The 70,524-nt window shown below is 50.7% G+C and overlaps 1 protein-coding gene across 5 annotated transcripts; it reads left to right on the top strand.

The window, feature by feature from the left end:
- Nucleotides 1-34,006: 34,006 nt before the first annotated feature.
- AMOTL2 (angiomotin like 2) lies at nucleotides 34,007-53,010 on the top strand. Of its 5 annotated transcripts, none has more exons than XM_036920755.2 (10): nucleotides 34,007-34,407; nucleotides 37,746-38,541; nucleotides 41,273-41,576; nucleotides 42,653-42,797; nucleotides 43,152-43,244; nucleotides 47,204-47,499; nucleotides 48,269-48,570; nucleotides 49,364-49,578; nucleotides 50,147-50,326; nucleotides 51,144-53,010. In XM_036920755.2, exons 2-10 carry the CDS (start codon nucleotides 37,808-37,810, stop codon nucleotides 51,200-51,202), a joined length of 2,328 nt encoding a protein of 775 aa, XP_036776650.2. In that variant the 5' UTR covers nucleotides 34,007-34,407; nucleotides 37,746-37,807; the 3' UTR covers nucleotides 51,203-53,010. The 5 variants fall into 5 exon arrangements, with proteins under 5 accessions (XP_036776650.2, XP_036776652.2, XP_036776649.2 ...); XM_036920757.2 differs by lacking the exon at nucleotides 34,007-34,407 and adding an exon at nucleotides 35,042-35,281 and having other exon boundaries at nucleotides 50,150-50,326; XM_036920754.2 differs by lacking the exon at nucleotides 34,007-34,407 and adding an exon at nucleotides 35,042-35,281.
- Nucleotides 53,011-70,524: the final 17,514 nt, after the last annotated feature.

Here is a 70,524-nt window from a genome sequence, read left to right as displayed (position 1 = left end):
ACAGATAGGAGACCTCAGGTGTAGAAAAGTTAAAAAATTATATCACATACTCAAGTGTCTGGGGCCTCTCTGGGTTTGGAGTCCCCTTACATGCCTCGGCCTGTGTGGTACATGGTTGTATTCTCCTGTGTGTCTGTGTTCGTGTGTGTGTGTGTTTACAGCCCCAGGCACCCTATGTCCTTGTTCTGGCCCCTTGCTCACCTCAGGGTTGGTCTCTCCGGCCCTGGTCCTGGGCAGGCAGGTTTTGTGGCTTATGTGATAGGCTTGGTGTGCGGCCCACGAACAGTGATGGCTAAAGGGATGCCCATGCCTGTGTGCAGCATGATTTAACCCAGACGCTTACCTGCTGTTTTAGGCCCAGGGTTCTATGCCACCTGTGAGCTCTTCAGTGGCAACTAGGGAAAGAGCTGCTGTAGGGCGCCAGGGGTCTGGGTACTTCAGTCAGGTAATGGTGCCCACATGCTGCCAGGCTTAACTTAGGACAGACAAGGGAGTTGGGCCCCCACTGCCATGCAGAGGATCCACCACAGGATACCCTGGCAGTGGTGGTTGACAGTGGAGGACCATAGGGCACTGATGGCAGATGGGGCTCTTCCTTTTTCAGAGTGCAGGCAAAAAGCCACTTCTCTCTGATTTGAGCATTTTCCTACCTCTCCTAAATACTGAAGAGCTATTCTTGCCTTCTGCTGTGCCAAACATCTTCTGAACACCATCTGTAATCCTTGAAATAACTGGCTACAGTTAACTTGTTACAATTGTCCCCTAGTTACATATGAGGACACGAGGCTCAGAGAAGTTAAGTGATTCGCCCAAGGTCACACAGATACTGGCAGACCCAGAATGCAAGTTCAAGTCTTTCTGGCTCCAAAGCCTGGACTCCTTCCACCATATCAAAGTATCTGTGCACTACTTGATTCTTCCTTGGGGTTCTTCCAACTCCAGCCACCTCATGATGAAGAGGCGTTTATGCTGCTGTGATCCCAGGTTTCCTGGCTTGGGGTGGGGGCAGTCACAGTCTCCATCTGGGCCTGAACTGCCCATTAAGCAAAAGTCTCACAGCCCAGGGCCAGGGGAGGGCTCAGTGTCCCTGGTATGCTCTGCTGGCCGAGAGGGATGATGGGGCCCTGAGGGCAGAGTCCACATCAGGAGTTGGGGTGTAACACAGCTCAGAGCAGGGGAGATGAAGAGACCCGGGGCAGAAAGACCAGAAGTGAGGCCTCAGAGATTCTGACCGGAACCTGAAATGACCAGGAACTGGGCTTGGAGCAATGGGCCTCAGCTCTTCTCAGGGCCATACAGGGTCCCTGAGGGTGAGACAGGCCCAGGAGGTCCTGCCATGACTTGGGTACAACCTGGAGCCAAGGTCCACCAGGAAGACAAGGCTTCCTGTCTCCTGTCCTGATGGTTGGAGTTCTCCAGCTTCTCCAGAATACTTTCGTAAAGAGGAATACACTATGGAGACTTTCTCGTGTGGCCTACAAGAAGTTTCTGTACCTATCAGAGCGTTCCTACTGGAGACAATGGGAGGCAGCAGTGCAGAGGGATCAGGGGCTGCACAGCTGGAGTGCCCAGCTCAGACAGTAACCCCATTGCTAACTTTGTGACCTTGAGGGAGTGGTGAATCCTTCCTGTGCCTTGGCATTCTCATTTTTAAAATGGAGATAAAAGCCATATAAAATAAATCAATATTTATAAACAATTTCAAACAGGGCCTGGAATGTATTAAACATTGTGGGGGGTCGGGCAGTGCAGGGAGCGCACAGGTCTCCCCTCCAGACACTGCTGTCGTTTATTCTTAGGAATGGGCCACTCGGATCCAAGGCTATTCCACTCATTTTCCAGTACGGGGAACACAGGTGCCTGCCACAGTGGGCATGGCAGGGTGACACCTGGAAGCTGGACTCCTAGGGCAGGGCCTCTGGTCCTGAGCCTCTCCCTGACCCCTCGGCATGCAGTCAGGCAATGTGACTGCTGGCGGGGGGTTGGAACCCGCCAGGAGCAGAGTCTCACAGCTGCCCTGCAGGGCCATCAGGGATCCAGTCCTCCAACCTCCCTGGCCAAAAAATTGTCCTTAGACTAAAGCCTGGGATCGTCAGCACCACCTCCCAGGCCCTGCCTGACTTGAGTCTTGCCCCACCCCTTCTCTCCCCTCTGCTGGCCGCAGCAACCACCCTGTTTCTCACAGTCATCCAGCCCCTTGCTCCCTCTGTCCCTCTTCTCTGAGTACCCTTCCTTGGTGAACTTTCCATCCTTTCTGTCTCATCCTAAGTGTACTTAAGGAAGTCCTCCCTGGCCCTCCGGGGCCTGCCAAGACCTCTGTTAGATGTATTCAGAGTCTCTGGACTAGACACAAAGCGCAGGTCAATGTTTGTGACTGTTTGGTGTTCTTCTCCCACCCTAAACTGCAGGATGTGTGAGAGCAGGAACCATCTGTGTCTCGTTCATCACTGTGGCTCCAGGCCACACTGCTGGGCACATAGTAGTTGTTCAACAAATATTTGAAAGATGAACACAGACATGATGGAAGGAAGGAAGAAAGGAAGGAAAGGAGGGAGGGAGGGAGGAAACAAAGGTATTAGCCTTTGAAACCCCACAGGTCCCACCCTTTGGAGCTCTGACGCAGACTGGCTCATTTTGCTGTAGAAACGTCAATTGCTAAGCTGTCAGTCTTTTGAGGTCACTCAGGCGAGAAACGTATCAGAACACGGCAGTTAAGAGAAAGCCATTCCCAGGAATGGAGAGATCTCTATTCTGTGGGTCTCTGACTCACCTTCCAGACATGTCAGTGACGTTGTTCTCCCTCAAGGTGCTCATCACTCACAGGGTGACTAGCCGGGACTCAGCCGTCCTGAGATGACTCAGTCTACACTGCAGCCAGACCTCCCCAAGTCTCCGGCTAGCTGGGCCAGCTGTGCTCCCAGTCCCTGACATGGCCCATGACAGCGACTTCTCTGGACCGACCTTCACCACCACCTCAGTCACACGGCTTTGTGCACTGTCCTGTCACTCCACCAAAGATGGTTCATTTGTCACCCTTTTCTGGATGGAAGCAACTGTAGACTGGAGAGGGACCAGAAAGAGAGGAAAGGAAACCAAAGATTGCCTCCACCTGCTCTGACAGCCCTGCCCCTTTTCCATTGCTAACAGCCAGGAAGGAGGAGGTCTTTTGGAAATGCAGGGGCCTCCAGCAGGTGGGGCAGACCTGCCCTTCCATACTGGAGTCTGCCTTCACTGTGAGTCTCACTTGCCCCAGGGGATCTCAGAAAAACTGGGAAAAGGTATGAGAAAGTCCAGGATGAGGCACCCTGTCTGAGGCAGCAGGCAGTGAAACGCCTGCTTGCTCACAGCTGTGGCTAGACCAGCAGGGGGTGTGCACCCGGACGGGGCTGCCCACTTAACCCACTTAACCCGCGGCCTGTGAAGAAGTCGGGTCCTACTGCTGCTGGAGCAGTTCAGTGGGGGTGGGCGTGACCACAGCCACAGGTCAAAGGGGGTTATCAGGCCCTCACAGTCTCAGAATGGAGTCTTCAGACCCCAGTCCTCTCTGGCTGGGAAAGGCCTTTGGAAATCTACATGCGGCTTTTCCCAGAAAGCTGCCTGCAGGCATTCAGCAGTAAAGGGCTCTGTGTTCCAGCTCAGACAGATGGCTACGTTGATGGCAGTGCAGCATAGCTGACCAGTCACCTGCAGGCCTTCCCGGGGTGCCCCTGGAGATGCCAGCAGCTCACAAGCTTACTCTCTGAAGTACCCTTGTCCCCGGAGCATCTCGTGGAGCTGCAGCGTGTGGATAACATTTGCAGAAATGCTGATCTATGCCTGCTCCCTCATTTAAAAAAAATGGGTAAACTGAAGCTGGGTCATACTCTTAGTAAAAGGCTGAACTACACCTGAAAGTAGAGCTTCTGATTCCACCTTTTCCCTGAGAACTCCCTGAGTGTGGAGCCTCTGTCTCCGCACCCCTATGTGGCCTCCAGCGCCAGCACCTAGCCTTGCTCAGAGGTGAATTGTAGGTGACCACCCCAGAGCGAGGGCTGAGAAGGGAGTTCTAGAAGGAAGGAAAGGGTGAAAGGAGGATTTGCCTAGAAAGAAGATTGTTGTAGATTCTTTTCTCCCAGAAAAAGTAAGTGGTCCCTCTAAAATCCTGAGCAGAACTAATCAAAAGCATGCCCGACCTTGAACTCTTAACAGACAGGACAAGCAACAGGCACCTGGAGCTCCTCATCACAAAGTGAGAGAGTGCAACGGGACCTAGTACATATTTACCCAAGTGAAAAAATGTGATTTTCTCAAATTTTCTTTCCTTGTCCCTTATTTAAAATCTTTCTTTCTTTTTTCCGTTGTCTTTTGCTCTATATCTTTTATGGTTTTTTTTACTCTTTGGTGGATAAGATAAATTAATGATGTAAAACTTCATTATTACAAATAAATTTGGGAGAAAGGCTTGTCTCTTGATAACCAGTGTGATGTTTTCAGAGAATCTCTTCATTTCTAAATTGGAAGCTCTGTCCAGGAGCAGCTCCCAGTCCTGAAAGGACAAGGCCTCAGAGAAGCCGCCTGGCACTAAAGGGACGCTAACCCGCCCCATCAAATGCCTCCGTTTCCTCGCCTCCCTCTGCTGTAGGCCACACTTCTCACTGGTGCTGAGTGCTTGGTGCCTGGCCCAGGGACTGCAAGAAGTGGAATGTGGGGACTGCGGCATGGCTTAGGAGGATGGCCGGGGAAATGGTGAAAATTCTCAGAAGGGGGTCTAGATATCCAAGAATACAGTGGGCATTGCTTAAGGAAGGTGGAAATACGAAATGTAAATAAGAAGAGAAGGAAATTAGCATTCGTTGAGCACCTAAGTGCCAGGCAATTATTTTGATGCTCTGTAGTTTACAAAGTACTTTCCCACAATCAATTTCTCTCTCTCTCCTCTCTCACTGTCCTTTGCATAGCCTTTTGTACTTCTGAATATTACATTACATATACATCTCTTCACTTGCTCATTAGCTGTCTCCCCAACTAGGATACAAATTCCGTGATGACAGATTCTGTAGGTCTCATTCCCTGCTGCTTTCCTAGCATCTAGAATAGAACTATAAACTAGTAGTTTATAGTTTAATAAATGTTTGTTCAATGAATGGCTGAATAAAACTATTATCATAATAACTGCTTTTGAGAGGAACTGTTATCCCCACTTTACAGATTGGTATGCGGAGGTCAGGGAGGCTACAGCTTTGCCTAAGTTCAGACAATTAGCAAGTCCAGAAACTGAACCCATGTCTTCTAAGTCTTTCCATTATGCCGTAACTGCCTTATGCACAAACACTGTTACATTGAATATATGCCACACTATTAAAAGGTAGATCTTCATTCTTAGAGCAAGGCGTTTCGGTCTCAGAGAACTGAAGTGATGCTCACTCAGCAAGTAGTTGCCAGAGTTCAGATTTGAACCCACGTCTCTGCCATCCTTCTCCACAAAGAATGAGAGCACACAGTTCAGACACACTGACAGAATAAAGGGCAATGATGTGCAGAAGCAGCCAGATGTTAGAGGCCTGGCCAGCCCAGACTGGGCTGGGAGAAGCTCTGCAGGGACAGGCAAAAGCATGCCAGTGGAACCCAAAAATGGGGTGGGGGGTCCTTGGGTCCCTAAGCCACAGCCTTCTTGTGTGTGAAATGAAGGCTTCAACTGGGTGATGGCTAAAATCCCTTCCAGAACTGAGGTGCTAAACTATGTCTCCTTTGTGACACTTAAAAGAAACATAACTGCAGATGAGATATAAATAATTATGCAAGTCTTTCAACAACAAAGTTGAAAACTCAGAAAATTGCTAATTCTCTGGAATGATTTACCACTAGTACAAAACACACTAAAACCAGATGGGTTGATGGTTGAGTTTCTTCTGAACTTTAAGGAAAATCAGGCCATAGAAAAAGATGTAATGCTTCCAATTCATTTAATAAAGCTAGTTGTATTTGCAGGTTCTGCTGCAATAATACTGCATAACAATTTTTAAAAAGCTCAATATTTTCAACATAGGCTATAGGTCCGTGGGTCAGCTATGAGTTGGTTGGCCATGCTTAGGCTTGGCTTGAGACTACAGGTTGGTATTAGTTTTGCTCTATGTTTCCTCATTTGGGGACTAGTGACTACCAGGGAAATGGTCTTCTCAAGGAGGAGGAGAACACGGCAAGAAGCCAATTCAGACCATTGACTGTGACACATGTTGTGTTTGTGAGCATTTCACTGGCCAAAACAACTCACAGGGACCAAAGTCAGTGGGGATGGTGACATATATGCCATCCTCAAAGAAGCCTTGGCAAAGGCAGGGGAACAGGAGGTAGAGAGGTGAGAGAACTATATACAGATCATACTATTTACTTGCCAGGATAACTTGAATACCAAACTTTACTTTTTAACATAAATACAAAAATTCTAAGTAAAATATTAGTAAATAACAGAAATATTCTCTATCTTGACCTGAGTGGTGGTTATGTAATAATATGAACTACTCAGGATTTGTGATCTTTTCTCTAAGTGTGATATTCTTCAATTAAAAAGTCTAAATGTATACTAGAAAATTAAGCGCAAGTCCAGATATCCCATAGACCTATAAGCAAGAAATAAATGATTTGTTATTGAAGGTCACTGAGTGTTTTATACAGCTTGCTAAAAGGTAAGTTCCATGAGATCAGCCATTTTGTGTTTTGTTCATTGCTATGGATCTAAACAATGCCTACAACATAGCAAGTGGTCCATAAGTATTTGTTACAAATAAATACATAAAGTAGCAAATAGATCCCAGCAAAATATCAAAAGAGTAATATATTTGTCCAAGTAGAATAAATATCAGGAACTCTATTCAACACAATTTATTATATCAGCATGTTAAAGGAGAAAAATCATGAGATCATATTAATAGATACTGCAAAGACTTGGTAAAATTCAACAGCCATTCCTAAAAAAAATTTTCATGGTAAACTTGAAATAGAAATAAACTGCTTAAACATTTAAACAAACTATTCACCAAAATCCAAAAGTAAATGTTATTCTAACATAGTGAAACACTGAACCAGTTCAATTACAATTAGGAACTTGACACAGGTGCCCTCTATCACCATTACTATCCAACATTGCTTTGGAGGTTCTAATAAATTCAATAATACAACAGAATTAAATAATTACTATGACCATAACACTATCATTTATTTTTTTCTGGTCCAATAATAGTTCACACACCCAGAAAATCCAAAAGACTACCTACTGGAATAAATAGGATAATTTGAAAGGTGTCTTGATACATGATGTATACGTCAAAATAGCTTTTCCTTATTTTACCAATAAACACCTGGATATAGAATTAGGAAAAAAATTGCTATACAGGGGTGAAAATATACAAAGCACCTAGAATTTAGCATGAAGAGTACAAAGTCTGTAGAAAATTCTGGAATCTTATTGAAAGACATATTCTTGTTTGAGAAGGCAATTCATAAACTAGCAATTTTCCAAAGTTAACATACAAATTTAGAGCTTTAAATTTCCAAAAGAATTTTTCGAAGTGTATAAAAGTATTCTAATGATTATAAAAACAACCTATTTGCCTGAGGATTGGCCAAAGTATTACTATCTATAACATGGTAAGCCCTCTTAAAATTGAAAAGTAAAAGACTCAATTTTTAAAAATGGGCAAAGGATATAAAAAGGAAATTTAGAATGGCCAAGAAACAGAAGATGCTCAAAACACCAGCTATCAAGGAAATGCAAATTAAACTGAAATGAAATAACACTTTTTGCTCATTTGACAAGAAAAAATAAAAAGGTTTAGCATGAATTACTAGAGGAGATTCAGGAAAGAAGTACTGGTATACGGCCCTGGTGGAAGTGTGTGTGTGTGTGTGTGCGCACTTTTTTTTTGGACTATAATCCGTGAACATCTATTAAAAATATAGTTCCTCTTTCACCAGCAATCTCCTGAGGATCTATCCCTCAGATATTAAACCATGAATGTGTAAAGAGAGATGTAAGAGGATGTTTACAGCAGCATTGTTTACAAAGTACAAGAATCAGAATCAGTGTGAATGTTCATTAGGAGGGGAATGGTTGAAAGAACTGTGAAACTTCCATGCCACAGAATATACATGGCATATATACAGCTTCTAAAAAACTGAATTAGAGCTAGAGCAGTGGACGTGGAGGAATTTCTGAGAAGTACCTTTTACTAAATAAAGCAAAATACAGGACAGTGTATAAAACATTATTTCATTTTGTGAACCAAATGGTGCCAAAGTCCCTGTATGAATGAAAATAAAAAGAAAAGAAAGCTATCATGAATTTTCAAGTAAACAAGTAAACAGGAAAAGAAAACAAAACCCTCTTGAGCCTGTTAATAGTCTGAGGTGTTTGTTTGCACTTGTTTATTTCTGCTGAGTGTTTGATTACATAGCAATGCAGTGTTAAGTCAGAGTTCATTTGCAGGGTAAGGTGTTCAAACTGATCATCTATAATTCATTAGCATTTGCAAGTGCCTTAGATCCCTTTGTTCTCTTCTAATTCCTGGAAGGGTTAATCCTGAAGGTTTACTTCAAGCACACTCCCTACCTCAGTGCCTGCTTCTCCCACCCACCCAGTGTTAAAATGGAAAGCCCTTTTTAAGGAAAAAGTAAAAACTAAAAAGGAAGCTATTGTTTCACCATAAACAGAAAATTAGATATAGTTGAAACAAATAGGAAGTAGCAGAAAAAATAAAAATAATAAAATGAAGTTAATAAATTCCAGCTGCTATTGCTTGTAGATGGCTTGGACCTTTGGCCCTCTCAATCGATTTTAAAGAAAGATTAAAGTCATTGGATAGGTGTTAAAGGTCCACTAGCACCAAACTGAGATTTTCTCTTTTAAGGTAGTAATGAACCAAAAGGTACGGCAAAGGAAAGAATTCTTTCATGCCTGCTTCAGTGTCATTTGATGCTCTGCTCTTGTGCTACCAAAAATCCCTGGTGTCAGAACTCCTGCACTTGGGCAAACGCTGATTTAGTCTAATCCTCATTTCTCCAATTGGGAAACCAACCCCTGGAAAGATGGGTGCCTCATGCAAGGTGCAAAGCCAAACATCTCGATGGTAGCGTGTCCTTTCTGCCATCCCAGGCTGGCTCTTCCTGGAGCAGCAAAATTCCCTCTAGACGTTTAAAGCAGCAGCAAAATCAGGAGATGACATTCAGTTCTGTTTTTTGCTGGTGGTGGAAAATAATCCTCTCTCCTTTCCTTTCAGTCACTTAGAAAAAATAATTTCATTTATATGAAAATTAAAGAAGATGTTCAACGTGTGTAGCATAGAATATATAAAGGTCCTTGGAGGAGAAAAACGTTCATCAAGAAACCATTTAAAGTGCTTTGTCTTATTTCTCAGGGTGGGGAAGGAATTTAAGAATAGAATTCACAGAAGCAAGGGATCCAAATGGAAGAGGGCAGTGGAGGGTAATTATAACGTGATGGGTAATTAGGGTTTTCCAGGAAGTGCCTAAATTACAGGACAAATGTCGTTTTCATGTTGCTTCCTCCTGAGAAAAATAATACAGGCCAGAAAAATCGAGGTCTGGCTAGTTGTCATTTGAAAGCTGGGCTTACCTCATCCAAGGCAAGACAGCTTTGTTTCAGGGTCTCATGACAGCCCCCCGCCTTCCTTCAGCTCCTGGTCCCCTGGCAAGAAGGGTGGCAGTCAGTGACGTCCCCCCCTCCCCTGATGAGGAGGTGAAGGCGGCACAGTTCACCAGTCGGCCTGCCACCTCTCTAGTTTCAAGAGAGATGAAATGGTGAGAAAGTCAACACTGATGAGGTTATGGAGAACAGGCAGCCCTGAAAGAGCGGACTCCCTTTCTCGTCCCCTCTGCACAGAGGCAACCTTTCATTCCCCTGGAAAAATCCACCATGGGCCCTCGTGAAGAAATGGTCTTCCCCAGGATTCCTGTTTACTTAGCTCTTGCCAGGACTGGCTGACAAAAATGGCACACTTTTAAGCCATACTGACCTCAAATTGGCAGAGCAGAGAAGTAAGAGTCTGTGTAAGGGGCACCCACAGGGAAGGCCGGTGGAATTTTCCAGCAGCCATTTTGACTGTGTCTGTAGCAGCTGTTTCTCACACGTTTCGATGCAGAGACATTTCGACTTAGCCTAAAACCTCAGGATAAGAAAAAAACCAAGTACACAGACATCCCCACTCTACGCGTGAACCTCACCCCCCTGGGTGGGGTGTCAGGAATCTTTGAAGGGTTATAACAGTCTGCTTTGCAGACTGAAGATTTTAAGAAAGTATTTACACTTTGACACAACCCATCAAAGTGTCAAGAAGGTGGCATCAGAGTGGCCACATCAAAACACTCAGCTTCTATCCCGCCCCACTGTTGCCCTCCACATGGCGCCCCCTCTCGCGTATTGCCTTCCGTGCTGGTTCTCCTCCCAGTTCGCGCGTGAACTCCTCCGCAGGGGAAGGCACCACCTCTGCTGGATCTCCTGGGGGTGGGGACGGAAGACGGGGATGCAGGCAGTAACAGCTGCTCGGTGCGTGCTTATTTAACCAATAGAATAAAATACACTTACATTCGGCAGGAAGGTTTCCCACATCTCCTAAAAGAAAAGATAATAAATAAAGTAAAATCTCTAGGCCAGTGGTTTCTTCAAACTTTGTGATCACAATCTATAAATAAAAAGCATTTTATATTGCAACTCAGTGTAGTGTGATCACACACACACAGCTGATGCAACAGTGCAATGAAATAAAATATTCACTATGCGCAGTGCACTTTACTATTTCTATTCTGTGTGATTTTGTTCTCTATTTCATGTTTAAAAATGCTTGAACATTCTGCATTCAATTGATTTGATGGACGCTGACCCACAATATGAAAACACCCCTCTTGACACTTGCTGGACCCGTTCCTGACAAAGCACAGCACGGCAGCAACCTGGTGTCACTGCTAACCACTCAGTCACCTCCCTGAATGTACATAAGAAGGCGTTGCACTGTGTTCTTCTAAGCCTGGGCCTATATATATCACATATTACATGATATATAATATATATTATATGATATATACATATAATTCTTCCATAGCTCCTTTCCCTGCACATGCTGCTGGTGCTCAGTTAACTTAGGTGAGTAACCTGAGCCTTTTGTGCCAATGTAGAGCTTAGACCAGGTATGCCACTCCAGGTACAGTTGGGAAAAGAGGAACCACACCAGGTATTTCAATGGGGGGAATTAATATAGGAACTTGCTAGCACTCCTGGTGGAGGGTTGATAAAACAAAACAGCAACATGAGGTAATGTCAAGCAGTCAAGTGGTTCCTAAGCAGTAGCTCACTGACTGTGGCTGGCAGGCTTGCCAGACCTCTAGAGAGTCACCTGGCAAGGAGACAGTGAGCCTCAGAGGGTACAGACAGTTTGACTCAGCCTAGCAAGCATCATGAGTTTCATGTTCATATTGGTTTCCCTTGTACCCCATGGGGCGATGCAGAGATGGGCCTACATGGACACTAATCATGCAGAGGGTCTGCTTCACAGCTGGGGATCCCTGTGCTCAGGGATCCCCACTGTTAGGAGGGGCTGTAAGCAAACTTGCTCTATGGCTAGGGCTGCTGCAGCAAATCTATAGACTGGGTGGCTCAATCAAAATATTATAAACAGAAATACAATTTTCTTCTTCATACATGCATACCTGAAGCTTTGTTTCCTCTTTCTAGTCACTGGACCTCTCTGTGCCAAGCTTCACAGCCCCAACCTGTCCTTCAGGGTCCAGTTCCTAGAAGGCTGGGGACTGCCATTTGGACCTGGTTTCCTCCTGGAGTATCCCAACATGTGGTTCCTTTACGAAGGCCACTTGTTTTGGGGCAGGATGGCAGGTATGGAGCTGACAGTATGCTGACTGTGGGTGTGGGGGGCCCACCTGGCTCTATTCTGTTGAAAACAGTCTCATTTGCCTGGTTGGGGGTCTGCCCCCTGGAGGGTTATTGTGTGACCCCACAGAAGATGGATGTCCTGAAATCAGGGTCAGAGCAGCATCTGCTGCACAGTGAGGGGGGTTGGGTGTCAGGTACAGCCCTCAACAGATGGCACTGGCTCAGGACCTCCTTTCCACAGTCTAGGTCACCTAATCCTAAATTTCTAATGAAAACCAAAGCTCATGGAGGGGGTCAAGTGGAGGAAGGGTGAGGTGGTGCAGGGCCCTGTCCAAGGTTGTGCCCATGGCCGTCGGGGTGAGGGTTGAGGGCCCTGGGGAAGATGTTGCCAGGACCCTGGTGGAGATGCACTTTGCTGGCAAGGATACTGACCCACTAGGGAAAAAGCTAGGAGCTATAGATGGAGAAATGTGTCATGTGGACCAAAAGTGGGTTTGAAAGAAAAATGTAGAACCAACTCAATTCTGACCTAGAAAGCAAGGACTATCGAGCCACTTTTAATAAAGCAAAGGAATACACTTCAGCTCTACAGTCTGTCTGGTGCAGGGGGATGATAGGGAGAGAGTGACAGAGAAAGGGGAGGGAGGTGAGAGCTATCCACAGGACCTGAGTGAGGCAGGCCACTTTTGGTCACCATGAGCCCCTCTGGCCAGACTCAGCTCCCTGTCTGCAGCCCCTTCCTTCCTGCTATCATGGCATCTGTCCTTGCCTCAGCCCTTATCCTTGCCCCCACACTGCAGTCCCACTGATTTTTTTAAGACCACTTTATTGAGGTATGATTGACATGTAAAAGGTTGTACATATTAAATGTATACGACTTGATGAGTTTGGGAATAACTATACCCCTGGAAAAGCATCACCATCACCACAGCCATAGATAAATCCACTACCTCCCAAAGTTTCCTCCCACCCACTCTGTTATTATTATTGTTATTATTATTATTATTATGTGTATGGTAAGAATACTTAACATAAGATCTCTCCTCTTAACAAAATTTTAAGTATATAATACAATATTGTTAGTTACAGGCACTGTTCTCTACGGTTGATCTCCAAAACTCATTTACCTTGCATACGTAAAACTTTGCCTCTTTTGACTGTCACTTTCTACAACCCATTCTCCCAACCCCTGGCAAATGCCGTTTTACTCTCAGCTTCTAGGAGTTTGACTATTTTAGGTTCTTCTCCGATTGGTTTATTTCACTTAGCATAATGCCCTCAAGGACCATTTTATCAGTCAGGGTTCCCCAGAGAAACAGAACCAACGGGCTACATGTAGATACACACAGGAGGACGTTTATCATAGGAGTTGGCTCATGTGGTTATGGAGGCTGAGAAGTCCCACGGTCTGCAGTCTGCAAGGTAGAGAGCCAGGAAAGCTGGCAGCATAATTTAATCCAGGTCTGAAGGGCTGAGAAGCAAGAGGCCACTAGTGTAAGTCCTGGAGTCCAAACACCTGGGGACCAGGAGCACCAATGTCCCAGGGCAGGAGAAGATGGCTTCTCAGCATTGACCCTTACTTCACCTTTTTGTTTCAACTAGGCCCTCAATGGATTGTATGATGCCTGCCCACATTGATCAGGGCAGGTCTCTTGACTCAGTTTACTAAATCAAATGCTAATTTCTTCCAGAAACACCTTCATAGACACATCCAGGAATAATGCTTTGCCAACTATCTGGGCATCTATCTGTTAGTTTAGTCAAGTTGACACATAAAATTAACCATCACATCCATCTGTGTTCTTGCAAATAGCAAGATTTCCCTCTCTTTAAAAGGTTAAATAATACTCCATTGTATGTACATACCACATTGTCTTTATCTATTCAGTTGTCAACAGGTATTTTGGTTGTTTCCACATCTTGGCTATTGTGAATCTCAGCCCCCAATTTAGCCTACCCAGCCCACCGGGCCCCTGTGTGACAAGGGTCCGGATGAGCTGGACTTTGGGCTAGGATACTCCTGCACTTCATGTGGACAAAGGGGGAAGACAGAATTTGGTGCCCAAGTTCTCTAGACAAGAGAGAACTTTCTTTCCTTTTGGTCTAAGGACTAAGATCTAATTTAGGGAGGGTTTATCTATTTCATTCATCTTTTCAAAGAACTCATTCTGAGGTTTATTTGTCCTTTGATATTTTTGTTGTTTCTATTTGGTTAATTTCAGTTTTTATCTTTTTTTAAGATTCCCTTTCCTTGATTTCTGCCTTTTTGCTGTTGTTGTTTAACTAGGATGCAGTGTCTAATTTATTTATTTTGGGGGGGTTTATTTTTCTTTTCTAGTTTGTAAGATGAATGAACATTTAGTTCCTTTATTTTTGTTTTCCATTGCTTTCTATATAAAATTTCCATTCCTTTCTAGATTGTTAAATTTTTATCTTTTTAACCCAAAATAGAGAGATACAGAGAGACAGAGATAAATTTTTTAGAGCAATTTTAGGTTCACACCCAATAGAGCCGAAAGTGTAGTTTCCATATACTCCGTCACCCTGTACACAGTTTCCTTCACTAGCCTCATTTAGCCACAGAGTGTTTTATTTGTTATAATTGATGCACCTACATTGACACATCATTATCACTCCAAGTCCATAGTTTTACATTAGAGTATTGTGCATTCTATGGATTCTGACAAATGCATGATGTCCTATATCTATCATAGTGTCATACAGAGTAGTTTCACTGCCCTAAAAATCCACTGTGCTCTACTCTAGCTACTCGTCCCTTCCTTCCTCCTCCCTACCCCTTGTAAGACTCGTCTTTTTACTGTCTCCAGTTTGCCTTTTCCAGAATGTCAGTCAGTTGCAATCATAGTTTGTAGCCTTTTCAGATGGCTTCTTTCAATTAGTATGCTTTAAGGTTCCTGCATGTCTTTCTGTGACTTGATGGTTCATTCTTTTTAGCACTGAATAATATTCCCTTGTTTAGATATACTACAGTTTATCCATTCACCTACTATGGGACATCTTGGTTGCTTCCAAGTTTTAGCACTTATGAATAAAGCTACAAAAGCTATAAATATCCATGTGCAGGTTGTTATGTGGATCTAAGTTTTCAACTCATTTGAGTAAATTCCAAGGAATGCAATTACTGGGTCACATGTTAAGCATATGTTTAGTTTTGTAAGAAACTGCCAAACTACCTTTCAAAGTAGCCATACAATTTTTTCATTTCCTATACATATTTCATTTTGCAACATTGATTCTGGAGTTACAAATAAACTTTAGCAAATAGGTGAATTTACTAATGCAGAATCCTAGAATAATGAGTATAAACTAATTATTTTCTTCCCTTTTTGCTTTTTCTTATTTTTATTGGTTTCTCTTGTAAATTTGAAAGTTCTATTCTCTACTCTCCATTCTATTATCTCCTGGTTTGTTTGGGGCACATCTATTCTTGAGTATTTTCATCAGGTGGGGTCAGCCTCAAATATGTTTATTTTCCCTTAACAGATGAATCACTTGATCAGGCACAGTCCTACAGTCTATTTTACTAACCTCTAGCTTCTGGCACTAGATGGAAAGTCTAATGCCCATCTAATTCTTTTCTCTTCATAGGTAAGTTGAATAATTGCCTGGACTTTGTAACATTTTTCTCCTTACCCTTAGAGTTTGAAATAGGCCTAGGTACTTTCTTGTCCATTCAGTCTGAAACTCAGAAAATCCTTTCAAACTTGCAAACTCAAGTCTTCCTTCAGCTCAGAGAAATATTTTTCTATTACATTATTTATTTCATCTATTCCTCTTTCTACTTCTGGAAGTCATATTATTCATATGCTAGGTCATTAGATCTACCTTTCCAGACTGATCTGTTCTCTGATTTCCATCTCTTTTTGTTCTGTGCTTTCAACTATTTGTGGACCTTGATCTTCCATGCTACTTATCTGAATCTCAGTAGCGACCATTTCTCCTTCAAGTCATCGATTGAACTGTTTAGTTGGGAAATCACATTTTTTTTAGTTCCACAAAGTCTCTTTTCTGCTATATTTAAATAAATGCAGTGCTTTTGTTTTTTGAATTAATGTCATCTGCCTCTTTGTCAGCAGCTCTGTTTCACTGGACGTGCGTTTCATTTGTCCTTTCTCTTTTCACCAGCTCAAGTCCAGGACACCCTAAGGGATGGACATTCTCTGGTGGAAAAGGGGAAAAAGGGTCTGCCTAATCAAGGCAGCTTAAGTGCAGGTGTGTGGCGTATCTGCAGAAGTGTCTGGAAAAAGTTTCCCTGGTCTGAGTTCTGTGGAATCCCCAGCCTCTGGGACAGGGGAACTTAGCCCTCAGATTGAACAGCTTCTTGGCTGTGGGGATGAGATAAGGGGACCAAGGTCCTCATCCAGCCCAGCGTCAGCCTTCCCCTGGGGTTCCACAGATGTCTGGGATCTCCACCTCTTCTGGACCCTTGTTGCAAGTTTCCCCAGTACTTGACACACTGAGGGGGGAGAACTACCCTTCTTTCTTTCCAACAATCCTACAACTGTTTAGAGATAGGTAGAGGGAGAGAGACAAGAGAGATTCATTTGGAAGTGAATGGGAAGAGAATATTCAGGATACCATGCCCCAGAATCACCTCTAAAATACTCCCTTTAAAGTAAATTTGAGGATTTACAGAAACATTGAGTAAATACAGGTTGCACATGATGTGACAGAAATCACAAGGTGGTGTGTGAATGGCAAAACCTGAGAAATACTGCACCAGAAAAATGTTGAATTTCTTACTCTGCATAGCAGAATTACCAGAATGTTCTTCTAGCAGGGTATTATGTACTACTTTAAAGAAAAAAAAGAAGAAATCACTATCAACCCTAAACTAGTAAAATGACTTCTCCATGGTCAGATAATCCATTTATTTACTTTTACCTCTACCATGTATGTATGATATGTTCAGCATACACATAGGCCTCAAAACGGAGGCAGGTAATTAAACAAAGCAAGGAGGCAGGAATTATGTTTTAGATAATCCAGTCGAGTTACAGCAGCAAGGACACACAAGTCTGGGGCGATTAGAGAAAGGCAGGGCAGGAACTCTGACCATCTCAAGGGACTTCCTCTCACAGGGGGCCCCTCCTCTGAGGGGTCTGGGCTATTAGCTCTTCAACAACAAAGGGGTCCTAGTACTTAAGTGCCTCCCTGGCCTCAGAAAACCTTTCGGCCAGAGGGGTGGACACAAAGGGCTGCTGTCCAGTCACCTGCCTTGCCAGGCCCGGGTTCCTTTGTTTAAGGAGCCGGAAGCACAGGGAGGGGAGGGAGCGTGGGACAGCGGCCGGGGAGGCCAAGCACGCACTCTCGGAAAGGTGCTCGGCGCGCCCCTGACGCGGCCCCCCGAAAGCAGAGCCACGGCCTGGCTGCGGGCCCCCACTCCGGTTCGGGGCTCTCCGTGACGCTGCCCCACCCGAGACGCCCAGCCCCTGGCCTGCAGACCGGGCTCTGGCACCCCGCAGCAAACCCCACTTCTTTCTTAAGTCCTTCTGGGTTCCGCCGAGTCTTCGGCCCTAGGCTCCCCACACCCGTGGCCTCTTCTCGGCCGCCGCCCACGGCCGGGGCCTGGGGCTCCGGGCGCACGGGTCGGGTACTGTCCGCGGGGCCCGGGGGCCGCAGCCTGCCGCGGAGGGGCCGCCAGCCCTCCACCCGGAGCCCGGAGCCCCCGCCCCCGGCCCGGCGCACCTGCCCGCGCCCCTCCTCCCCGCCCGCCATCTGCCGTCTGAGCGCCATTGTGAGCAGCCGTGCCCGGCGTCCTGGACGACACCCAAGGGGAGCCGGGGCTTAGCCGGGCGAGAGGCAAACAAGGAGGACTTGTTCCCAGTCCCGTTTGGGGGTGACCTTGAGCAGGATAGCCAGGCCGGGGCGTCTGCCGCAGCCCCGCCCTCCAGCTTTCGGCGCAGTGTCTCTCTGGGAGCCCGGGGCCCGGGGCGCCAGCCCAGCCTCCCGCTTGGACCTTCTGGGACATTGTCTGGACTGGGGGAACCCGCCAGCCGCCCTCCAGCTGCTGGCCTCCCCGAAGCGCCCCCGGGAGGGCGTTTCACATGCAGATGCTGGCTTCCTCTGCTAGTCTGACTCTGAGTTTACCCCGACTGTCCAGGCCTGTGGAGATACGGGGTTGAAAGAAGAGTTTTTTCTGCAGTTGTGAAAGCAGTTCTTTGACATTCACCAGCTAGCCCGGCTGCCCCATCGACAGTCTTTTCTCACTATATTTATTATCTTACATCTTCCTTTAATGTAACTCGAAGTTTCCAATGCTTTCTATATCTCCACCAGAAAGACAACAAACATGCAAACAAACAAAACAAAGCTATGGGCATTGTGGGCATTGTGAGCCTGTCTTTTCAAACTACCACCTTGTCCCCCAAAGGTTCAAATCCACTCTTCCTCCCAGACCACCCTTCCCCCCTCCCTCCCCCCGCACAGCAAGCATAGAGCCCCACAGGCCAAGGGAAGCAAGGATCTGTGGAGAGATGTAAACTTTCTCTCTCTGGATTTAAAACAAAAGGCACTCACGCTCAATGTGAGCTGCTACTTCTGGCAAGTGTCTATGCAAAGAGGGGTGTCAGGCTGGGGTGGGGGAGGTTTGGGGGCGATCTCTCAGGTGGGGCCTCTCCAGGCTGACACTGTAGTAGATGTCAGTCTCCTGACCCTGCTGCCACGAAAGAGGGATGCTGGCACCCCAGAGGTTCCAAACCGCCCCCTACAAAGCACTCACACAAGGCAGGGCAGAATCCCATCCAAAGCGGGGCTCTCCTCCTCTAGAATTTTTAGTGCTTCCACCTCATAATTTTCCATTGAAAGGAAGGCCTGGAGGGGTGAAATCAGAAGTGGGAATGGAAAAGCCTTGTCAGGATATTATACCTTGGGTCTCCTCCCTTGGACAGAACTAGAAACAGAAAAAAAAAATAGGCTTCTCTGAATCCCCTTTCCCATCCCCTCAACTCACAGATGGATTCTTTCTTCAAGTGTGTTGATATTACTGATTATTCCTGGGCTGTGTGTGTGTGTGTGTGGGTGTGTGTGTGTAACACATGCACATGATATGGAATTCAAAAGGAGCAAATGGTTATTACATGAAAAACTAGTCTCCCTTCCACCTTACTCCCAGAATGCCACTCCCAGAATGTTCGGTTTTCTACTCCTGCTTAGCCCTAAGGAGGACTAGGCTTCTATCTTGGCTACTGGCTCCTGTCTTGCCTCCAGCTGTGGGAACTGGCTCAAGACTCTCCTTCTGTCTGAACTTTGGATGCCTCCTCAGTAGATGAGGGTAAGAATACATACCGCATGAAATTGTTAGGACCAATTGAGGATGTGCAAAAAAAGTATTCCAGGCCTGCTGAAGTGCTGTATGCTTGCAAGTTATCACTGTTAGAAGAAACAAAGCACTGTTCTTCCCCTCTTTCTCGTTGTCTAGCAAAGTCTGAGGGGATAGGAGTTGAAGATCTTGGATGAGAAAAGACTTAGCAGCTGGCAGCCTGTTACAATGTGGAGGAGAGCTGGAATTAAGAAAAAATGGGCACGAGAGGCTGAATGGGGGTGTGTCAGTCAAGTTATGCTGCATAACAAAACCATATAGTACATATAATAATAAGCTTTTCTCTCTTGCTCAGCATTTGTGGGCCAGCTACACCTCTGCTAGAGGTTGTGAATTGTGTGGCAGCTGGAGAGATTCTGGTCCATGTGTCTTATTCTGAGGCTAGGTTGAGGGGTCCAGCTCCCCAGGGTATGCTTTTCTGGCAATGACAGAAGCATGAGGGGCCAAGCCAAGCTACCTGCAAGCATATCTGCTTGCATCTTGGACACCAAAATAGATCCCATGGCCCAATCCAAAGTCAAAGGGCATAATGCTCACTCTACGCACCGCAAAACAGTGGTAAGAATATGTACCACCATGATGCAAAGAAGTGGGAGCAATATTCCAATCCTTTCTCTCTACATTCCTTTCCTAGATTAGCACCCATCCCCAAAGCTTTATATACCATATATTTGCTAAGAATTCCCTAACTTAACATCTGAGTTCCTTAAGTTAACAGCTGTCCCTTAAGTCCCAAACAACCCTGAGTTCCCACAATTCCCTCTTCCCCCAATATCTCCACTTGCAGATCTCACACACTTTCTCCAAGTAGAACACTTGGTCCCTGTTCTTATCCCAAACCTGACTTCAGCAGCTGTCCATCCCTCTACCATATTAACAAGAGGCAGAGGATCACCCTTCACCCAAGTTATCCTTTAACACCACCCCCTCCAACTACATTCAACCCATCAGCTTGATGCTGCTTCCAAAATGCCTCTCCCTGGTCTGACCCCCAGCATCTCTCATTTAAATGACTGCCAGAGCTTCATAATTGCTCTCCCTGCTGTGCCTTTGTCCTACAATCATTTTTGCTTTTCAAAATATCCTGTTAAGAGCATGAAAGGACAAGCTACAGACTGGAAGAAAACATTGACAAAGCATATGTCTGATGAAGGACTTATATCCAGAATATGTAAAGAACTCTCAAACTCAACAGTAAGAAAAAGGAGAAACCAATTTAAAAATAGAGTTGGGAGGGGGGCAGTATATTTTAACAGACACTTCACAAGGAGATATACAGTTGGCAAATAAGCATATGAAAAGATGCTCAACAACAGTCATGAGAAAAATTCAAATTAAAAGCACAAGTGAGATGTCATTACATGCCTATCAGAATGGCTGAAATTAGCCTGGCCATTTCCATGTTGATGAGTATGTGGAGGAAGTGATACACAGTGGATAAGAATGTAAAATAGTATTACAACTTTGGAAAAACAGTTTGGCAGTTTCTTTAAAAGGTAGCCATATACCTACCAGGTTACCCAGTCATTCCTCTTCTAGGAATGGAAGAGAAGGAAAAAAGGAAGTATATGTGCCTACAAACATGTGTACACAAATGTTCAGAGTAGCTTTCTTTGTAATAGCCAAAAGCTGGGGGAAAAAGATGTCCATCAAAAAATGAATAGATTAACATATTGTGACACATTTTTGCAATGGAATACTACCTAGAATAAGCAGAAATGAACTAATGAGACACACAATAGTGTTAATAAAACTCAAGGGAATTATATTGGGTAAGAGAAGCCAGACAAAAAAGACTACTTACTGGATAATTCCATTTGTATAAAAGTTTAGAAAAGGCAACCTAATCTATAGAAACAGAAAGCAGAGCAGTGGCTGCCTGGGAAAGGGGCAAGAGGTGAAAAGCGGGGCTATAAAGGGCATGAGGAAATTTGGGGGGTGATGGAGATGTTCACTACCTTGATCACAATGACAATTTCATGGATACACATAGTAAGTCAAAACTTAACACATAGTTCAGTGTACTTTATTATATGTCAATGACACCTCAATCGAACTGCTTTTAAAAAATACCCAAGATAAAAAAAAAAATACCCAAGAGCACAAGGGACCAGCAGAGAAGGCCTTGCCAGATCCCCAGAGTTCTAGAGTTGAGCTCACTCCACCACCACAGGCTGCCCCCAGATGGCCAAAGTCTGCTGGCAGGAGCAATGTGTGTGAAAACTACAGCTGGAATAGCTGGAATTCCTCCTATAAATTCCAGGAAATCCTGGGACTTCTGGGCACCATATGAGAACAGAAGGGGGGAAATGGCTCATTTTCTGAGAAACATGAAGCATATTTTCTGGGGTCATGGCGCCTCTGAAACATGATCAACAAGCCTTTTCTTGGTGCTTGGTAGGGCTGAGAATGGAGGTAGGGAACAGAAAACTCCAGTTCTGCCTGCCCTTTCCAGTCAGGGTCCCACACAGATATAGTCCTGGTGACCATTGAAGCTGGCAGGAGATGGAGGTCATCCCGGCACCCAGGGAGGTGGGGGCTGACTGCTGCAGGCTCCAGGCTGGCAACCCCAAACTTGGGGACATGGGAAGTTAGGTTAGTGGGGTGAGTCAACGTGGGGACACCAGTGTGGCCCTGAGGGAGGCTGTGGCACCCTCAGCTTTCCCTGGTGCCCAGACCGAGGCGTGGGCTGTTTCAAGAGGAACAAACTCTTCTCTAGAGATGGAGACACATACATACCCCATGCAGCTGCCCAGACTGTGGGCAAGGCAGCAAACTGGTCACTCCATCCTCCTAACCAGTTCATATTGTTGATTAGCAGAGCTGAGCACTTTGTCATAAGGCCTCTTCCTTTCAACAGATACTAACTGAGTGTTTACTACGCTTCAGACACTATTGTAGTCCCTGGGAATCCCAGCACTCATGGTGCTTATCTTCCAATGGGAAAAAAAGACCATATGCAAGACAAATAAGTGAACACACAGTGTGTCAGATAGCTGTTAAGTGCAGTGGAGAAAAATCAAGCAGGGGACAAGGAGAGGGAAAGTGGGCTGAACTAGGACAGGGAAGGGGTGGAGTTGACTCTGCCCTTTTCTATCCTACAGTGTTTTTTTCCCCTGATCTTAGAGCAGGCCTCAGAGAATTGGGATGGACGCTGTCATTCCCCTGGAAACTGTATCCAAGATCTGTTCATATTTTCAGCAGCTTCTCCCTGACAAAAAAAGAGCATCATGGCAGCCCCCACACACCTCTCTGTCACAGGCCGTTTCTGGGGGTCATTCACCCATGGGCCCAGGGATGAACTAACTGCTTTCCAGAACTGAATACTTTCCTCTTCTCCCTTGCAAGTCTAGTCCCTCTAATCCCACTTCCTAAACTCAGAAATGTCTGCTCCATAATCTCTCATTCTTTTCTGAGCCATTTCCATGCATCTTCCATTTATTCAGGCCTGTTTCTCTGCCCGTCATGATGCCATGCCAATTCCCATTTCTGTGCCTTTTCTCTTATGCTGTTCCTCCTACCCTCTTTTCTTCCCCAAAGGTGAGGCTGTAACCCACCTCTTTCCAGAACTCTTCCTTGCCCATGTCAGCCCTGACCTCCAGCAGCACACAGCAACCGAGCCTTGTCATCAAGGGCAGTACTGTCTGTGTTTCACCCTTACTCCCTGCTGTTGGTCTGGTCCCTCCAGCTGCCTTGGGTGTTCCTCCCCTGTGTCTTGATTTCTTCAGTATCCCTGAGATGCAAGCTTGTGCTGAGCATACAAAGGTATGAAACAAATAGAGCTCATTTCTCCCTTAAAAACAAAGCTTTGCTTTGTCCAGATTTCCTTCTCTCCATTTGAGAAATGGAAATGGTTTGGAAAATTCCAGCATGGGAGTGTTCGGCCTTATTTGAGTTATGCAAGTGGGAAAAAATGTGCTTTTCCCAAAATTAACAAATTCCCCCAGCCATTCCTCTGAAAGCAATTCACAAACCTCTGAGCCCAGTATGTAAGCTCTCCAGTTTCTTCATCTCTCTGAAGAATGAATTGTCCTCCTATTTATCATATGCATACATGCATTTGTGGGTGAATGAGGGAGATGGAATAAGAGTAGAAATGAACCCACCTTGCATATGAAACATGTGAGAAGTGGAAAGTCACAAGTCCTTCAATACCCATGTTCCCTGGCTTTCCTGTCTACTAAGGAAACAACTTCCTAACAGTAGTATGCCCCTGTCTCTATTCTCCTTTTGCAGTTACCCATACTCATTCATTCATCCATTCCACCAACATTAATTGAAATTCAAATGTGGTTGGCAGTTTCTAAAATGGCTCCCATGATCCCAATTCCTGGCATTTATACTCTTGTGTATACATTCCCTTTGAGGATGTACTGGACCTAGTAGCTTGCTCCTAATTAAAATAATACAGTGAAGGTGATGGAAAGTCACATCCAACATTAGTTTGCAATAGGCAATACCTTACCTTCCATCTTGCTCACACTCTCTCTGTGGTTCTTCCGATGAGGTCAGCTGCCACGTAGTAAGAGCCCACTGGTGAAGCCCTGCACCAGGAAACTCACAGCGGACTCTGGCCAACAGCCAGTGAGGAACCATCACCCTCAATCACCAGCCTGCAAGGCACTGAATCCTGCCAACAACCATGTGGGTCTGAAGCAGATCCTCGCCGTTTGAGTTTTCAGATGAGACTGCAGCCACAGTCAACACATTGATTGTGAGAGAGGCTGACTCCAGAATCCTGCCCCACAGTAACTGTAATATTAATAAGTGTTGCTATTTCAAGCTGCTAAATTGAGGGTACTTTGTTAAAAGCAGTAAGTAAGTCATATACCAACTATGTGTTGAGCACTATTCTTGGCCCTGGGACACAGAAGAGGACAAAATGTAAACACATCTCTGCCCTCATGTAGCAGACAGTCTAGGGAAGGGAGGAAGATGGTAAATAAAGCATGGTGACAGAAAACTAAACAAGTGAAGGGAAATAAGGAATTGCCAGGTTGTCAGGTGGGGGGCTTGGGAGACAGTAGTCATAGCTCTGAATGGGTGTTTGGAAAGGCCTTCTTGAGAAGGTAGCATTTGAGCAGACACTTGCAGTGAGAGCAAGAGCCATGGGGCTATCGAGAGGAAAACTGCTCTGGACAGGAGGAACAGTCTAGAATTAGTTTTTGTTTTGCTCAGCAAAATAAAATTTAGGGAAGGAAAGGCTTTCAGTTTCTCTCTATAGCATGTAGAAAAATAACTAAACACAGGGAGCCCACCAGAAATGCATTCCAACTTTCCTCTTGCTCCAGAAAGACCCCAGAGTCCAGACAGGTAAGCTGTGTTTCTGTTTTGTCTGTCTCCTGTGTCCTCCATAAAGGCAGTTACTCACCTCGGCAGGTGGGGCTTGGTGATTTTGCAGGGAGGAAGGAAGCTGCCTAATGTCTCTGCCCTGGTGTGGCTTTCCAGCTTGAGGAAGAGTACAGGATGTAGGGCTTGGGTGGCTGGGACTTCAAGAGCGATACCATTGGCAGAAGACTTAAACTACCCCATTCACTCTGGGATACTCAGGGCCACCAATTCACACTGGGCCAGACAGTCTTGGGGTCTACAAAATCTAACCCAAGCCACTTGGCTGCTAAGAGTTGGCTGGAGACAAGGACCCTGATGACTACTTACTTACATCTGCACCAGCCTCGGTTTATCAGAAAAATTCAAGGGAAGACCCATTTACAAAATGTTTTTTGAGTTTCCCTGTGAAGAAAATAGGCCTGATAAGTTATCCCATTTGTGTAAAAGTGGAGGCTTGGATAGACTCAGTGATTCCCACACCACCTGCTCAGAGCGAGGCTGGGCACCCTCACCACCCAATAGAGAATGTTGACCTGTGGGAGCTGGTGCCAAGAGCAGCTCTCTTCCCAAAATATGATCAGAGCCAGATCTGATCCTTTGGATCAAGTCAGATTTGAATGACTGCCTCTGATTTCTGTCAAACACTGGCTTTACATGATGACTCTCACACCCAAGAAACAGGGCGTGAACTTTCTGGGCAGCCAAGATTGTCCAGAAGGACTCCCGGCTCTACACAGGCCCTGCACTGGCAGCCAAGAGTGCTCTGCTTCTCAACTGACAGGGAGGAAGGAGGAAGTAAAGTCATTTCCAACTGATAAAAGTGGGGAGCTTTTGTCACCAGCAAATCCACATTAAGGGGACATCTACAGAGCAAAAGGAAAATGACCCCAAGTGGAAGCATGGAGATGAACACAGGAATGGAGAGCAATGAAAGGGTAAATATATGGGTAAAAATAAATGAATATTGATGACATATGAGAAAATAATAATAATGCCTTGTGAAGTTTAAAATATTTATTAAATTAAAATACATGATATTAAAAGCATAAAATATGAGAGAGAAGTAGTGAAGTTAAAGTGTCCTAAAATCTTTGCATTGTCCTGGAATGCGCTCAGCACCAGTGTTAGTTTATATTAACCTTTAATAAGTCAAGGGTACATATTGTAATCTCCAGGGTACCCACTAAAAAAATAATAAAAGGATATGTAACTAATGAGCTAAATGGGATGGAACAATAAAAAAGTACTTTGGAAGCAAGACGGGAGAAAGGGAATATAAAAGAAGTGAAACAGGCACAGGTAGTAAGCTGGTGGAGTTAAACCCAAAATATTATAAATGGGCTGAGTGCTTACATTAAAATCAAAGGCTGGATTTTTTTTAAAGGAAGGCTGACTCAGGGAGCATGCACCCTTTTGCCTGGCTCCCCTCAGCTTTAACCCTCTTAATACTTGGGAGGCTGACTTGATATCTGGAGCTGCAGTGGTCACCTTATAACCATGAAGCTGAGTCTAGAAGCTGCCATGAAGGGCAAAGGATGGAAGAGCAGAAAGATAAAAGGAGCCTGGCTCATGGAAGATGATGTAGAGCTACCATACCAGCTCTAGAAGTGACCCACCTCTAGACTTCATGTTTTCTGAAAGAAAAATGGATCCCTAACGTGTTTAAGTTTAAGCCACTTTTTGTGTGGTGTCCAATACTCATGTCTAAATAGAGTTCCTTGATACACAGTGTTTAGGACATTGCATCTGCAAAACTCACTGCGTATCAGTTACTAACCTTAAAACAATTTAAACCACTGGATTGTATACCATGTAAAACCTCTAATGAGAACCATGTGACTTCACTGTAAGAGCAGAGGCCACCTGAACAAATCAGACCACAGGGGAGGCCAATGGATTGGGACCAGCCACTCAAACACCCCATAGGTGCCCATCTCTCACACCCAGAGAGTTATTGCAATCGTACTTTATAAGCAACTTAAATGAGTTAGGGAAAGAAAGTGATTTCTTGTAAGTAGCCAAAGATCATAAAATAATATGGACCTTCCCATGGCAAAAACAAATAGCTGTGAGTCCATTTCATTCATGCAACAAATATTTATAGGGCACCTACTATGTGCCAAACATCCTTCTAGCCATCAGAGATACAGTGATGAACAACACAGAAAAAATTCGCTGGCCTAGTGCAGTTTCCATTCTAGTGGATGAGACACACAAGCAGGTATGTAAGTGAGGTAAGTTGCAGGTAGAATGGAAATAAGCTGATGGAGGAAAAAGGTGGAGGAAAGAGAACAGGGAATGGGGTAGGTTGCAATGTAAATAGTGATTGTGCAGGGTGATCAGGGAAGACTGAACTGGAAGGTGATGTTTCATAAAAGGTCTGAGGGACTGAGGAGGAGGCAGATAACATGGGCAAAATGTTCCTCCAGCTCACGACAAAGCAAGAGAAATATTCTGGGAAAGTGTAACTTGTCCTCATGAATGGCTTTGGCTGAGGGTGTTGCTTGCTTCAGAACTGCCCTTGAGTCTTAGGGAGCTGGAACCTGGTACACAGGAGGTTCCACGGCAAAGTGGTGTCAGGTGAGAATGTACATACCTGGGGTAAGGAAAGGGTAATTATTACACACTTTCTAGATGCCATTAGAAAGACTGTTGCTTTTAATGCTCCCGACAATCCTGTGTGTGAGGCAGGTTCTATTATGATAAAGCTCATTTGTACACAAGATGAGAGTGAAGTTCATCTTTTTGCCCAAGGTGGCAAAGCCAGTCAGTGGGGATGGGGGCTTCCTGAGCTGATGCCCTCAGCACCTCACAAACCCACCCCTCCATCTCCAGGGGCTGCCCATCAGACTGACATGCAGGGAAGAGAAGGGGCTGAAAGAGTGCAGGAAAGGAAGTAAAATCAAGAGAAAGAGCCGGAGGAAGACTTGCCCCCCAACCCCAGGCTTGAGCTGAGCATTTCCCTCCTCCTGTCACTAAGGCATTGAGAGGGGTTTCGTGGGTCCAGTGGGCGGGTGGCAGTGCAGAGCAGGTGCAAGGGACCATGGGCCAGGTCTCAGCGTTAAGGGGCAGAGACCAGAGCCGCTGCCCCACCTCCTCCCAGCCAAGTCCTCCACCCCGTGTCCCCCTCCCGACTTGCTCTCCTAGACCTTCCTTCCTTGGCCCTGGTTCCTCATGGAAATGAGGCGGCGAGCAGATGCTTTCTCAGCAGCGTCTTTATAGGCCCCTGACCCTTGTGGGGAACATTAGCTCTCCCCGGGAACCCCAGCTGGGGTCAGCACTGCCCGTCATGAATAGGACCTCTCAGCCACCAGGAGGGGATGGGAGCTGGGGCCCAGCGGGTACCAGGACGTGAGGTCACCTGCCCCGGGAGATGCTCCTCAGGGCCCCTCCCCTGAGTGGAGGGGAAGCGGGAGGGAGCGTCACAGGTCAGTGAGCAGGAGAGGAGACGCACCCTGCTCTCTCCTTTCCTCTCCCTCTCTTTTATAAGTGCCAGGCGCGGAGAGCGCTTTGCTTTTCCATCATTTTGTCATCTGGTCCTCACCTCCGGCCCGGGAGGGAAACTCCACCCATAGGGGCGGAAAGCGGGAGAAACGCGGCGGCCGTTCGGGACCGCGCCCAGCCCACCTGCCGCTCGTGACCGCTGCGCTGTGCTCTCTCTCTCCACCCTGCACTTTGTTCTTCGTAGGCGTTGATTCAGTAAATATGTATAAGTCAACTATTTTGTGCTGGGCACTGTCCTTGGCACAAAACAAAGCAGTGAAGAAAGCCAAAGTCCTTCCCCATCTAGTTTACACTTAACTGGGGGAAGACTGACAACAAGGAAATAATCCGACGCGTAAACAAATAAAGCATTAAGCAGGAATGATACAGTTTATTGCTGTGAGGAGAACAAGAAGAGGGATGAGTCTGGGCGCAGCTGTGGGTGGGGCGTGTTTTAAACTACATGGTCGGGAAGGCCTCTCTGAGAAGGTGACCCTGGAGATCACACGTGAAGGAAGAGAATGAACCAAGCGTGGGCAGATGTAGAGCCAGAGTGGTCCAGGAGGGGGCGCCACAGGTGCCAAGACCCCTGGGTGGGAAGGATCTCGGCAGGTTTGAGGGGCTGTATGGCCAGTGGTTGGCCCACCCTGAGCAGGAAGGGCAGTAGGGAAGGAGGTGGGAGGGCAGGGAGGGGCCACGCGGAAAGTGCTCTGGATGTCAGTCCAAGAGCCTCGCAAGGTTGTCAGAAGGGGAGCAGTACAATCCAAGTTGTGTTTCTAAGAGATCGCTCCAGCGGCAGCACGGGGAATAGTTTGGAGAGGGGCGAAGGGGCGATAGTGGAAGCAGAGAAATCAGTGAGTGTTACTGCAGTTGCACAGCTCTACACAATTACCCAAATTCATCAAGCTGTGCATTAAAATGGTTGGATTTATGTACATTCTTATATAGTTTTATATTAAATTACATCTTACTAAAATGCAGACATCCAGAAATAATGGTTACTGATTTGCCTTGCTCTGTTGAACCTGCCTCCTCCTGCCTATAGCCCATCAACCTATGTTCCCACTGACCTCGGAGGAAACACTTTCTCTGTGCCTCCCCAGGTCACTCCTTCATCCCAGTGCCAGATTCTAGGTCTCCTTCAGCGCCAGCTACTTTGGATTTGGCTTGGGGTTTGGAAAGAGTCTGCCAAAAGGGTCTGAAAAATCAAGCCAGGCAGCCAAGACTCACCAGGCTTCCAGTGAATGTAGCCAAGGACTAGCCTGAATGTGGGCTGCATTTACACTGTCTCTAGCTCCAGAGCCATCTTATTTTCCACCAGGATGGTACACTCTACACTCCACTGTGTCCATGGCCTGATACCTTTTAATACCAGCCTGATTTATTTCAGCCTGTCCTCACTTATGTGGGTGCCTTAAACAACATATATGGCTTCTTTCCTGCAGGGATTTTTCGGACACTTCTTACAGGTTGACACATTGTGAATCTCTAAGGGAGTAATGCTGATTATGGAGTCTCCCTGGCACATTTGATCTCAGGTTCATGGAGCACTCCCCAGGGCCAGCACCCACACAGCACACCCTGAGAACCTCTGCCCAAAAGAAGCCAAATATTATAATGCCTCCCAACTGACTCCCCAAACCTCTCCCCAGCCAAACAATAGAAGCTTTCCAATGGAGCTGAACAGCCAGAGCACTACCCTCAGTGGGCAGCAAAGGCGGGCCTGGGGGAGGCAGTCTTCTCCCTACCACCCTCCCCTGACATGCACCAAGGAAAGGGGGAGGCTAGAGGCAAGGACACCTCTGGGCCAGCCTTCTCCTGGACTCCCAGGTTTGGGGAAGACAAGGTGGTGTTTAAAGGGAGTATCAGGGGCCCCTTGGAACTGTGGCCCAATCCCTGGACCTCTAAAACCCCAAGCCTCGAGCCCTCCTTGCCAAGGTCCTGGTGGTGCCCTGAAGTACTGAAGTAGCAGAGTACCACCACTGTCCAAAGTACTGTCAGCACAGAAGCTCTCCACCTGACCCCAACCCTGGGCTTCTCCTTGGTGAGGGATGAGGGCCCAGCCCACAGCAGGGAAAGCAAGCCCTGAAGTTGCCGAACTAGCTGAACAACGCCGAGCTGGCCAGCTTCCTGCCCCAAGTGCCCACACCAGTCCTGACAAGGTCTGGAATGAGCCACTTCAGTGAGAAAAACCAGGCAGGAGGAGGCTCAGCTAAACAGGTAGGAGTAAGCATCACCTTCACCCTGTCTCGGCCCCAGACCCACCTCTGGGGCAGAGATGAAAGGAGAAAGCCAAACCCCTCAACAAAAGGAGTCAGGACAGGAGAGAGCAGGAGAGTGACGTCATCAAAGCTCTGGACAGTGGGATGCCCAGATGAGGAGGTTTCCGCTTCCTCCCCACTGCTGAGGGACCAGCGAGAGGAAGAAGCAAGGTCAGCAGAGCCTCAGACAGTCCGAGACACCTCTAAGACAGGGGCAAGGGGGAGGCTGGTGGCAACGCCTTCTTCAGGAAGCCCCCTCTGACAGCCTCCTCACCTACCGGCCCCCGCAGTTCCCAGTTCCGTGTGCCATTCCTGAACCCTGGGGGCACTGACCCTCCCTGTCCCTTCCTGTGGGGGGCTCAGGCCCCCGTGGTGTTGGGAGAGTCAGAGCTGACTCCCATCCCTGGCTGGGCCCTGTGCTCCTCCCCTCACCACAGAATTTGCAGTTACCAGATCTGCTGGCGGGGACCCTGGACAAGAAAACTTTGTAAGTTCAAAGAGCTATTTACTATGCAGGGACATTGTTAATTTTTAATAAAGCCCTCCCCCAAACATGTGTGTATGTGTGTGTGATTTACTTGCAAGGTAAATACTGCATTTCAAATAGGGATCAGCTCAGAGACAAATGAGAAAATAAGTCATCTGTGCCAAGCTAACAGATATTTGACCATCCAAGGACCACCTCACAAAGAGAAGCTATGGCCAATATGCCACCGTCCCAAGTAGGTACACTAGGTAGGAACTTGGAATGAAAAGGAAGAGAGAAGAGGTTCCCAGATGGCCTGACCCTGTGGACAGCATTCTTCTTGGAAATACTTGGTGGAGGTGTGAGAGTGGGCATGAGCATGTGCACTCTGGGGTTGCAAAATCAGGGGAGAGGCCACATGGTACAGTCCTGTTTTTCAGGGGCATTTGGGGGACACCTCACAAAATGCTTGACAAACATTCTTGAGATGGTTACAGAAAGGGGCTAGCTCAAGACAGCTAGCACCAAGGAGGTACATTTTGTACCTCTGTGTCCCAGAGCAATGGAAGTGGGAGAGGTGTCCCAAAACCTGGACAGAAAATTTACACACACTTATTTTCTTTTTCTTCATTTTTCCTCCTCTCTGCAAGAAGGATGGAGAGCAGGGCCTCCTAGGCAAGGCAGGTCAGGGCCTGGGGCCTCAGCAGAGCCTGCCTAAGCAGTCAACCACACCTGGCTGTGCAGAGTGGTTGGGGAAGGGGGTCACCACGGCTCAGATGTGCTGGAGGCAGGTGTGCACAGGTGGGCACTTGGTTGGCTCCCTGCTGGCACAAATATCTTTTCCCCTTACAGCAGAGGAGGAGAGACCCATCTAGGGAGCCAGTGCTTTCTACTTCCCAGCTTTGCTCCTCTCTGTCCACCGTGTCCCTTTCTCTCTTACCTGCCTCCCCCTGCATCACCTAATGATTCTTCCCAGATGACAGTATGGCTAGCTGGGTTTGGAATCTTGCCCAGGAAAGATCCAGAAGTGACCCAGTTCTCAGAGTAAGGCAGACTTAATGCCTTTGCTCAAGGCTGTGGGGGAAGCCTAGGTGTGTACAGGCTAAGCAAGGGATCTAGGCACCTATACCCTTGTCCCTCCTTAGCCTGGGCCTGGGTTCAGGCCTGGAGCTGTGCCTGTGATATGGCCCCAGCCTGGCCCTGCAGTTGTGTCCCACTGTACTTAACAGGAACATGCAGATGAGTTCTGAGCCGCACCCCAGCAGCTCCCTCCCATGGAGCTGGGAAGGCAATGGTCTCCCTATTTCCCAAATGGTTGATTGGTGGAGGAAGGGCTCCAGAATCAAAGGAAGACTCTGCTGGTTGTATAATTCTCCCTTCCAGCCTCCCTTGGACACTTCTTTTGGCAAGTGACTGCGAATTGGAAGCTCACCAGAATCTTGAGCAGGTAGCAAATTTACAGGCAAAACCTTACTTTGGAATGGAAGTTCCATTGTTCCAGTTCCAAGAGCCAAGCTGGAGGTCTTCCTCTCTTCGTTCTTCTGCAAGCTCCCATGGTCCCTCTCCACCCCCTTCTCTGTGCCCACCACTCTCTAGGCTTTTTCCCCAAAACCTCTCCTTCCACTGCCTCTCCCTTCCCTCCCACTCCAGGCATCAGGCCCAGAATCTTCATCAGACACAGGTTGCCTCAAAGGGTCTGTGTCTTTGGGTTGTTAATTCCTCCATAGTAGGAACATTTTTAAAATTAGGCTCTGCAGTGGTTGAGGTAAGAGCAGGCTGTCCTAAAAAATGAAGGAGCCCTGACTTTGCAAACTACTCCTGGGCTTCCTCTGTGTCCCTTGGCTTCTCATGTTCTGCAGGTGCAGGGCTGGGATGATTCCCGGAGGCAGTGAGGTCCCACACTGGGGAGAAAGCTACGGAACACTGCTCCCATTTCCTCCCTCTGTTCTGGGGTCTATAACTGTCCAGAACTTACACGGTCCCCACTCCTGCAGGGAAGATGTGTCTAGTGGATATTGGTGAAAAAAAAAAAAGGTTACATTACAGGAGTTCACCCTTCAGTTTATTCTGATCTGGGCAGACATCAGGCTGGGGATGGGGATAGAGATGGGTATCTAAGAGTTGGCACACTCAAAACAGTAAAGAAGGGAAGATGAAATATCAGTGTAACCCAGACACCTGCCTTTTCTGTAAAGCTACTGTATACCAAATGGGTACTAATTTGGTGACTGTGCCACTGTTGCTTGGGTAGACCCTCTGCTCTTGGCAAGAGGCTGCAGGGAATTCAAGGAGACCCCTGGGTTTGCAGGGTTCCTTGTAGAAAAACAGCCCAGGGCAGGTGTTCACGGCTGATGGGGCAGGGCCAGGGTGATGAAAGAGTGCCCCCTAGTGAGCCTCATCTCCAGCTGCTGAGGTCAGTTCCTCCCAGGGCTCCCCAGGTGAATCTCTTAAGGTGGGACAGGTGTCACCCAGGCCCCTCCAAGAATGAACTAATGGCCCCAGTCATGCTTCTGAGCCTTCCTCCCATTTCAGCCTCTCCTAGGCTTTCACATGGTCTCATACTCGCTCTCACACCTCCACCAAGTATTTCCAAGAAGAATGCTGTCCACAGGGTCAGGCCATCTGGGAACCTCTTCTCTCTTCCTTTTCATTCCAAGTTCCTACCTAGTGTACCTACTTGGGACGGTGGCATATTGGCCATAGCTTCTCTTTGTGAGGTGGTCCTTGGATGGTCAAATATCTGTTAGCTTGGCACAGATGACTTATTTTCTCATTTGTCTCTGAGCTGATCCCTATTTGAAATGCAGTATTTACCTTGCAAGTAAATCACACACACATACACACATGTTTGGGGGAGGGCTTTATTAAAAATTAACAATGTCCCTGCATAGTAAATAGCTCTTTGAACTTACAAAGTTTTCTTGTCCAGGGTCCCCGCCAGCAGATCTGGTAACTGCAAATTCTGTGGTGAGGGGAGGAGCACAGGGCCCAGCCAGGGATGGGAGTCAGCTCTGACTCTCCCAACACCACGGGGGCCTGAGCCCCCCACAGGAAGGGACAGGGAGGGTCAGTGCCCCCAGGGTTCAGGAATGGCACACGGAACTGGGAACTGCGGGGGCCGGTAGGTGAGGAGGCTGTCAGAGGGGGCTTCCTGAAGAAGGCGTTGCCACCAGCACAGATGGACCCGCACAGTGGGAAGGTGGAGGAGGAGGGCCCCAGGGGCAGAGGAGAGAATTCCTTCCAGAGGAGGAACAGCAGCAGCGGCATAAATGGACGTTAGGGAGAGCCCCTGACTGGCCCCCGTGTCGGGGGAAATGAGACCAAAGCAGAGAGAGCAGATAAAGAGAGAAGGGCTCCCAGATCCTGGTGTCCCTCTAGAAAGAGAAGCTGAGTAGCCCAGCAATTATCTGACTTCATCACTTACTCTGTATGTGACGGTGGGCAGGCGATTAACTTCTCTGAGCCTTGGTTTCCTCATTTATATAACAGGGATAGCAGAACTCCCTGGGAGGATGGCTGCGAGGACTTCATGGGATGACTAGGCCAAAAACGGGTCATCGTAAATGCTCTAAGCAAAGGGATACGGATTACCACCTTCTCCAGGAAGAGCTGCACTGAGCGCCTGGCAGAGGCTGATTCACTTGGTTAGGTGGGTCGGACTAACCAGAACATTTTTCAACCCAAATTTACACTTCCTCTAGAGACTGTTCCTAGACAAGCGGGCAAAGGAGTTTGTAAACAATAAAAGCTTAATTCAAAGATTGCCGTCGCGGTGAAACCAGTGCGGCTTAGAGAAAAGGTTCAGGAAAAAGCACTTAGCCTTTCGCGGGAGTTGGGGTGGGGAGCACTGTCCAAGCCAGGCAGACAGAAACACTGCAGCCCTTCCTAGCCCGGTATACACACGCACGCACACACACTCACGCACACCCCACCCTCCCCACCCAGCCCTCTCCTGCAGCAACACTGGGAATCCTCCGGGACACGCGACGGGCATCTCTCGGCATCGACCCGCCCTCGGGGAGGAAGGGGTGAGAGGGCGCAGGGAAGGGGATGGGGACGGAAATGGGCCAAGCTAGATTACTTCGTCCCCAGCGCGCCGAAGGCTAAGCGTTGTGGGGGAAGGCGGGAAGGGGAGGCAGCGCGTCCTGAAGGGCCCTCAGCGGCCCGGGAGCCGAGCTCAGGGGCCGCCCGGCGCCCGGCCAGCAGCGCCGCCTCCCGGGAGGAAGGCGGGGGCCGGGAGGAGGGAGCGGGAGGAGGCGGAGGGCGGAGGAGGGCGGCGCGCTGAGAGGTTATTTGTGGTTCGCTTTGATCCGGAGGGGGAACCTGAAACTCTCACATTCCTTGCATAGCAGCCGCCTCCGGCGCGGGCCGACCCTGGGGCTGCGCGCTGGGGCCCGAACGGCCAGAGCGTCGGCGCCACCGCCGAGTGCGCACCTCTGCCGCGGAGCCGAGCCGAGCCGAGCCGGGCCGGGCCGGGCCGGGTCGTCTGGTCTGACCGCGCCGAGCACCCGCGGGCCGCAGCGGTAAGGAAGGCCGGCCAGGCCTTCGGGGAGCGCGCGGGGCCGGCAGAAACGCGCTCGAGCTGAAGCCGGAGCCCCGGCGCAGCCTAGCCTTTTCTGGAAGCGCGGCCCGGGCAGATGAACGTCCGCGGGGCGCAGCGCGCCCTTTCGTTGTAGCGGCAAAGGAGGGCAAGGGCAGCTCCGGCGGGCGGGCGCCGCGACTGGAGGGGCGGGAGCGGGGACGCTCTTGAAGGTGCACAGGTACCCTGGGGCTGGGGGAGGGGGCGTCCTCTGGGAGAGCGGGATCCATGTTTTGGGTCACGGGTCCGGGAGAGGGGCTCGGAACAGGCCAGCAGGCGCCACTGAAAGTTCAAGTTGCAGGGCCCTGGGGGTTGCTCCGGGTAGGTGGGGATTACAGGTGTTTTTGCCCCCAACTAGCCTAAGAATTCCTCTTTGTCTTCCTTGGAAAATCCTCTCTGGAGCCTCGGACTGGCTCTCACTTAGAAAGAATGCAGCCTGCCGTCCAGCCCGGTGACGTCAGCGCTGGAGCATTTGGAAAACAAAGAGGCCTCGGGAGGGGAGGGTGAGAGGCGGACCCGCGACGCTTAAAGACCTCTTGGCCCACCGGCTACTCTAGCCCTCTCGCTCTGGGCTCGCTGCGGACCAGGGGTTCTAGTGGTCGGCCGGGAGTCCGGATAGGACGGGATCCCGGGCCGGGGTGCGATCTGAATAGAGACCTTCGCTTTGGTTCCTTAGGCGAGCGTGAGCCCCAGCCAAGGCAGGAGATGCGTGCCTGCTAAGAAAGGGGGTTTCAGGAAGTCCAGTGCGCTAGTGCTGCAGAGGTGCACGGTCGGGGGCGGCGGCGCAGGTTTTGGTAAGCGCTCAGCTGAAGGATGTGCATCTGAAGGGCTTGACGGAGACTACTCGGAGAGGCTCCTCGAGGGGTTCGCTGCTCCCAGGCACTGTTGAGGGAGGGGTCTGGAATGGGTCCGGAGAGCTTGCATTCCCTGGTCCTCAGCGGGAGTCAGCCCAGACAGTGATTAACTATTGATTCCTGTTTGTTTTGCTTTTGGTGACTCTGGAATCTTACAGCGCCACGCCTTTTGTGTGTAGGGGAAGGGGGAGGCATGACTGGGTGCCAGGAAGGATGGGTACAGCGGTGTCCTCCATACCCTCAGTTCTGGGCTGCAAGGAGCAAGAATTGGATTGGGAATGGCTGCTCTACCAACTTGCAGCAGGGCATTGGGACTAGTTATGTGGCAGAGGAAAGGCCACATTCTTTCACTCGACGCCACCCCTCAGGACCTGTAGAAGTGTGGGTTTTGTTTGGTTTTCTCTGAATCCAAGTTTTGAGGTTTGTGTTGGAGGAGGCTGTGGAAAGGAAGCCGGGTGAGGTGGGCAGCCTTCCAAGCCATGAGCCATCAGGAGCCCAAGCTCAGAAGGGAACACCTTCCTTAGGAGATGTTATCTCCCTGCACTTAAGGCTCACAGTCCCCAGCCTCCATTCCCAGATCCCCACAACCAGCAGCCTCTCCTAGCTCCCTTTCTCTTCCAGGGGGTGTTACTGTTGTCATAATTGTGAGTGCCCATCCCCTATGTGGCTAGAGGACCATGGGGGGCTTTTTCAAGTAGCAAGTGTGTGTCTGTATTGGGGGTGGGGAAGTGGTAGTCATAAAACCAAAGATTTCTTTTCACTGAATCACCCATGTAACTGGCAGCACACAGACTATGTGACTGACCTACAAACCTTGATGGGTGGCACCTTTTTGCCTCTTCTCACAAAACCATTGTCCTATTGCAGCCTGCCTTCTTTCATCCCTTTTTCAGCATTCCAGGTGCACTTTCTCCTTCCTGTTCACCTTGTAGAGTGACTGCCAAGGTTATCCATTGGCTGAGGGAGGGCTCAGTGGGGACAGGGGTTGTGAATTAACTGTGCCAGCCTGGGGCTAAAGCATGGTTCATTTATTTTAGAGAGTGCTGGGGCTGTTTGCCTAGGGCTCCTACCAGACTGGACTGTTTCTTTACCATCTGCCAATAAACTGGGGCCCTGTCTACACCTGGACTATACAGGTCAGTAGTTAGATCTGAGCGAAGTCTGCCCTGGAGTCTCTCAGGCTTTTTGATGGGGAGCTGACTGCAAGAGGCTTCCTGGTTGATTACCTTCTAGGTTACTGGTGTCTTTAAGCTTTGTAAGTTACCATGAATGTCATTGTAATGGTAATCTTTTGCCAAGGATTTATGTGCATTGCCTCTTTTTCATTCTCAACCCCATGAGGCAAGCATTATTCTTTCCATCTTTCTGATGGAGAAACAGGCTCAGATGTTAGGTCACGTGCCTTAATCAGTAGGTGGCAGCATTGGCAGTTGAACTCGGGCTTGAGTGGCCCTCCATAACCTTGTTCCTTACCATTATTTTACCAGACTTTAATGGAAAGTACCCCTCTTTCCCATGTGCTCCCACTGATGATTCTTCTTTCTCTCCTTCCAGGTGCCTTGGGGGCCAGGTGCTTCTGGCCATTGTCTAGGCAGGTGTGTGTAAGCCAAGGAAGCATGAGGACGCCAGAAGACTCTTCGGGTACAGTTCTGCACCGCCTCATCCAGGAGCAGCTGCGCTATGGCAACCTGACTGAGACGCGCACGTTGCTGGCCATTCAGCAGCAGGCCTTGCGGGGTGGGGCTGGGGCTGGGGGCACAGGGAGCCCCCAGGCCTCCCTGGAGATCTTGGCACCAGAAGACAGTCAGGTGCTACAGCAGGCCACAAGGCAGGAGCCCCAGGGCCAGGAGCACCAGAGCAGTGACACCCATCTGGCAGAGAACACCCTCTACCGGCTGTACCCACAGCCCAGCAAGGGCGAGGAGCTGCCCACTTATGAGGAGGCTAAAGCTCACTCACAGTACTACGCGGCCCAGCAGGCCGGGCCCCGGCCACATGTTGGGGCCCGGGATCCTCGTGGGGCCCCAGGAGGCAATCGGAGGCAAGATGAGGCCCTACGGGAGCTGAGGCACGGGCACGTGCGCTCCCTAAGTGAACGGCTCCTGCAGTTGTCCCTGGAGAGGAATGGTGCCCGGGCCCCCAGCCACATGAGCTCCTCCCACAGCTTCCCTCAGCTGGCCCGAAACCAGCAGGGCCCCCCAGCCAGAGGCCCCCCTGCCGAGGGCTCAGAGCCCCGGGGACCTCCACCTCAATACCCACATGTGATGCTAGCTCATGAGACCACCACTGCGGCCACCAACCCCCGGTACCGTGCCCGTGGCAGCCCGCATTTCCAGCATGCTGAAGTCAGGTAACTGCCCACCTTAGTCCTTCAAGTTCTTGACTTTCTTCCAGGGTAGTGCCCCCATGGTAGTGAACTTCCAGACAAAACCTTGTGTCAGGGCTGGCAAGCCCCAAGGGAAGCTAGGGAGTTGGGGGTGGGGGGCACCTTCTTCCCAAGATAGGGGCCCTAACACCTAGAGCAAAAAGACTTAGCCAAGGTCACATGAGAATTTAGTGGCATCTCTTGTTTTAATTTGGAGATGGATACCACTGTCTGATTAGCTGTATCAGTCAAATGACTAGGGTTCCCAGAGGATATGAGTTACAGGAGGGGGCCAAAGGTTAGGTTTCAGAAAGGACTTGCTATAAGGACAGAGTGCTGGACTGTTTCCATGTTAAGAGGGAAGAATGTGGGACCTCCTTCTCTGGGATTTTTAAGAATAGTAGACAGTTTGCTTTCTGGGATTACTGGAAGGCATCCCTAACTGGAGGCAAGAAGGACCAGGTGGCGCTGCCCTGGCTCTACTGTTCATTCTCTTCTGTGTTTTTCCGAGTGCTCCATGTGGCTGGAGCCTGAAGTGGGAGAGGATTCTGGACTCAGGCAAGCCTTTTTCTGTGGAGGCTCAGGAGAGGCTGCTGGCCTGGGCGCTTGGGGTTTGATTCTGGGTGTAAAGGGAAGGAAGGCTTCAGAGCGTGTGTTGGCTGCGTGAAGAGAATGGATCTTAAGGTGCAAGAATGGAAGCAGGGAAACCAAGGGGAGGCAGAAAGCCCAGATAGTTTGCAGAAATACGGGTTCCTAGAAATGAGGCTCTGCCCCTGGCTTGTCACTTGGCCTAGCTCCTCCTCCTGAGAAGCTGACACACACCCTTCATTTCATACCCCCTGCGTCTCCTCCCATGGGGGTCCAGAAAACCCCATCAGAGGGGCCTGAGGACTTCCAGCTCCCTTCCTCTGGAGGCTCAAGGTCAAAATCTGTTTCTCTTCATTGCCTGCAAAGTCTTCATTTAGTCACCCACTTTCCCACTGCTTGGCCTTGCCTGGGAAAGACGCCTTCCCTTGCTCTGGAGAAATGAGTGATGTGGGTTTTCTCCCAACTCCACCTCCCAGGCCCCCACCTTATCTCCCTCCTCAGAGCATGGTCAGGGAGAGTTTCGGAAGCTGAGTCGTGGTTTTTCTTCTTTTGGACCAGCCTTATTGAACTATGTCAGGAAAAGATAGTATCGGGAAAGGAAGTAGGCTGTTTGCAGGAGAACAAAAAAGAGAGTGGGGGGAGGGGAAGCACCAGGGGAGCAAGTGTGAAGGGAAAGGAGACTGTTCTTTCTTGGAGCTAAGTCATCCCCAAAGAATGCCAGTTGTCTGCCTGGAGCGAGGAAGACCGATCAAGGTCTGTGAAGCAGCCCCGAGAATGCCACGCTTAGCAGTGCAGGGGGAGCTGGGCCCTCCAGGGGCGCCCCTGCCCAGCTCTCACTGGAAGCTCTGCCTTAGACAGTAAGACAAATACAGCCGCCAGCTTCTCTGCTTGGCTAATCAGATGAGGACTGGTCACCGGGAACTGCGGAGAGGGACTTCCCTTCTGGCTGGGGGCCTTGAGAAGAGCAGGACAGTGTAGGCTGCAGGGAGAGGGCTGGGGGTGAGGGTGAGGGTGGGTGTGGGTGTGGGGGCTGAGGTAATGGACCCAGAAGTAGAATTAAATTTTCATGGAGCTCTTGGGACTTGGAAAGTTCCTGGTGAAACTGAGGCAGTCTGTTCTTACCATACTTGGAGTCGCAAGACCCCAGAAAGGCTTTGTAACCCCTCCGTGCCCCTTGCTCTTGGCTCCCTTCTGCCACACGGGGCCCTGGGGGTGATGGCACACCACTGCAGGAGCCCATAGAACATTGTGCCTAAACTCAGGCTGTTGCAGTAGTTCAGAGTCGGTCCCTCTGCCCAAGAAAAGCCAGTGTTTGGGTCACATTTAGCCTTCAAACAAAGAGTAAGCTGTGGTCACCAGTAGGAGGGTGGAGGGTGGGCTGCCATTATGGGAGCTCCTGCTGTAGGCCCAGCACTGCCAGACCTCGTGGAGCCCTGGTGAGCCCCACAAGGCTGGAGACAGTCTCACAATTGAGCAGAGGCATGGTGGCACCTTAGGGATTTGGGTGCCTGTTTTATCAGACTCTGCAGGTCAGACTCTTACCCTGACATATGTCTCATGGCTGTAACCTTAGCCGCAGTCTTCTAAAAATGTTTCTGTGAGGGGTAACGGGACCTGAAATAGGAGGGAGAAGACATAAGTCTGCTGCCCTGGCAGGCGCTAGCATGAGGCCCGAAACTGGAGGCTCCTAATAGACACGGGTGGCTGCTGGGACCCAGCCCCCAAGTGGCCCAGGGGCCTGGAAGGCTGTGGGCTCAGTCATGATTAACATGGCCTCCAGACGCAAAAGAACCTTCTGTTCTTTAGAAGGGTCAAGTGTGCATTTTATAAGATGTCTTATTTAAGCACCCAGTGCTTAGGGATCCAGGACTACTCAGGGTGATGACCCAGGCCGTGGCCACAGTGGGGCTGAGCATGAAACAAGCATCCTGATGTTAGTCCTCTCTAGCCCTGCTCCCTGGCCCTTGAGGGTCCTGGGCAAACACCATGTGGAAGAGGCTTTCCTCACCGGTTGCTACCTAATGCTGTGGGGAGGATAAGCCCAGGAGGGCTGGGCTGACTCCAGGCTGCTCTGGGGTGGGGGCCATGGCATCTGTGCCATCTCTGAGCACCACCTTCTGTTCCCCAGGATTCTGCAGGCCCAGGTGCCCCCTGTGTTCCTCCAGCAGCAGCAGTACCAGTATATGCAGCAGCCCCAGGAGCCCCCGCTGGCCCCACACCCAGCCGCTCTCAGCCACGGCTCCCTAAGCTCCCTCAGTCCTCCTGGGATGGAGGGGCCAGCAAACACCCAGGCCTCCTCAGCCACCTCAGGCAGTGCCCAGCTGGCCCAGATGGAGACTGTGCTGAGGGAGAATGCCAGGCTGCAGAGGGACAATGAGAGGCTGCAGCGGGAGCTGGAAAGCTCAGCAGAGAAGGCTGGCCGCATTGAGAAGGTAGGCCTTGCGGGGGCCTCAGAGGGACATGGGGAGGGAGGGACCCCAAGAGGCCAACTGGGGAGCAGGCAGAGGAGTGTGGCAGCTTGTCTTGCGGGGCTTCTGGCCCATCCCTGTGCCCCCAGCCCCCTCATCCCTCATGCACCCTCCCTTGCTGACTCCAGACAGCTGAGTAGTAGCCACAAGGCGGGAGGAGCTGGCTTAGAGCATGAGCAGTTGCTGGCAAGTGGTGAGTAGAAAGAGCTCATTCACCAGCTCCTTGCACACTTGCACCCTTCCCTGCTCACAGCCCCTCCTGCGGACACCTCCCACAGAGGGCTCTTTGTGTCCCCCACACAACAGCAAGTCTGTTCTAGACCAGCCCTGGCCAAAGAGAAAGCCCCTCCCCTTGGAAAAAACGAGCAACTTATTGGAATCACGGGCCAGCTAGGAGCACGTGGGGAATCTGCCAGCAGCCAAGTGGGAGGGGCAGCCACCCCAGGCAGGCCCCCTGCAGCGCATGGTGATGGCCAGGGGGAGACACTCCTTAGGCTGGGGCCGGTGCCCTGATCTTCCATCAGGGTTTACCAGCTGTGCGTTCAGCTTTAGCAGGTGGCCTTAGGCTTCCCGTGACTGTCCAGTCACAGCCCCCGATAGGTCAGTGATTGGTCAAAGCTCCAGAACATGGCTGGAGTCTTTCTGTGCCCACTCCTGGCCCATTGTGCTAAAATTTCTCAGTAGGAGCCAGACAAAAGTAAAATGGTTCTTTCTGGCCATTGGGCCCAGAAAAGCCATGTTTAGTCACCTTGGAGGCAGTCACTTCCAGAGTACCTGGCTCTGGGTTCACTTAGCATTCGGACCTCAGCACTATGGACAGGACCCGTGCTCGCTGGTTCCAGTGGCAGCCTGGTCCACCTCCAGAAGCTCCCGGCTCCTGACCCTCCTGCTGTGGCCCCCTGGATATTCTCACCCTCTCGTCTCTCACCTGTGCTGGTGGAGAGAGGCAGACCAGCCTGGGCCCATAGCGGGGGGCCTTGAAGCGACACCCTCCGTGGAAGCTCTTGCCTTCCTTCAGCTCTGCTCTCTGCCTCTTGCAGTTGGAAAGTGAAATCCAGCGGCTCTCTGAAGCCCATGAGAGCCTGACGAGAGCCTCTTCCAAGCGGGAGGCCTTGGAAAAGACCATGCGGAACAAGATGGACAGTGAAATGAGAAGGCTGCAGGACTTCAACCGGGATCTTAGAGGTGAGAACAGGTCTCCCAGGTGGAGGGGCAGGGAGGACCTGTGAAAGGCTTGATTCCTGTGTTAAACATCTCTGTCTCTGCAAAACTAAGTGTAAACTGACTGAAAGGGAACCAGGCTAAGGCTGAGGCCACCTCAACAGAGAGACGCTTGTCTGTGTTCTAGACCCTGGATCCCCTCGCGGAGCTCTGACTCTGTGTAGCTCAAGATGCTCCCTCCTCATCAGGCCTTGAGCTGACATGGGGGCTTCCCTATGAACCCATCCCGTAGAGATAGGACCCCAGGGGACACCTGGGGAGACAGCTTCATCGGATACACACACATCTGTTAAAACATCTTTCTTTCATTTGAAACAGAGAGATTGGAATCTGCAAACCGCCGCCTGGCAAGCAAGACACAGGAGGCCCAGGCAGGCAGTCAGGACATGGTGGCCAAGCTGCTTGCTCAGAGTGAGTAGGAGGTCCCCTCAGAAGCCTGGCTGGATGTGTGGGTGGTGGGGCCACAGCAGCCCCTGTGGGCAGGGAGGATGGGCCCTCCTCTGCAAAGCAATGCTTTGAGCACAGGTTTACAGAATGCATACTAGGTGCCAGCACTGGGAAAGAGTGGCTTCCGAAGGAGGGTAACATCTGGTTCTGTATTTACTGGGGAGGCCAGTGGCCATAGGAGGGACAGCTGGGGAGCAGTAGTTTGCTGAGCTGAGTGCCGACCATCAGTGTAGTGTTCTGCAGAATCAGAGATGCAGTGGGCAGTAGGGGAGGCCAGATAGCCTGGAGACAGGTGGAGTGAAAGAGGAGGGACAGTCTGAGTTTCAAGCAGCAGAGGTTTGGGGTGCCCTGTGAGAATGTGAGAAACCAGGGAGCATGCTGGAACTGGGCCATAACAAGACAGCCAAGTAGAGGTACCTGCAGGTAGCCAAAAATGGGTTCCTGGAGCTTAACCAAAAGGGGCAATCTAAAGGAGTTTGAGAGGCAGCCTTAAAGGGGGTGGTCCAAGGCATCTTGAAGAGTGAATGTGTTCATGATTGACTAGGCCATTCAGGCATTCATCTGTTCATTAGCAGGACCCAGCTAAGCACCTAGCAGGTGTTAGGCAGAGGGTGGGAGCAGGCCCAGGAAGGTGCCGTGGCAGGGAGGACAAGAGAGAGGGGTGAGCTTGAAGAAGGAGCAGGGTCTCCTAACGACAAATTTAAGAGAACAAGGGTATCTTTGGCCCTGGCGACTAGTGACTAGGAGGTCCGCAGTGGCCTGAGGGAAAGGTTCTGTGGAGATGGCAGGGTTGGAGAGCCAGCCATGCACCAGATAGGGGTGCATGGAGTGAGGGAGACAAAGGAAACCCTGGGCTCGGCGGCAGGAAGAAGCCCCTGAAATCAGAAGAGACACGGGCAGTTACTTATTAGGGTCTTACTGTATGCTCCTACTGTGTACTGTGGTGATGTTCTGGGATGGCTGGTGTCTGGGTGAGGGTGGCTTGGAGGAAGGAGGAAGCCATCAAAAAGCCTGCTGTGAGAGGCCTGCATAGTAGAGGGTGTCCAGAAGAGAAACAGCAGCTTGAGGACTGAGCCCTGGCTGGCAGCACTTCCTTCCTCCTCAAGAGCAGCTCAGAGCCTGGACAGAGCTGCTCAGGGCAGTGAGTGGGGGGGAGAACAGCACAGAAGGGGGTTGAGGTGGGGGGCGGGTTGGGCAGGAGGTAGGCTATGCAGGCTAGGCTGTACTGGTTGAGCAGAGGGAGGTGGCAATGGCTTGGGATTTCTGGGAGGGAGGTGTTGGTGGGGAGGGAGAAAACGGAGGGGGTTGCTCTTGAGGTTGCTCTTGGGAGTCTGGGTAGGATGGGTAGCTGGAAGGAGCCAGAATGGGGGTGTCCTGTAGGAGAGGGCAGGCTTTCGGGGCCTGGCTTAGCCAAATAAAGGAAGTCATGGGGCGGGTTTCTGGGAGCCAGCAGAGGAGGGGCAAAGGGGTTGGCTGGCCTGAAGGCATTTCCACTCCCTGGGGAGAGAGAGCCAGGCTGTTCTTGGCTCCTCGCTGGAGCCATTTATCTCGCAGCCGCGGGTGACCTGGATGCCTGGCATTCCAGAGCCGCCTGGCTGTTCCACTCGCAGCCCACCCCCCACTGCTCCCTCCCGTGTGAGCAGCCTGGGGGCGAGGGGAGGAGAAAGACTGGGACAAACGGAGACTGGGACCCGCGGTGGGGGGCTTTGCTTTGAAATGTACATCTCCGTTCTCCCTCCAGCGCTTGCCTCGCTTTCCTGCCCACCGAGGGCCCCTTCCTGGCTCCCGGCACCCCCCGTCCCCACCCAGGAGCTCCCCTCCCCCAATGGACTGGTCCGTGGCTCCATCCTGGTGCCTGGGGTTGGCCGGTGCACCAGGCCTCAGGCCTCCCAGCCCCTGTTCCAGACATAAAGGCTGTGCAAGGCGGCAGGAAGCTGCTGGAAGCAGAGGGTGTGTCCCCGATTCCCTCCTCAAACGAGGAAAGCTAAGCAGCTCTTCCCTGCTCCTTAATAGCCATGGGGAAACAGAATTCTCAGGGAAAGTGCCCACCTCCCCTTTTCCCAGGGTTAGTCAACACCAGCTGGGAAGTGTGATTATTATCCCACTGCCATCTGCTTTCCTTCTAGGCAAGCCGTATAGACTCCTGCCTGACCTCTCTGCTCAGGCCCTGCCCTCCCTGGGGAGCTGGCCTAGCGTCCAGAGGCCTCCTTCTCCCGGCTCTGTTCTTCTTGGACAGTTTCTTTTCACCTGATCCCCAGGTTCTGGGGCTATAGGACTAGGACAGTCATGTTCAGCCTGGGGTGGGATGCAGGTTCCTAAATACCCTGTCAGCTATAGGGCTCTGAACCAACACAGGAGGGGCCATGTCTCCAGGTCCAGAGTCCCAGGCTGCCCTTCCTGCCTGCCCCCTCTACCCGTCTCACTAGGTGGTAAGCCAGCCCAGGAAGCACGGCTCAATTTCAGTATTATTGTGCTTCCGCATCTTTTCCCTTCACACCAAGGAATGAGACCAGCGTGGGCCCAGCCGTCAAAAATCCAGAGTGAGCCAGAGCCGACCTGGGTCACTTGTGTCCCTGCTTCTGCCCCATGACCCTGAATAAATGAATTCTCCCTTCTGCCTGCCCAGTCCCCAAGCCTTCAGTCTTCTGTTCCAGAACCCGCACTGTCCTATTTGATAGATTCTTTGCCACATGTGGCCCAAAGATAAAAATTAATTAAAATTAAAGAAAATGCAATATTAGCTTTCTCCCTTACACTAGTGCTCAATAGCCCTGTGTGCCTAGTGGTTGCTGCCCTGGTTGGCACAGTACAGAGCAACCCCCTGACAGCAGGAGATCCTGTGGTGCTGCAATAGTACTTGTGGAGAGATGGTGCATTTGCGTTCCGCAGGCAGCCCCGAGCCCCTGCCCCTTTGCCCTCCGGCAAAGCCGGCACCCTGGGACTTCCAGGGGTTGGGGGGTGAATGGGAGGTGAATAAGCCTAGAGCATCGCTGGAGGACTTGCTGGTCTGGCCCAGGCTTTACTTGGCCTGGCTATATGGAGAGAGAGTCTAGCAGAGTTCTCCTGAGCAGTCAACAAGATTTTTTAAAAGTCAGGATAGCTGAAACTGCAGGCAAAGTCTTTGGACTGTAGTCATTTTCATTGTGTTACAAAGTTTGCATTTCTTTGAAAAAACAGGTTACCCACATCTCAGTGGTATCCACAGACCATGGAAGGAGATGTAGCACTAAACTGGGGGCCCTGGGTCTACAGAATGAGCGCTTTAGGAGGGCCCCACAACATAGCCAGAGGCATCCTGGTCCTTTGGAGCCAGGCTGACTTGGGTTCCCATTTTGACAGCACCATTCACCTCCTGTATTTCCACCCCTGTAAGCTGGGGGTCACAGATCCTACCTGGAGTAGCTGTATTGGAGGCTGCAGTGGAGTAAGCTGTGTAAGTGCCTGGCTCATGGTGCAGCAAATGGTGGTTTCTTCCCTGTACTGGCACTCTCCCACTTGAGTGATGACCATGTCATGGTCCACCTAAGACTTCTATCTGTAAACAGGCATCGCAGTTCTATCTGACCAGTGTCTGCTGTCACCATGGGGCTTAAGGGAAATTGTGAATGTATTTTGGAAATGGTGACAAGTGCATAGTGTTTGGGCCTGTCCTGTGGCAAGTCATGTTCCAGCAGAGAGAGAGTGTAGCCCAGTTATGACTGCAAGAGCCCCGATCTGGCACTGCCATTTACTTGTGACTTAACCTAAGCCTCAGTTTCCTTGTCCATGTAATGGGTTAATAAGGGCATCTAACTCCTAAGGTTGTTGAGAGGGTAATTGCAATCATGCTTATCCAATGGATAGCATAGGGCCAGCACGTGAGGGGTGCTTGGGGGAGTCAGCAAGGGTGGGTGCAGTCACTGACCTAGCCCGTCTCCCTGCAGGCTATGAGCATCAGCAGGAGCAGGAGAAGCTGGAGCGGGAGATGGCGCTGCTGCGCGGCGCCATCGAGGATCAGCGGCGGCGTGCCGAGCTGCTGGAGCAGGCTCTGAGCAATGCACAGGGCCGGGCGGCCCGAGCCGAGGAGGAGCTGCGCAAGAAGCAGGCCTACGTAGAGAAGGTGGAGCGGCTGCAGCAGGCACTTGGGCAGCTGCAGGCTGCGTGCGAGAAGCGTGAGCAGCTGGAGCTACGTCTGCGGACGCGCCTGGAACAGGAACTCAAGGCTCTGCGTGCGCAGCAGGTGAACTGGGAAGACCTGTGGAGGTGTCAGAGCTAGGGTGGTATCTGAGGGGGCCTGTTCTGCAGCCCCTGGGAGCTCCTGCACTGATCCAGGCCGAGGCCCTCTGGGAAAGCAGGAGTGAGCCCTCGCCCAGCCTTGCCGCAAGGCCCCTCCCCAACCACCAGACTTAGCAGAGACTTTACCACTTGGTCATATGCCGACCTTAGGGATGCAAGACTTGGGCTTCTGGCCTCAGCAGCAGGGAGGGTTGGTGTGCCGCCCTTAGTCTCTAGAGAAAGTAGCCAAGGAACCTTGATGTAAAAGACTAGCCAGCTCATGTCTCCCCAAGATCAAGAGGGAAGATAGCCACCCAGATCCTGAGTCCTCATCCTCACTTTGAATTTGTAAATAACTGGTGTTTACAAAGCTGATGGAGGTCTATCTCCCTCCCAACCTTACCCTTCCCGAGGCAAGGGGAGCAAACCTTTGGTATCACCTAGTTCTGTCCTAGTTAGCACCACTGTCACTGTAATTATTAAGAGCACAGCACCCCTTTCCCAGTTCGGAGGAGAATTTCTATGGTCACACCTATGCAACAGTAGAACTGGTCTTCCCCCACCCTTAGCTGTGCTGCCTCCTCTGCCTCTGGGTGGAAGAAGCACGGTGGGAGTGCGTCCTGTGAATGGCTGAACAAGCACACGTATGAGTGAGAGGCCTCGTGGATGGGCAAGGACTGGCGGCCCCCACTGCCCGGCCTCCTCCCTTGCCCACAGTGCTCCTTTCTCCGTAGAGACAGGCAGGCACCCCCAGTGGTGGCAGCGCTGGGCACCCGGAACTCAGTGCCTTGCGGCTCTCAGAGCAACTGCGGGAGAAGGAGGAGCAGATCCTGGCGCTGGAGGCCGATATGACCAAGTGGGAGCAGAAGTATTTGGAGGAACGTGCCATGAGGCAGTTTGCCATGGATGCAGCTGCCACAGCCGCCGCCCAGCGCGACACCACTCTCATCCGACACTCCCCGCAGCCCTCACCCAGCAGCAGCTTCAACGAGGGCCTGCTCTCCGGCGGCCACAGGCATCAGGAGATGGAAAGCAGGTTGGTCACTGCAGGCCAGAGCAGGGCATCTGAGGTGGGGGTGGAGGGTGGCAGTGTCCAGTTCCTGCCATGTCCTTAGTCCCTGACAAAGGGACTAAAATAAAAATAAAAATTCCCTCTCTCCAGGAGGCTCAGCAGGCCCTCCTGCTTCGGAGCTGACCCCTGTGTGGGGTTCCCTCAGCCTCTTTCCCAGAGATACCAACTGCATCCTTGGTCTGCCCAGGAGACCCTGGCTGGGGAGGTGTCGGATTCCATCCAAGGCTTTGGGCCTCTACCTGCTCCCGACTCTCGCGTAAATCAGAGAGCAGGACTTTCTAACTGAGTCCACACCATGTACCACCCCAGAGGGCATGTGGAGTGGGTCCCCTGGTTTGAGGTGGCTAGTATTTTCTCCCCCAAAATAATCACAGAGGCCCGCAGGATTTCCACTTGAACTGTGTCTGACTTGTCTGACTCAGAAGCTCAAGCACATGGACGGAGCCTGTGTGAATGTCAGCAGGTGTGAGGGTTGCCTGACAGAATGGGCCATTGCTGTCCTCAGATGATCCAGAGCCCACCCCTGGTGACCTGCCTTTGCTGGTGTAAGAAGGGCCCAGCGCCTCAAGCAATGGCAGTTCTCAGTGCATCAGAAATTCCTGAGCTGTGATGACATTTCTGATGGCCCCCTCCTGGTCCCTGCTGCAAGGGCAAGAATGCTCCAGGGAGGGCTTACCCTCCAGCTTTTATGAGGCAGGAAGGGTGGAGGCCACTGGGTCTGGGGTCTGATGATGGAGCATGGCTTCTCGCCCCTCAGATTAAAGGTGCTTCACGCGCAGATCCTGGAGAAGGATGCAGTGATCAAGGTCCTGCAGCAGCGCTCCAGGAAAGACCCCAGCAAGGCCACGCCAGGCTCCCTGAGGCCTGCCAAGTCTGTGCCATCCGTCTTCGTGGCTGCGGCGGCAGGGACCCAGGGCTGGCAAGGGCTCTCTAGCGAGCGGCAAGTGGACGCCATTGCCCGGCTGGCTACAGGTGAGAGGAGGCTGGTGGGTACAGGGGGTAGGTTGCTCTTAGGCCTTTCCTCCCAGAGCTGAGGCTTAGAGGGGCCGGGACTTCTTGACCCCTGCCCAGGGGAGCTGGCTTGTGCTCCAGCTCCAGTGCCCTGCAGCCCACAGCTGCCCCGCCAGTGTGAGGAGGCACCCTCGTAGCCCCCATCTCTGTAAATTCCATTACCCTCTGTCCTTGCCGCTTCAACATTTAAGTAAAAAATAGAGCTTCCTCTGCAGATGTACTTTCTAGGCAAGCCCTCCCACTGTACCTTCTAGGCGGAGGCCATAGAAATCAGAGTCGGCTGGTTTTAAGATTTAATCTACAAAGAAGGATTCTACCACTTGAAACGTTTAGAAACCAATCCAACCTGATAGTTGTTCTCATTTGGAAACAGGAGCATTTAGTCTTAATCAAAGTTCTTGCAAATTAAGAGTCACCTGCACCACCTCGCACCCCCAACAGACAGAGTTAGCTTGGGTGTTTGTCACGGTGGTGGTGGGGCTACACCTTGTGGATTAGGCAGTTAACTACTGACCTCCTGCCTTTTCAGCAGACAGGGCCCCCACAGAGGAGCCAGTGGCGGAAGCTCCCCTCCCTGCCCACGCCAAACACGGGAGCCGAGATGGGAGCACCCAGACCGACGGGCCCCCAGACAGCGCCCCCGCCTGCCTGGGGCTGGAGCCCAACAGCCTTCTGGGGTGCAGCAGTGGCCAGAAAACAGCCTTGCCAGGTAAGTGCCCGTTCCCCTGATGGTAATGTGCCTGGCGGGTCTGAGGGTGTGTGGGGGGGTGACCTTCAGCACCAGGCTCTTCCTTCCCAGAGTGCTTCTGCTCCATGCCTGTGCTCCGCGGGGAGCCCCTCCTGGGGCCTCGCTGGGCGTGTGGCCCACCTCAGTATGAATGTGAGGGCTGGTGGGATGCATGAATAAGGGAATTGAAAGCCCTTAGAGCCCTTTTTACAAGCAGATACAGAGTTCAAGAAGAAAGCCACCCCCTGGGAGGCACTTTATCCTCTGTATGTCTTCCTTACTTATTTAATTGCCAATCTAAATATCTAAGATAATGAGCTTGGCAAGTTATCCCGGATGGCACTCTCAAGTTAGAAGACTGTTTAAGAAGAGTCAGGGAAGAAGAAATTTGAGAAGATGCCATTTAATTTTTGCTCCCCTTTCAACATTAGCCTTGCCTATCTGCCTGTGCCTCACCGGCTCAGAAAACCACAGGCATGAAAAGAATGTGCAGCCTCTCTCCCTCGGGTCTCCCCACCCTCCCAGCCCCTCGGCCAGGTCAGAGTTAGAAACAAATGTCCTCCACAATGGAGGGTGGCCTTCGGGGCGCAGAGCCGAGAGGGAGACAGCACTGTGCTTGCAAGGCCAGGTTATGGGAGCCGGGGGACCTGGGCAGCCGGGGGACCTGGGCAGCCGAGGGACCTGGGCAGCCGAGGGGAGAAAGTTAGTGAAGAAAGAGCCTATCTTAAAAATATGCCAGGATGTAGAGAGCAGTCTGCTAACCCAGACTGGCATATGCTGTGCTCCTGGCTCTCTCCAGATTCCGTCGCTACGTCCAGAGTCCAGGACTTGTCAGACATGGTGGAGATACTGATCTGAAGGAGGAGGTGCCCTGGGGACTCCAAATCATGCCCTGCTCTCCTCTGCCCTGCGCCCCTCTGCCCTGCGCCCCTCTCGGCCATTGCAGCGGCGCTCTCCAACTGTGGCTTCCCCGGTGTCCCCAGCTGGGCACTCCTGACCATGTGGCCCCAGCAGCTGAGGACGGCTGCTGCTGGGGAGAGAGCGGTGGGGAGAGCACCCGCACCCAGGGGACCCTGCTTCTCGGCCTCACGTTCCCCTGTGCCCATGCAGACTGGGGAGTCCCCGTCTGCCAGCTGCCCACAGCTTATTGCTGGGCCAGCAACGGAAAACTCAGAAGGGAACTGAGCCCCCTCTGGGCCCCCAGGTGCCATTAAGGCTGGGAAGGAGGGGGTATATTGGTTTGCGGGCTGATTTGCAAGGTGGGCTGCCAGTGAACACCAAGGGGGCTGGTTCGGTAATCAAGTGAGCCACGTTGCTTCCCCCTGGCTATGTGTGCCCCCTCCAACCTCATCCCCCACCAGCTCCTCAGTGCTTCCTTGGGATCACTAAGACTTGCATCTTCCGGGGACTATTGAAGGCGTTAGCGCTGCAGAAGCCTTGCCGCCTCACTTGGAGTGGCTAGGGACCCTGTAAGTGGACTGGAATGCACTGTGCAGCTTGCGTATAATGCCCTTCCTGGTGGAACAAGATCAGAGCGGCTGCTTCAGATTTGTCCCCACATTCTACGCTCCCATCCCTGCAGTCATGGTTCCTGTAACTTCTGACCAACCTCCCAGTTCTCTGTCCTTCTCAAGTTCATGGCCTATGGATTCTGATACAGGTTGATCAACAGAACATTGGCTGTCTCCCTCTGTCCTGAGCCCTATCTTAAATGCCCATGGGACTCCCTTCCCCATCACCAGCCTCCTGAAATGGCTCCACAGCTCCTGTCCCTGGGACATCCTGTTAGTTTGTTTATGAACCCTGAGCCAGATGAAATGAGCCAGCGCGTGCAGACACCTGCCATGGTGGGCTCCGCAGCGCCGCTTCTCCTGAAGGAAACTGGAGAGGTTGCCTTGTTCTCGTCAGAGTCTTTGTTCCCACCTGGAGAGACTGGGAGAGGTATGTGGCCAGCAAGCTACAAGATGTGACTCTCAGTCCTCTGAAGAATGGAGCCCACATCCCAGAACGGCACCCACAAGGCTGGCCCCTCAAGCTACCCGTGCCCAGCGCCCTGAAAGGGCCAGTGCTCTGGAATTAGAACAAAACATCCCCATGGCAGCTTGCCAGCCACAGTGACTGACTTCTGGTCTTTACAAGTCCCCCAACTCAGCCCCAGGAGCGATCGGTGGCTGTTAGCAGTTTGTCTTGACTGTTTTCAGTTCTCCTTGAATCTTTGTTTTTGCCTTTACTGTTTTTAGGTTCTGTATGTGTTATTTTATTTCCATGGTTCCTCAAGTTTCCTTTTTAAACATTTGCATTTGCTGGACAATTGCATATTTTTTTAAAACCCCCCTCCCACCATCCTTCTTGAAAGCTGAAAAATACATTAAGTTCATGTGCATTGTTTACAAAGAAATAAAAAGAGAGGAAAAAAAGGCAAAAAAAATCATGAAAGAAAAAAAACAACTTAATATATTTTGGATTAATATTTGGTTATTTCTTTTAAAGTATTTTTTGTGCTGTGAACATTTTCTGCCAAAGACCATGATGTGTGTCCGTATGTTTAAGTTATCATAAATATTTAAAATGTAAACATGGCTGTTTTGTTATGCCACCCTGTACCAGGACTGCTGCTGCATTCCGCTGGGTATAACAGTATTTTAATAAAAAATAAATAATGAAAAGTGGTGTCTTTGCACAGGGGAGAGACTGAGCTGAGAGGGAACAGGGGTGAGGATTTTCAGGGGCCATCCATGTCATAGTCCCTGAGCACTCTCAGCACGGAATTGTGCTCCCCACCCCTACCCCATGCCTCTGCCTGCCTTGGTTCTCAAACGTTGGCCAGAGCACATTCATAACCAGCCAGCTCTGGATCACTGTCAGCTTTTAGATGTGAGCAGGACAGGGTGCCATTTTCCACTGTGGGGTACCAGTGGGCAGAGCAGATCCATCCTTACAAGACTAGGATGTTCCACAGTATAAACCCTTCAAGGATCCAGGACAAGTCCTGAGAATTTTGTGAGGCTAACGAAGGAGAGAGTTGGAATGAGCACATGGTTTGCTTTCCACTTTTACAGAGAACATTTCCCCCAGGCTGGGAAGGTCTGGCAGGTGGGCAGCTTCCCCAGCTGGCTTTGAACTAACTGGGTTATGTTGCTTTGGCCACATGCTGTGGTTGCTCCGCAACGGGTGGGTGTCCAGAGGTGGCTTCATCCTTCCCCCACTCCTAGCTCCCCATCTCTCTCCTGCCCAGCACAGGGAGTCCTCTCTGGGACCACCTAAGTGATGGGGCACCATGCTTGCCCTCTGCCTGGACAGGGACCGAGGGTGTTCATACATGTGCCATGCTTTGGGGCACTGCCCGCTCCACTTGCTGTGGCCTCACCACTCTTGCCCCATGCACAGGAAAGCATATCAGTCCAGTCCATTAAAGGAAACCATTCTCAATCTCAGGTCATCTCATATCAGAAAGAAAGTACCTGCCTCCACGGGCTGCTCGGCACGCCGAGGTGCCCAACCGGATGTGGGCTGGCAGGCAGAAGCTGATCACAAGGCAGCGGGCAGCCAGACAGGCTGAGGGCACCTGATGGGAGGGGTTGCCCCCACTGCTGTGGGTGAAGTACCTTCAGGGCAGGCATAGGGACTTGGCAGCCATGTTGATGGGTAACTAAGTGGGATCCGAGAAAACACCCTTCTGAGCTGGCCTCCTGCCCCCACAAGAAAAAGTCAAGCTGGTGGATGAATTTTTTGGCAGCTTGGCAGGTGGTGATGGGCCCCAGCAGATGGGGACTCTATGCAGGATGTACCACCCAGCACCACACAGAGGCGGCAAACCCAATGGGGCCACCCCGCCCCAGCCCCCTCCAGCCTGAGCCCACCCGACCTGGGCAGCATCGATGCCCAGCTCCCTCCTACCAGTTCTGCATTGGGATTTGCTGGGTGGCGAGGTTGCTCTCTAAGGATGCTGCCCTGGTCCTCGGAGGCGGCCTGAGCTCCTGCTCTCGCCACTCTTCCCTCCACCACACCAGCCCATGGCTGCGTTTGCCAATATGTGATGTCCAAATAAAATGGCAGTGCCTGCAGCAGACCTTCCCAAAGAATGGCTTGACAAAGAGGTTCCTGTTCACCTCTCTCTGCCCCGCAAAAGAGTCCTGGGAGGGCAGCTCAGACTGGGGTGCAGTGAGCCCTGGCGAGAGCACCATCCCGTTCCCAGCACCTTTGACCAGGGCTTTCAAAGCCTCTGTGCCTTTTGCAGGAGCTAATCTGTCCAGAGTCATTTTGATATTTTTTTGGCACAGATGAGGGGAAAAGCCCAGCCCATGTACCTGCATGTGTATTTGTGTGTCTGCACTGTACATCTGAGCATGTGTCACAGAAAAAAGATGAGGGGTGCATGGCCACCAGAGGCTCAGAGGAGCCATTTCTTCTCATAAAAGGGGCTGTAGGCTTCACAATGCCCTTTGAAGTTCACCTAAGGAAACTGGAACTGGGAGACTACAGGCTGTGGTGCAGTTGGGCAGGCCCAGGGGAGGGGAGTGTTTGGCCACGTGTCCTGGCACCTATGATGAGGGGGGCTAGCCCCTCGGTCCCACAGGTGGCTCTGCTGGGACCTTTGGGGGCCACGTTCTTCTGTGGGGACAGCCCTGCCTGGCCTGCTCTGTCCCCACCCAGCACCTCCACTAACAGGGCTGGGGGAGTGGCTCAGAAGGGGCCCCACACTGCCCCAGGGGCAGGAAGGTGACCTGTGAGGCCACCCCAGCCCTCTTTCACCTTTCAGTTAATCATTAACTCTTCTCAAGGCTGGGGCATGTCAGGCTCAGAAAACTTAGCAGAACATGCTAAGACAGGGGCAGTAAATCAGGGTCCAGAAATGGCTGAAGCCCCTCCACTCTGCCCAGGAACTCAGGTGGGTCAGGACACCTGTGTGCAGTGCCTCATCTTGTCTCAGTGAGGACCCGGCCGGGATGCGGTGGTCCCTGAACAGCCCTTGCTGTGTCCTCAAGAGGCAGCCCAGAAGCCCCGGCACCAGTCAGGACCCTCATGGACCCGCCATGCCTGGATCTAACACATGAAAAACACCACAGCAAAAAAGGTCCTTATATCCTTTTTTCTTACTGAGCTGTAATTCCTACGCCATAAAAGCCACCCTTTGAAAGCATGCAGTCCACTGCTGTTTGTATCCCAGCATGCAATCCATAGGCCAGCAGGCAAGCCGGGGTCACCATCACCAAACGCCCTGCCAGGGGCCAGAGGGACAAAGTCACAAGTGCTGTTTGATCTACTACATCTACACTTGCGGGCCCCTATTTCTCAGGATGACACTGGCCTTTCTATAGCTGACAGTCCCCTTCGCTCCGGCACAACCCACCAGCTCCAGCGCACCCACTTTGGGCCACAGCAAGGACACTGTCTGCTCTAAGCGAGAGCCCTCCGCCACCTTACCCCAGGCTGGCTGGAGGATGTCCTGCCCTAAGGATAGGGAAGGAGGCAGTGAGCCCTGACCACCCCCCAGGCATGCATTGTCTGCTCAAGGTTTTCCAGAATCAAGGAGCATTGGCAGGAGTGATTCAGTTTGGTGGGGCCTGAAACTTATAGCATTTGGGGGACCCTCCTAAGACAAAGAATGGAAAATACAAAGTTAGGATTATAGTCTTGGAAGGGGCTTGTCTAGCCAGTGCTCAATTAACTTCACAAAAGGTCTGCATCTGGGCGTTTGTCATCACGGGTCCCCAAAGGAATGAAGTTCTGGGAGGTGCCCATGACCTGGGCTCATTCTTGTCTCTCCCAGGTGAGGCTTGGAGCTGCCAGTCAATGAAGCTGCAGTTTTTCTCCCCCTGGGGCAGACAGAGTGGTTGTTTTGGGTACCACCATAACATAACCCTTTCTCTTGGGGCAGAGGCACCCACAGCAAGGGGGCCTGGAGCCTAGTGGGGAGAAACCACCGCAGAGCCTGGACAAGAGGGCTGAGCAGCTTGCCAAGGACCAGAGCTGTGGCTGGCACATGATGCACCCTGCTCTCTCCCACCAAGCAATCTCCAGCCCCTAGCCAGAGTTGGGGGAGTGTGGGGCAAATATCTGATAGTCGGCCCTCTGCATGCCTGGAGAGCCACACCACTCAACTGTGGCAGGGGCACATTCTCCTCTACTCCAACGGCACATCTGTCAGCTTTCAATTCTGACCCAGCCAAGTGTCACGAACCGTCCTCAGATAAATGACTCTTGCGAGTCCAAAGGCTCCTACCTGGGCCCACATTCCAGGTATGGCTGGGCAACAATGTGGATGTTTCCTTGCACCAGTTTGTCTCTTCTTGCATGAATTTGGCCTTCTTTTCTTGCTTCAGGAGGGCCTGCCCCACCCCTCCTCTGTAGCCTGGGCTTGCTCCACACTGTGTGCTGTGGAAATCCTCACAGCATGTTGCATCAGCAGCAAAAATACCCAAATCTCAACCACATGGTGACTAACTGCACAAGTCACAGCGAAGGTTTGCCCTGAAAACTACAGTAACCTTCTTTAACTTAAAATAAAGCAAAACAGCCCTCTTTCCCAGAGGCTTTTCTCTAAAGCTTGGGTGCTCTGTCTCAGCATGACTGACTTCTCTTTGCTCCATCCTATTTCTCTGTAAGTGGCCATGCCATCTCATTCCTTCCTTCTTTCCCTCATTCATTTATGTTACAAATGGGTATTGAATGCCCCACATGTTCCCAGCACTGTGGCAGGCACTAAGGGTACAGCGATGAATAAGACAAATTACATGTCCAAATATTTCTCTGTTCCAGCCATCTGTTTTATGTCTACACTCCATTCTGAGCCAAACACAGGGTGCTCATCAGTGTTGGCTAAATGAGTATTACTGACGAGACTGGCCTGGCTTACTTTCCTTGCTCTGACCCTGGATTCCACTGCCTTCCTGTGTGCACCAGCCACACAAACAACTGACAGATGGTTCTGAGAGCCCTGAGTCTCTCTTGCTGCTGGTCCTTTGCACATGCCATTCCTTTTCTCTGGAATGCCTTTCTCATCTCTTTTCTCCTTTTGTGTCCTGTTTATCTAATAACTCATCTATCAAAGTCCAGCTTGAGCATCATTTCCTCCTGGCAGCCTCCTCTCTCCAGCTTCCTTTATGTCCCCAGGACCGTGAGAGGGAGAAGTGATACTTGCAGACTGAGGGAACCTTATCAGCTGACAGCGTCCACGGCTCTGCTTAGTGTAGAGGGAGCAGGTGGGAAGTGAAAACTGATCTTTTCAAGTTACAGAGGTTACTCCTTGTCCCTGTTCAGGGGGACAAGTGGCCCTGAACACTGCCTGGGCAGTAACCCCTTATGATGTTTTGGCCAGGGGGCCCATCTCCCTTCTCCTTGGACGGAGCCCACCATTCACTGGAGCCAGGGGAGGTTGAAAGAGATTCTGTGGGTGGGGTCTCAGGGTCAGAGGAGAAGCTGAGCCTGAGGGCTTGGGCCAGGTGGAGAGGAGGGGCTGAGCAGGCAACCGTGGGTGTGTGAGCCCAGAACCGGCCCTGCCAGATGGCTGGCCTGTGAGACAGGTCTAGGTGCTGCTGGCCACGTGGGCTCTGGCCAGCCTCAGCCGTGGGAACAGCTGATAGAACCAAACTCCCTCCACCTCCAAGAGAGCCACTCCTCCCCCACCCTGCTAACCTTGAATGCCCTCTGGGAACGGGCCAGGGGCTGGGGCAGGAGCAGGGGCAGGGTGGAACACTTTATATCAGGGGCACAGTTCCCAGCCATGCCCTATGGTACTTGAGTCCCAAGAACAGCAACTCATGGGGGTTCAGACCAAGAGCACTGTGCTCATAGCCCGTCAGTGGGAGGGGACAGACAGGGAACGGCTGCTGCCCTCCCACCCTGTGTCCTGCTGATGATGCTTCGTTCCTCAGACCACCTCTTCCACATTCACTCATCCAGCAATATACTACATATTCACTATATACCTGGCACTATGCCAGGTGCTGGGAGGCCACCGCAAACAAAATGTGGAGCTGGCGTTCAGGCATCAGGGGGCTGGGGGAGGTGAACACGACTGAATAAAATGTATAGAGTGTTAGAACAATGATCCTTAAACCTACCATGACAAAAAGCCAGGTTATTTTTCCAATCTGTATTTGGATTTCTGGGCAACGCCAAATTGCTATAAATTCTATAGTCACTATAGTCACTATAGATGGTAGAGTACAGTTGTTTCTAAATGCTTACTCTCAATTTCTGCACTCATGTCCTCCCGTGGTGCTGGTCCACACAGTGTAAGGAGGTGATCAGAGCTTTGCGGGTAAACAGAGGGAAAGACAGATGAGGATTTAAGGTAAGGTGATGTGATGAGAGGGAGAAGGGCAATTTTAAAGGGGTTACTTTTACTGAGGAGGTGACATTAGAGCAAAGACTTAAAGGTGGTGAGAAAGAGAGCCACACGTGTGCCTGAAGAAGGTCTAATACAGACTGAAGCTTTAATAAAAGAAGAGTTTTACAAACTTGGACTTTGGTTGAAGCCTTCTTGAAGAGGGAGGAGGGGCAGGGGACAGTAAGTGAGGGAGCTTGTGAGGGGAGCTGTAACAGGGGTCCCTCAGCAGGGGAGGCCCCCAAGATGACTGCGCTGAGTCCTGCAGGGCCTCCAGCTCTCCGAGGTGTGCCTTGCACCCAGGGTAGGCCTGGGGTGAGCTCTATCCCCTCAGAGCTCCATGCAGCATCTCAAGCCCAGCAGTGCCTCCTGGAGCCACTGTGATCCTCGATGGGGGCAGTTTCCCTGTACCTGGTCTCTCTCCTTTCAGAAGCTTCTTTCTTCAGGACCCAGGGGTCAATGCCCGAGAGGAGGGCTCACCCAGAGCACCAAGTACAGGCTGTTCTCCTGGTAAACAGACCCTGCTGCTTGCTGCATCTACCTCTAGCTTTGAACGGAAGAGGTGCTTCTAGCCTGGGAGCTGGTTTGAGCATTGCTCCTGTGTCCACCCACGGGTTCAAGGCCATGGATGCAGGAAGGTTCCATCCTTCTGATTTGTTTCTGCATCAGAGCCCAGGGTTGTAAGCACAGTGGGCACATGGAGATTGCTTTCTCTAGCTGGGGACACTTTCACACCTGCACATGCTCACCCAGCTGCACATGCTTACACACTGAACACACACCCAGATGAAACATACTCACGGGCTTGCTACCTGCCTACTGGCCCACAAACATCCATCCTAAACCTTCAGGCACACTAACACAGGCATGCACACAAACATGCACACGCACAATCACAGATACTCTCATGGGCCTCTGCCCATACCCACACAGAACGCACCCCCAGAAATGCACACATGCTCCCTACACATGGACGCTCTCTGTTTCCAAAAGAGTTTCCAGTGGATACAAACACCCAGTGAGTGGCAGACAGATGGATGGAACAAAGTTCACTCATGCGTCCAGGTGGCCCTGCGAACACATTCCCAAAGGAGCAAGCAGCAGCCTCATCCCCTCACCACCAGACCTTTGGGACAGCAAGGCTGGGGTGTGGCCAGGCCTGGGCAGGAGGATGTCAGAGCGCCTGGGTGCTGACTCAAGGCCAGGAGCTGCAGCCTTGTGCATTCCCGACAAGCAGGTCACCATGACAAGAAGTGCTGGCCTGCATACCGGGACCTAAGGTTGATTGGAAAAGGCCTGGGGAAAACCCAGCCGTGGTAGGGCAGGAGGTGTTAACTAGGTGTGGCCTTTCATTCCAGCCCTTCAGTTAGGTGCAGGCAGTACTGGGAGCGCGTGTCAAGGCTGTGCGCTAGCTGGGGCACTGTGTGTTGATGGAGCAGGAGGGCAGTGGCTTTGGAGGGGCTGCAGCATGGAGAGGTTGGGGGAGACAAGTGCCCACATCCCCGCCATTGCTGCTGTTGGGCCCGGCCGGTGCTAGGCCTGCTGGCGCTCCTCACATATTCCCTCGCAGCAGGCGGCTCCCAAGGTTGGGTGTTGTTGCCATCGCTTTACAGAAGAGGACACTAAAGTTCAGAGGGCTTAAATAAATTCCTCTAGGTCCCCAGCTGATAAGGGCAGAACTAGGACTGAGTCGAGATCTGTCTGATTCCAGAGATCAGACTCTTTCTACAGCCCCATGTTGAAGCTAAAATTGCATTTTAAACTGTCACACGCAAGAGGAGCCTAAGGAGGTGTGACAGCTAAATGTACTGTGAGATCCTAGATGGGATCCTGGAGAAGAAAAGGGGCAATGGGGAAAACTGAGACTATCTGAAAAAGCATGGACTTCAGTTAATGAAAATGTATCAAAATTGGTTTATTAATTGTGGCAAATGGCCATACTAATTAAGAAAACTGGGTGGGTGCAGGATGCACAAGAACTCTTAACACTCTTCATAATAATTCTGCAAATCTAAAACTGTCCTAAAATAGAAAGTTAACTAAAATTTTAAAAATGCTGTTTTGCCAGAAGCAGGAGGTAGCAAATAACATATATTCTAAGATGCAGCCTGTGCCCAAGGCCTAAAGAGGCAGGGCCTCTGGAAAGTCTCTGACCTCCTTTACTCAAAATGAGAGGCCATTTTGGACTTTGCACCACGAGTTCCCATCACCTGCACAACCTGAAATACAGACATTCATTACAGCACTGATACAGCCAAGGCCACCAGAATTTCTTGTAAATGAGGCAAAAGGCAGAGCTCCAGGCTCTGCGTGCTGAGGCTACAGCTGAGAAGCAGAGGAGAAGGAGAAGGAGACGCTGAGCCTGAGAGTTGTGGCCGCCAAGCCCCTCCCCCCTGACAGGCCTGGCCTTAGCACAACTTCTAAACAGGTTTTTAAGCTCATCCTGAAACCCGGGCTAGTAGTCTGAGCCTCCAGGAGCCGGCGTGAGGGCTAAATGAGGTAATGGATGACGAGCCCTCAGCGTGGTGCTTGCCATGGCAAGGACATTATCTTTGTGGAACTTTTGATTATTTAAAAAAAAATTATTCTAGAACGAAGTCTACTGACAGCCAGACTCTCTCGTAGCTTCATTGGATTCGTAACTTTAAAAATCTCCCAGAAGGTACCCCTGGTCCAGTCCAAGACCCAGAGAGCAAAGGTGCCCCCAGAGCAGCCATTAGAGTCCTGCCCCCACCACCTAGCTGGACCCAGATGAAGACTTCTTCAGGATGAGCAGGAAGGAAAGGTTTTCCTTGTCTCCCTGAATAGGAATGTTAGGGGCAAGACAAGCTCCCCTTCCTTTTGCCCCCACCATCCCCCCACCTCATGTAAAGATGCCTTTTGACACCACCACCCCCGACCCTTCCCTGCCTGGTAAGAATAGTCTGGTCACAACACAAAGGCACTGGGGAAAGAGGGCACCATTGGAAGAAATCTGGGCATGGCCAGAGAGCTGGGGCGATGGACCCTTCCTAGGAGTGGATCCCAAGGAATTCCTCTGTGGATTCTGGCATCAGGCCTGAGCTCCTTATCTCCTCCATACCAGCTTTATCAAAGCAATTCAGTGAATCCGCCAAGAATGTATTTGCTGCCCTCTCAGCAGCCAGAGTGCTTAGAGAGCTGGCCTTGGGCCTGCCCCTTCCAGGAAGCAGAGCAGCAGAGCAGCCAGGCCAGAGCTCTGGCCCGAAATGCCCCAGAGACCAGGACCAGCTGTGCCCCCAAGCCCAGGTGAGAGCTTAGCACCTTCCGAGGGTCATCCCAGGCCACCTCTCAGACTCCACTCATGGTATGGATTCCAGTGGGGTCTCAGCTGGAGTTGACTGAGACCTTAAAGGAAACAGTAGAAGAACAGTAGGGAAAGCAGACTGGGAACTGGGGCACTGCGGGATGTGAGGCGTGGAGGGGTGAAGGACAGTGTGACCTGGAAAGCCACAGAGTCTGGCAACGAAGAGGCCACAGTGACTACTCAGAGCACACTTTCACAGTTACAGATGTCAAGGTTGTCTGTACAAGGACCTTCATATAACATCCTTCATAACAGTGAACAATTGCAAATAAGTTCAAGGTCCAGCCACAGGAGCTAGATAAGTAAACTATACTTCAGCCACGCACAAATAAAAACCTGACAGCTGGAGGTGGGAGGGAAGGGAAGTGAGGAAGGAATGAATAGGTCAAACACAGAGGATTTTAGGGCAATGGAACTGGTCTGTATGATACTGTAATCATGGATACATGTCATTATATATCTGTCAAAATCCATAGAATGGACAACACCAAGAGTGAATCCTGACATAAACCATGGACTTAGGGGTGATTATGATGTGTCGGTGCAGGTTCATCAATTTATAGCAAAGGTATCGCTGTGATGGGGGCTGTGTGTGATGAGGAGGCTATATGCATGGGGTGAGGACAGCGGGAATATTGGAAATCTCTGTGCCTTCCTCTCAACCTTGCTATCAACCTAAAAGTGCTCTAGAAAAATTAAGTCTGGAAAAAAAAGAAAACCCTAACAGCTCACAGATTTTGTTTGGCTTTTAAGGAGAATGGGATTATTTGCCAACATTAGCAAGATTGAGAAATTATATGGAAAAAAATCCAGATGTCCAGCTTCTTCTGAACAGCAGAAACCCTGGCAATTCTAGGCCTCATTTCCCCTTAGCAAGACTTTGGCTGGAGTAAGAAGGAGCTGTTCCACAGAAATGAGGAAGCCCTTCCAGGTGGCCAAGGTTTGCCTGGCCAAAGTCAATCATGCAGTTTCACACAGCCTCTGTCAGCTTTGGATGTAGAGCTCTTGTTCAAGCTGTTGCCCACGCCTGGAAATTCTCCCCTCTACCCGCAACCCTTTGGCCTGCTAGTTCCTTTACCTCCTGCAGGAATTATCTTAAGTGTCATTTCTTCAAGGAAGACTTCCCTGACCAGCCCAGACTGAGTTAGGCCACTCTGTTTTATGTTCTCATTGCATCCTTGTAAAACTCTTCATTGCTGTCACAGAATTATTTGTGGCAACTCTCCCTTACAGAAGAATTCCACCTAATCAACAGAGAAGGAATGAGGAAATACAAAATCGCCATTAGAACATCAAATCTCTTCAGGCAAGATCCACCCATGGATTTTAAACTTAGTGGACAAAAGTTTAAGAAGAAACATGATATTTGCATAGTCTCAAAATATTCTCCCCAAATATTCAACTAAATGAAAGGTTACCATCCCTGCTACAAAGACATTTTGGCATCATGTACCTCCTGATAACCTACACTGAGAAGGGCATGCCACCTCTGTGACATCCTTTCCAGTAATACATAGCCCTGATCTAATAGTGAGAAAACATCAGACAAACACAAATTAAGGGCCGTTCTGTAAAGTAACTGGGCAGTACTCATGAAAAGACTGAAGGACTGTCACAGATTGGAGGAGATTAAAACATGACAACGAAATCTAACATGTGACACTGGATTAGATCCTGGAACAGAACATATATAGATAAGTGGAAAAGAAAGTCTGTACTGAATAGCATTGCACCAATGTTAATTTCTTACTTTTCAGAATTTTAATATCGTCCTGGGAGATGTTAATATCCGGGAAACTGGGTGAAGGGTATATGAGAACTCTGCATCATTTTTGCAACTCTTCTGTAAGTCTGAAATGGTTACAAAATAGAAAAATAAAAAAAGTATTTGGGCAATATTTGCTTGATGCCTATATTGTCATTTACTGTGAGGCTATAAACCTCACAAGGACAGGGACTGTGAATATACTCTTGTCTTCACGGCATTCTGAAGTTCTATGAAATGTCTGACACATGGTATTTACTAAATACATGCTGAGTAAATAGACTCATAGTTATTTACACAGGAAAAGTCCATGGCATATTACTGAGTGAAAAACATAGGACACAAAACAGCACATACAGTATATCAATATTTGTCTAAATGAAGAGGCTAAAGATTTACAAGCCAATGTTGACTGGTTGTTTCTGAAAGATAGTCATGGGCAATTTTTCTTTTCCTCTTTTTACTCTGTTATGTTTTCCAGGCATACTTAAACACTCACAAACTAGTTTTATGTGCAGAAAAAAAGGGTGCACACACACACACACCCACACACACACATCTTCATTTCAAAGAAAGCCATGAGCACCACACCGGCAGACCTGGAGCCAGATCTCGAGGACTGGGCAGAAGGTGAGTGGGTCTGAACCCGGGTGATGCTGAGCCAGCGCCACAGGGACTGCAGCTAGTGCAGGGGGGCTGCCAAAAGGGTGGGTTACTTCCCCTCTGCCTCTCTGAGTCTCCATTCAGCCAGCACCCTCTGAGCAAAACTTTTAATTTCCTAGGGTAACAAATTACAACAAACCGGGTAGTTTAAAGACAGAAATAAAGAGGGGAGAAGCCCTCTTTGCCTTTTCCTACTTCCGGTGGCTCCTGGCAATCCTTGGCATTCCTTGGTTTATGGTTGGATTCCCCAACCCGCTCCCCAGTCTATGCCTCTGTCATCATATGGCTTCTTCCCTGTGACTTTGTCTCTGTAACCAAATCTCCATCTCCTTTCTCATAAAGACACAGCCATTGGATTAGGGTCCACCCTCATCCCGCATAACTTCAACTTAACTTGATTATGTTAGCATAGGCCCTATTTCCAAATAGAGTCACATTCACAGGTACAGGGTGTTAGGAATTGAACATATCTTTTGGGGGGACACAATTCAACCCACGATAACTAGAAACTACCCTGGACCCATTATCTATTACTGTGTAACACACTACTTCAAAACCTAGCTGCTTAAAACAACAACCATTTCATTTGCTCACAGTTCTGTGAGTCAGCAATTTGGACTGGGTTCACCTGCGAGATTCTTCTCCTAGTCCCATCTGGGTCATTTGTGTGGCTCTAGTCTTCTAGTGGCTCTACTGGTTGGAAGGTCCAAAATGGCCTTATTCATACGTCTCACTCTTGGTACCGATGGCAGTCATCTTGTGAGCCTTAGCTGGTGATTTTCTACTCCACGTGGTCTCTCATGCTCCAGCAGGCCAGCCCAGGACTGTTCATATGCCTCATGGACAATTCTAAGAGGACACAAGCAGAAGCTACAGGGCTGCTTGAGGACTAGGCTGCTTCATTCTAGGGTCAAAACAAGTCACAGGCAAGCCCAAATTCAAAGGGTAGGGAAATAGACTCCTCTTCTTCATGATGAAGCAGCAGAGTCACATTGCAAAGGGCCACACACATAGGGATGTCACTGAAGTCATATTTGCACACAATTTAGTATAGGTCCCAAGTTCTAAGAGAATAAGAGGAACAGATGCAACCCTTAAGAAGCAAGTGTCACAGCTGATCATGACACACTGAGAGGCACAGGGAAGCAGTCATTCTGTGATGTGTTGGGGGGAGGCAGCAGGGGGTGAAAACTGGGCAGCCCACTTGCCCACTGAACCCCAGATCAAGGTCCTTCTCATCTTGGTCTGGTTCTGGTAATAACCCCCACATCCTGGTCCTTTATGATTCCAGTCACAAGCTCAGAAAATTATTGCTGGGAATCACAATCTAACCCTAAAGCAAGGATGGACTGATCTCAGATTCCCAAAGAAGCAGCTCTGTCCTCATGCACAAAGTTGATTAAGGCAAGAGAAGACTTTCAAACAAGAGAGTTGGTGCAGAAGCAGGCTTGGAGTTTACCCACCTGTCTCCCTCCCTCCCAGGCAAACACTTGCCCTTTTCTCCAGTGACTGCCCTGGAGAGGCTAGCTACCCACATTCATGTGGGAGGAAAGCCTCCAAGGGCACACATCTCATCTGCCATTTGGAGGTGGATCGTGGCTGCATTTATTTACTGTGTGACTTTGAGAGTCTTTCTTCATCTGTGAAGTGTGAGACCATAGGGCTTCTGTAAGAGCCAGTGAGAAGGATTTGCAAACACCCAGGAGCTGTACCGTCATCTGTAAGGACATGTGATGCCCTTGATTCACTCACGTAACCATTCATTCAGTCATGTAATGTTTAACTTTGTTTTGTCTTTCCAGAGCAGCACTCTCCTTCTAGGGTCTGCACTTCACCCTCCTCCAACCATGTGCTTTGAATGGCAGCTGCTACCTTCTTAGACAGCCTCCTCATAGTGCTCAGTCCAAGGATGGGTGACTGGCTCAGGTTGGCCCAATCAGCATTCTTCACTGCGGAAGAAGGTAAAGGCAGCCTAGTTCCCCCATAGTTTTGGAGCCAGAGAGCTCTGGAGCAATTGGTGGTCCTGTCCCTCAACACAGGGAGGGAAGAGAGGAGGGGCAGGAGGTGTAAGTGAACCCTGGAGCTCTGTCTGTGGCTGCTTCTAGCTCCCTCTGAAGCCCTCAGCTTCCTCATCCCACAGTTATGAGGCTTGTTCCAAAGAAACTTCCTTTTGCCTAAACTTGTAATCAAAGGGATCTTGACTAAGGCAGTTAATTTATTCAGTGTTTATTAAGCAATTCCATCTGCCAAGCCCTAGAGATATAGCAGAGACCTGGCCCCTGTCCTCTGGGAGGTCTGATGGGGGTGGTAGAAGAGACACGAGGCTGTGGGGTGGGGCCTGCCTCAGTCAGAGCACAGAGCAGGCATCCTCACCTCTGCTTAGGGGAGGCACCTAGCCTGGGCCTTAGGCCTGTGTGTGAGTCTCCCTGGTGATGGAGAGGGGTCAGGAGAAGACAGGAGACAAAGCCTTAACAGCTTGTCTAAAGACACAGGCCTAAGGCCTACTGGGGAGCAGATGTCCAGGCTTTGAGACTCAGGAGGAGGAAGAGGCAAGGTCAGGTCAGATAGAAGGGCCTGTGGACCCGCCTTGAGAATGGCATGGAAGTGGGATGTTACAGAGTTGCTGGGCATATCCAGGGGGCATCCTTGGCTGATGGGAGACATGCCAGGTGAGGCCCAGGGGCTGGTAGGATCACTCACAGAGTGCTGGGGAGGGTATCCAGTTTCTACTGAGAGCCTTCACCATGCACCTTAGGGCACACACCTGGTGGTGAAGCAGGAGCTCGGCAGTGCAGACAAGCCCAGCCCCCTCTAGCACCCCCCATGCCTGTTCCCAGAGGGCCAGCATCTCTGGACATCCTTGCTGCCCCACTCAGCAGCAGGCACCGGCCAGTGGCCACATCATTGGCAGGCTGGCTGTGCTGTAGGTACCATGCCCTCTGCTCCCACAAAAGCCTGGAGTGGGTTACCTGGAAACAAACAAATCTGCCTGTAACTTCAGCAACCATGACAGGTAAGCTCTTTGGTTCAGCTGGGAGAGAGGCAGAGAACTCAGAGCGGGAGGACCTCCCCGGAGACCCTTCAGCTGTGTAATACCAGAGGAGTAGCCTCCTCCTAGGGATCTGTGGCTCTCCTTGCCCAAGCAGCCCCTGAGTGTACTCGGGACACCAGGCAGAAGGACCCTCACTCCAGGAGCAGCCAAGAGCCAGCCCATGTGGAGCCCATGTCAGGGTCACCAAAGCAGGTGGGCAGCTCAAGGCGACAGGGCCATCCTGACATGTGCAGCCAAAGCAGGGATGAGACCAGTGACCATCACCGGGGCCCTTGAGGGGAGGCGGTATGAGCAGGTGAAAGGCAGAGGGCAAATGCCCAGAGTCTGCAAAGGCTCAAAACATCTTCCTGGAGCCTCTGCCAGATGGAACGCTGTTTGCCCACCTGGCTCCCGCAGCACCCTGTTCAGCCTCCTGCAATAATGGCTATATCTGATCCCATACATTGTTTGCACATCAACCCTGAGGACAGGGCCTGCTGTTCACATGCAGCCCTGGCTCTAGCCTAGGCATGAGGCCAGGAGTGGAAGCTCTCAGCAAATAAGTGACCATTTGCAAAGCTGTCGTGAGGACCTTAGGTAGACCTAGCTGCAGGATCTGGAGCCAGGAGAGCTCCAGAGACTGGAAGGCAGGGTCTCAGACAAGTGTGAAAAGATGTGTGGCAAGCTCAGACTAGCAGAGCTTGCTGGGAGACAAGCTGTGAGAAGGAGGAGGAACGAGCCTGACCAGGCTGCCCCACCATCAGTGCCCCATCAGAGGAGACTGAGGCCAGCAAGGACAGAGGTACAGGGAGATGACGGCCCAGGCTGGGGAGGAAGCCACAGGTGAGGGGGCTCAGTCCTGGCCCTTTACAGTAGAGCCCTAACAGGAGCAACATGAAAGATGTTGGTCCTGGCCTGGATGTTTCCATAACACTCAGGATGTACAAGACTGCACATCTAGGCTCAGGGAATCCCTAGGAGCTGGAGTGGCCAGGATCCATCCTTCTGGGTAAGCTGGCTCCTAGTAGAGCCGGGTGGACCCTGCATTTGGACAGGTAAGCACACTGCAGGAGCCTGCAGCCTGAGGAGGGAATTGCTGGGGAAAGGCCATACTGTGGACCCTTAGTGAGGATCCTTGGTCAAGAATGTGACATCTGGGGGACTTGATAATAGGGGGGAATCTAGTAGCAACAAAGTTGCTCATGTAACTGTATATTAATGATACCAAAAAAAAGAATGTGACATCTGGGTCTACCCACCAGTGCCCTGAGCTTGCAGGGAGGAGGCAGGAGCTGTGTGACTGTGCACAGGAACTAGGTGGTGGTCAGAGCCACTCTCCTCCTGGACCAGCAAGCAGGATTTAGCTGGGTGCTGGAGTGGCCTTTGAGTACCAAGCACTCGGGCAGAGGGGGATGGAAAATGATTCACAAGTAGAGGAATGGGAGGTGAATCTGGAGAAGAGAGTCAAGACCACATGTCAGAGGGCCTCACAGGCTGAGGCCAGAGTTCAATGCTGTCACAGTTGCCTGGAGGGCACAGGGAAGGCCTGGAAGCAGGGAACAGCAAGGCCAGCTTTGCACTTCAGGAGGTGCTGGAGGCAGACTCCCGCTGCCCCCGCCCCAGGCCTGCGGTGTTATGTGCCCTGGTATTTCTTTGGCAGCTGTGGCCTCCCCCAGTAGTAAACTACAGGAGGGCTGGGGAGGCACCTGGGCCCAAGCAGGCAGGCTGCCAGTGGGCAGCCCCACCCCTGGAGGTACCCACCCCAGCAGATTCCCTGCTGGGCAGTGGCCATGGGAGCAATCAGGCCCAGGCTTGCCCAGACCCAGAATTCCTGGCATGGCAGGAAGCCTGACCATCAGGCCTTGGGCCCCACCCAGAATTGAATCCCCTTTAGCAGCCCATGGGCTTCTTGAGGCTCTGGGCCTGGCCCACAACCCTACGCCAACCCATCTGGCCCTCCCAGCTCTGGCTTCGCATTGCTGGTCTGCCTGAGCTAGACGGCTCCAGGGCCCCATTTCAGACCCTGCCCTCACCTGCACCTGCATCAGTGCTGTTGTCTGCCTCCTACTTCAGGCCTGAGGAGGGCCCACCGCAGCCTTGGCTCCCCACCAGCTACCCTGAGTTCCCAACCAGGTGCTCCCGGCTGGGCTGGGCTCTGAGCGCTATCCTCCCCCGTCCTTGTCACTGCCTCGCTCAGCATCTGCAGGGATGCTCAGGTCCCCAGGACCCACCCAGCGGAGGGTCACACCATCGCCCCTCTGCACAGACCCAGCTGGCAGAAACCAGGAAGGAACCATGCCTGGGGGGTGGGGAGAGGTGTTCAGCCCCTCCCCCTTGTGCAGGCACCTGCCCCCCTTCACTTGTGCCCAACAAGCCGGAGCCATAGTCTGCAGCACTTCCTTTATGCTCCTGGGAGGGGATTTTCAGCCTGTGGGGCTGACATGGGGACAGGTGATTCATCACTTTCAGCAGCAGAAGGATGACACAGCCAGTCTACAGCAACCCAGGAAGAGGGAGGGAGGGAGGTGCCAGAGGGGGTGAGGGGCAGGGAATCACACATCTGAGCATCACAGCTCATCTGGCAGGGGCAGGTGAGGAGAACTCACAATACATGGAGTGGGTCTTCCTGCAGCAGGAAGTAGACCGTAGACAGGAGCCCAGACAGAGCAGACCCCCCGGGTGTGGGCGGAGCCGGAAAGACTCCCAGGGGAAGCGCTCTCAGCTGAGGCCTGCAGGTTGAACTGGCCAGTTACAAAGGGGAGTAAGAGTGGAAGGGACAGGGTGAGGGCAGGAACAGGCAGACATTGTGGAGAGTGGAGGGCCACGGGGCACCAGACAGGGCTGCAGAGAGAATGGCCCGGACAGCATGGCTCCCAGGAAATGCCTGCTGCCCAGAAGGGGACTCTTTGGTCAGGGCCGCTGGGTAGGCTGGGGGGATGTGGTTCCTGCTGGGGTCCCCAGGATCGTGTCCTCCAGAGTACTCACTCCTGCTTCTGTCCCATGAGCCCTAGACCTTAGCTAGACCCACAGGAGCCTTCTATGAGAAGTCCTCCTGGGCCCCCCAGGC

The sequence above is a fragment of the Manis pentadactyla genome, chromosome 1 (assembly GCF_030020395.1).
Source record: "Manis pentadactyla isolate mManPen7 chromosome 1, mManPen7.hap1, whole genome shotgun sequence".
NCBI lineage: Eukaryota > Metazoa > Chordata > Mammalia > Pholidota > Manidae > Manis > Manis pentadactyla.
The sequence above is the reverse complement of the archived record's forward strand: the minus strand, read 5'-3'. Positions and strand labels throughout refer to the sequence as shown.

Bases quoted from the DNA above. Each gene is read 5' to 3' on its own strand.
- AMOTL2 (XM_036920755.2), top strand. From the start codon at position 37,808: ATGAGGACGCCAGAAGACTCTTCGGGTACAGTTCTGCACCGCCTCATC. The intron at 41,577-42,652 runs GTAGGCCTTGCG...TGCCTCTTGCAG, and splicing joins AGGCTGGCCGCATTGAGAAG to TTGGAAAGTGAAATCCAGCG. The intron at 49,579-50,146 runs GTGAGAGGAGGC...CTGCCTTTTCAG, and splicing joins CATTGCCCGGCTGGCTACAG to CAGACAGGGCCCCCACAGAG.